The sequence below is a fragment of the Homarus americanus genome, unplaced genomic scaffold (assembly GCF_018991925.1).
Source record: "Homarus americanus isolate GMGI-L3 unplaced genomic scaffold, GMGI_Hamer_2.0 scaffold74, whole genome shotgun sequence".
NCBI classification, from domain to species: domain Eukaryota; kingdom Metazoa; phylum Arthropoda; class Malacostraca; order Decapoda; family Nephropidae; genus Homarus; species Homarus americanus.
The window spans coordinates 2712456-2763688 of record NW_024716951.1 but is presented as its reverse complement, the minus strand read 5'-3'; the positions used below and the strand labels follow the sequence as shown (position 1 = coordinate 2763688).

The 51233-nt window shown below is 46.1% G+C and overlaps 1 protein-coding gene across 1 annotated transcript; it reads right to left on the bottom strand.

Moving 5' to 3' along the window:
• Nucleotides 1-39278: 39278 nt before the first annotated feature.
• On the bottom strand, nucleotides 39279-48849 carry LOC121858745 (homeobox protein Dlx1a-like). Its single transcript, XM_042355380.1, has 3 exons — nucleotides 48703-48849; nucleotides 45342-45426; nucleotides 39279-41548 (listed from the first exon to the last, which is right to left on the bottom strand). The coding sequence occupies exons 1-3, from the start codon at nucleotides 48709-48711 to the stop codon at nucleotides 40650-40652; spliced, it is 993 nt and encodes a 330-aa protein (XP_042211314.1). The 5' UTR covers nucleotides 48712-48849; the 3' UTR covers nucleotides 39279-40649.
• Nucleotides 48850-51233: the final 2384 nt, after the last annotated feature.

Sequence of the window (51233 nt, the reverse complement as noted above, 5' to 3'; positions counted from 1 at the left end):
TGATAGCCTTCGTTCCGGTTACGTATTGCTATTGAGGAGGAAGTGAGGTGAGGGAATGAGTGGGGAGGCAGGTAGGGAGGGTAGGGCAGGGGAGACAAATTTCTCTTTGCTCTTGACCGGCCAGTTTCGTCCATTAGAAGTAAGTCGGATATTCCTGCAACTCGGCTCCAGGGTAACGCGATTAAGAGGGTAAACGTAAAGTCTTCTTCACAGTGTTTGGCGGGGCGGGAGGTGATGGCGCTGTTCCGCCATCAGGCGCTGAGAATGTCACAGACCTAGAAAGGACACATTTATCTCGGCCTCGGACTAAACGCCTCTCCTAAAAAGTCGGGGAAGTCTTTTCATATAAAGATGGGCTCACCAGATTACGCCGAGGAGGGCGGACAGGAGGCTCATGCGCTAGCCGCTAGTCTTTCATTTTTTCCCTGTAATCTTTTCTTCGTAATGGCTCTATTTCTAGGATTACCTTTTCTTAAACATTCACTGCCATGTTATGAATAAAACTTTATATTATGCAGTGGAAGCTATTAAAACATACACATATACATCTAAAACAGGTGAATTATTAATGTGGTGTTTTTTTCCAGTTTGGCTGGCGGAAGCTGGTGGCTATGACGTCAGAGTCACAACAAAGACCTAGCGGTTTGAGTGCGAGCCATAACTCTTACTAATCCCCGGGTTTCTGTTCTTCTCTGCCGTTTCTTCAGCCACTGATGATGAGTGCCATTGTCTCTTTACCTTCACTCACTCCTCCTGCTACGTAAACTATATTATTCCTTTATATTTGATCTGTGGTCAAGTAGTTTGGACTAATATATATATATTTTATAATTTACAATTTATTTATTTGTATATTTATGTTATCAACTTTTACAGATTTATCTTAATTCTTTTTTTTCACATTGTAGTAGTACTAGTAGTAATAGTAGCAGCAGCGGCAGTAGTAGTAGTAGTAGTAGTAGTAGTAGTAGAGGCTCCCAATACCACAATACAGTACCAGATCCCCCCTGAGTACTGCACAGACAAGAAGCTTCATCACCGCCTCCGTTTCTTTAAGTCTTTTCTTTGAGAGTATAATGAACGGAGGACAATATCTAGGACAGACATTGTGGATGCTTCCTACCTGGGTGATGCCTCGACCAGGTCTTGTGTGTGCTGGTGCTGGTCTGTCTTAGATGATGATGATAATAATAATAATAATAAGAAGAATAAGAAGAAGAAGTAGATCTCAAGCACTATCACCCTTATCTATCTTCTCTCCTTCTCTCACACTCCATTCTTTACTCACTTCTCCTCCCTCCCCGGCAGGTGATAATTGATAAATGGTGGGTTAACCAAAACTTGGCTGAGACAAACCAAACACCAGAGATCCTCGCGTCGACAGTCCAAACACCGTGTGTGTGTGATGTGTGTGTGTGTGTGTGTGTGTGTGTGTGTGTGTGTGTGTGTGTGTATGTATGTGGCACGGAAAAACAGCCAAGACAGGTGGTCATCATACTCGACTTACACAGAAGGTCCTAGTTCGGGCCTCAAACATTACCGTGTTTCCCCAGGTACCCGAGGCCCTAACCCACCCCTCCACCCTCCCACACCTACATAAAACACTGCGTATATTGCGTTATTAAGGCGTATGTCTTGATTACGCCAGGTACTGTTGTCATGACTGTTTTCAGCGTAAGTTTAGTAGTAGTAGTAGTAGTAGTAGTAGTAGTAGTAGTGTAAAATATCAAACTTTAAAACCCTAATCTTCAATCTTAAAATAGCTAACTAATCAACTTGTCAAATCCTGGTGTTGGTCTCTGAATTGGTTTGCAGTAGGCTGGGGAGTGTCGGAAGTGTCTGTAAATACGACCAAGTGAGCAAGCAGTGTTGGTGGTGGCGATCTATGGTGGGGATAATGCCGATCTCTCTCTCTCTCCTCTCTCTCTCTCTCTCTCTCTCTCTCTCTCTCTTCTAGCCTCTATCCCATCATCTCTGTTTCCTTTATCTGTTTTCTATTCTGTGGGGCATTGGTTGATAGTAGCGTGTTATGTCGTCTCTTTCAACACAGTTCACTATTTTGATGCGATTTTTGTGAGGTACGTTCTTGTTATTATTAGTATTATTAGTATTAGTAGTAGTTGAGGGCCAGGATGAGGGTGAGGTTAAGGGCCAGGTTGAATGAAAGCTTGAGGTGGGAGCTTGAAGCCTATACTTGGGGGCCAGATCGAGGGTGAGCTTAAAGGCTAGATTGAGGGGGGAGTTTGAAGAGCCGGAGCTTAGGGCCAGGTTGAGGGCCAGGTTGAGGGGGTAGGTTGAGGCAGGTTGAGAGGGGGGTTGAGTGTTGTTTCAGCATGAGGCGGCCCTTGTGTCTCCTCTCTACCTCTCGTCTCGTTGTTCTTGTATATCAATTACCTCTCTCTCTCTCTCTCTCTCTCTCTCTCTCTCTCTCTCTCTCTCTCTTACTAAACCCATCCCTCCCTCCTCCCTCCTCCCTCCCACCCTCCCTCCTTCCCTTAGCCTTGACATTGAAACAGTAGGATTAAGTGTGTCGAGATCTCTTGAGGAAGGTGAGGCTGTGCTAGGGTGACTCTCTCTCTCTCTCTCTCTCTCTCTCTCTCTCTCTCTCTCTCTCTCTCTCTCTCTCTCTCTCTCTCTCTCTCTCTCTCTCTTCTCTGTTTATAAGTTCATCTAGAGGGAGGAGGAGGAGGAGTGAGGAGGGAGGGAGTGTGGGAGGAGGGAGGGAGGAGTGTGGGAAGAAAGAGGGAGGAGGGAGGCGTGTGGGAAAGAGGAGGGAGGAGGAAGGAGAGGCGTGGGACTTCTTACCTATGATGGATCTTTTTATCCTTATTTTTAGGCTTTTTAGGTCTTGTTTGTTTGTTTGTTTGTTTTGTTTATTGTTATTTATTTTCTGTTTGTATTTTTTTGGGCATGCGACAACGCAAACAACAAACAAACAAACAAATAAACTAAACAAACAAACAAACAAAGTGAATCACCTGAGAGTACATGACCACCAGGTAAGTATAGGTAAGTGTTAAGTCATTAAAGCCACAGGTGTATTGGTCAGCTTTCCTCACAGCATTAATTTGAAGCCTACCTCAAGCTGACAGCCCTCCCCTCAAGCTTAAATGATCTGATAAAACCGTCCATCGTTCATCTTAGCTTCTGTCATCTGTCTGTCTGTCTGTCTGTCTGTCTGTGATGGTCGATTTTGTTGACTCACCTGCAGTCCAGTCAGTCAGTTAGTTGGTTAGTTTGTCAGTCAGTCAGTCAGTCAGTCAGTCAGATATAAAAATAGTGACAAAGTAGTGAGAGTATATCTACCTTATTTAACCAATGATAATTAAATAACAACCAAAAATCACCTTAAATAACATGCCAAAACTCTTAATATTTGCAGATCATTCTTGTTAATCCACAGGTCAGAGAAATCACCAGAAATATGATGGATAATATGTTGTAGATTAGTGTTGGATTACCAGGATTTTGCACTTAAGGAAGAATTATGGGTAGTGGGGGTGGGTGTTAGGGTGGGGTTAGGGGGGTGGGGTGGTAGATGGAAGCAGTGCTTGGGAAGGTTGAGGCTGTCAGCTACAAGGCACAACTGTGACTGGCTGGGTGATGGGACGGAGCTAATGTCTGGAAAGATGGGGAATCAGGTTCTCACGCCTGCCCTTACACCCCACACTTATGCCCTTATACCCACCTACTGTTTATCACCTATCCTTACACCCACACTTATATCCACTTATACCCACCTACTGTTTATCCACCTATCCTTACACCCACTTATACCCACTTATACCCACCTACTGTTTATCCACCTATCCTTACACCCACACTTATACCCCTTATACCCAACTACTGTTTTACCTTCCCTACACCGATACCTGTACCTTATACTTACACCTATACACACCTTTACCCACCCTACACCTGCCTATACTCTCACTATCTCTCTCCTCTCTCACTGTCTCTCACTGTCTCTCACTATCTCACTATCTCTCACTGACTCTCACTATCTCTCCACTATCTCTCACTATCTCTCACTGTCTCTCACCTCCAGCATCTCTCACTGTCTCTCACTATCTCTCACTGTCTCTCACTATCCCTCACTATGTCTCACTATCTCTCACTATCTCTCACTGTCTCTCACTATCCCTCACTGTCTCTCACTATCTCTCACTATCTCTCCTGTCTCTCACCTCCTCACTATCTCACCTATCTCTCACCATCTCTACTATCTCTCCACTATCTCTCACTGTCTCTCACTATCTCTCACTATCCCTCACTATCTCCACTATCTCTCCACTATCTCTCACTATCTCTCACTATCTCTCTCACTGTCTCTCACTATCTCAGTATCTCTCACTGTCTCTCACTATCTCTCACTGTCTCTCACTATCCTCACTATGTCTCTCACTATCTCTACTATCTCTCACTGTCTCTCACTATCCCCTCACTGTCTCTCCACTATCTCTCACTATCTCTCACTGTCTCTCACATCCCTCACTATCTCTTCTCTCTCACTATCTCTCACTATCTCTCACTATCTCTCACTGTCTCTCCTATCCTCACTATCTCACTATCTCTCAATATCTCTCACTGTCTCTCACTATCTCTCACTGTCTCTCACTATCTCTCACTATCTCTCACTATCTCACTATCTCTCACTATCTCTCACTATCTCTCACTATCTCTCACTGTCTCTCACTATCTCTCCCTTAACCTACACAAAGACGTAAATATTACTGGATTAAAACAACATGAAGGTCACGCTTAGAGTCGCTTCCACAGACTCGTCCTATATTACCAAAAGACGGAAGGAAGTGCCTGGCGATGTTGACTGCTCGCACTGGCAGTATTTACGGCACGGACTTAAGAGCGAACCAAACCATTAAAAAAAAAAGGTCACCCATTCGCTAATCATCCCCCATCAACCATTATCTCCACCAATCAGGAGGCCGCTAGGGAGGATAAGGAGCAGGAAGTGGAGGATAATGTCAGGGTTACGTATCAGCGGTGGGAAGTTATATCAGGCTTGTGTATCAGTGATGGGAAGTGGGTCTGGTGGGGTTGTTAACACGTTATGATGGATGGTGTGTCATCTATCACCACCCATCGTTTGTGTGGCTGTGTTATTATTGTGTGTGTGTGTGTGTGTGGCTGTGTGTGTGTGTGTGTGTGTGTGTGTGTGGCTGTGGACATCCTATCACCCTTCCTCCTCTTCCTTCACCCCTTCCTCCTCTCTTCATACCTCCTCTTCCCTCCTTCATACTTCCTCCCCTCCTCCCCCCCCTTCCATATTCCCTCCCCCCCTCCACTAAACAACATGTTACCTAAAGCTTCATTTTTCTGGTCCGGGGTTTTCAGCCTCCCCCTCCACCCCCCGGTACCCCACGTGGAGTCTCCCCTAACCACCCCCCCAGTAGGGGTTCAATTTAAGGATTAATGAACACAGTTGTGGCCCAGGGCCCTGTCATTTCCTCTCTCTCTCTCTCTCTCTCTCTCTCTCTCTCTCTCTCCTCTCTCTCTCTCTCACCTCTCTCTCTCCAATCAGTCTATTTCTCCCACAGTTTACTTTTTTCCTGGGTTTTTCATTCAATCACACACACACACACACACACACACACGCGCCGCTAAGTTAGAATCAATACATGATACCATCTTTGCCTTCACCACCCCCCCCCCTGGTCTCTCTCTTTGTAAAATTGGAACGTGATTGTCTTCTTTCCCCTCCCCGTAAATCATGTTCTCCTGAAAACACCAAAATAGAGACCAAATGCGTTTTTTATGGCGTTCTGGGAGTGCGTATTGGCGTCTACACTTGCGTTCTAAAATAATGGGTTTTTGTATGGAGTTTTAACCTAACCTAACTTAACCTAACTTAACCCTGAAATATTTACGCATTTCACGGAATCAAAACACTTACGCATTTGTGAGACCTCAGATTATGACCTACATATGTACAACGTCGACCAGCCGTTTTCATTAGAACTAAAGTCTAATTCACTCGCTCACGTTCAGAGTTTATCGCCTTTCTTCAGTAGCGAGGGAGGGCGTCTAACGGGTGGTTACAGGTCCGCCTCGAGGGTGAACGATACTCACTGAGAATGAATGGCAGAGTGACAGTAACAATTTTACAATTTTAAAGGTCTTTGTGTTGAGGCAATGGAGCTTAACCAAAGAACGGTGGCGGTGGTGTGTGTGTGTGTGTGTGTGTGTGTGTGTGTGTGTGTGTGTGGTGTGTGTGTGTGTGTGTGGTGTGTGTGTGTGTGTGGTGTGTGTGTGTGTGTGTGTGTGTGTGTGTGTGAAAGATGGTAGGTTGGTAGGTAGTGCTGTTAGATCGTGGTGAGTAGTTGTAATAAATGATGTGGTCGTTGTGGTAGATGGTGGTTGGTACTGGCAGATGTGTGGTGGTGGTGGTAGATGATGGTAGGTACGACATGTGGTGGTGGTGGTAGAGGTGGTAGGTACTGACAGGTGTGGTGGTGGGTAGATGGTGATTAGTGATGGTGGTGGTGGTGGTAGGCACGACAGGTGGTGGTGGTAGAGTGTGTACTAGGTGGTGGTGGTAGATGGTAGTTGTGCTGGTAGGTGGTGGTGGTAGGTACGATTCAGGTGGGTGGTGGGTGGTAGATGGGTATTAAGGTACTATTGGTAGGTGGTGGGTAGATGGTATAGGTACTGACAGGTGGTGGTGGTGGTAGATGGTAGGTACGACAGGTGGTGGTGGTGGTAGATGGTATAGGTACTGCAGGTGGTGGTGGTGGTAGATGGTGGTATCGGTGCGGTAGGTGATGGTGGTTGGTGACAGGTGGTGGTGGTAGATGGTGGTAGGTACTGACAGGTGGTGGTGGTGGTAGATGGTGGTAGGTACTGATAGGTGTTGGTGGTAGATGGTGGTAGGTACTGGCAGGTGGTGGGTAGATGGTGGTTGGTGCTGTTAGGTGATGGTGGTTGGTACTGACAGGTGGTGGTGGTAGATGGTGGTAGGTACTGACCACTTCCTTGTCCTGCGTGTGTTGGCTTTTAATTTCCAATCTCTTAGGAGACCCCCAGCAGCTGTAAGAGGGAGGGGAGAGGGTTATAGGGGGCTGTGGGTTAGACTCTCTCTCTTTTTTTTTTCTCTGCTAAGTAAGATAGATTTCTGCCCCCCCACAAGAACAGCTGGGGTGGGCGTGGTATAAAAAGGCGCGGCGGTAGGGGAGGGGGGCGCAGGTATGACTCGTCGCGCCCACCACCTGGTCATGGGCGTGGGCGTGACGTGGTTCCCCCAATCATCCCTAATCTGTCTTACCCAGACAATAATGCCCGCTCATCACACACACACACACACACACACACACACACACACATACACACACCAACACCTGACTATTAAATTAAACTCACGTTAACTTAGCTGCGTGTGGGGTTACAGTGAGAGAGAGAGAGAGAGTGAGACGTCTGCATATAATCACAACACAGGTGATCTTGGCCCAGGTGTGTTGGGCTTTACCTGACGTCACGGTGTTGGGGTAATGAGGCTGCACTGATGACTCCACTCTGACGGGTATAGACCTGAGTGTGTGTGTGTGTGTGTGTGTGTGTGTGTGTGTGTGTGTGTGTGTGTTTCTTCTTGGTTTGACATCCTCAGCAAATTCTCCATCCTATTACCTCACCGTCACTCACTCCTGTCCTCTCACCCTGCCCTCACCCCCCCCTGCCCCACACCTGCCTCACACCTGCCTCACCCCGCCCCTCACCCCCACCCCACCCCTCACCCCCCGCCCTCAACCCCGCCCCTCACCCGCCCCCCAGCCCTCACCCCTGCCCCACTGCCCTCACACGCCTCACCTCCTGCCTCACCCCCTGCCCTCACTTCCCGGCCTCACCTCACACCTGCCTCATTCTGCCTCACTCCTGCCTCACTCCGCCTCACCCTGCCCTCACACCTGCCTCACCACCTGCCTCACCCCGCCTCCCTCACCTCTGCCTACCTCACCCTCTCCCGCCTCCTCACCTCTGCCTCACCGCCATCACCCCTGCCTCACCTCGCCTCACCCGCTCATCCTGCCTCACCTCGCCCTCACCTCACACTCTGGGCCTGCTATGCAAATCACGACCCCGAAACTGTTATTATGTTATCATGATGCTACCCACGATAACTCCCCTCAACACTCTCCTCTCCCCTCACGTCTCCCCCTCCTTCTATCAATGACTCTCCTTCTTCTTTTTTTCCTCTCTCCTCCTCCCTCCCTCCCTTCTCTCCATCATCATAATATTATTAAACATTCATAACAGCGAGGAGTGAATCACACCACCAGAGCCGCCATCCATCACCACCACCACCACCACCACACCACCACCACCACCACCACTCACCACCACCACCACCACCACTGAGCCACCACCCCTCACCACCACCTCCACCACCACCACCACCTCACTTGACTACTCACCACCACCACTCACCACCACACTACCACCACCACTCACCACTACCTCACCACCAACACCACCACTCACACCACCACCTACCACATCACCACCACCACCACCACCACACCACCCCCATAATAGCACTCTACTGTCATCTCTCAATTAGCTCCACGAGATATATGTGATTTACCCCACACGCTCACACGGAGTTCTCAACGCTGATGGAAAGAGAGGGAGGGGAGAGGGGAGAGGTGAGGAGAGGAGAGGAGGAGAGAGAGGTGAGGGGAGAGTGAGAGGGAGGGAGAGGGAGGGAGAGGAGGGAGGGAGAGGTGAGGAGAGGGAGAGAGGAGGGGTGAGGGGAGAGGTGAGGGAGAGGTGGAGGGAGAGGGTGGGGAGGGGAGAGGAGGGAGAGGGAGGGAGAGGGTGAGGGAGAGGTGAGGGAGAGGTGGAGGAGAGTGAGAGGTGAGGAAGGAGAGGAGAGTGAGAGGTGAGGGAAGGCGAGAAGGAGGAGAGAGGGAAGGAGCGAGAGAGAGAGAGAGAGAAGGAGTGAGAGAGAGAGAGAGAGAGAGAGAGAGAGAGAGAGAGAGAGAGGATTGATTGAATTGTGGGACGGTAATTGAAGGATGGAATGGTTAAATTGAGCGAAGGAGGAAGGGTGAAGGAGAGGGAGGGGAGAGGATGGGAGGGGATGAGAGGGGAGGAGAGAGCGGAAGAGCGTGTCAGGCTTATTTTATTACTCAAGGGAAGATAGATAGATAGATAGACAGATAGATAGATCAGATAGATAAGATAGATAGATAGAATCGTGACCTTGGCTGCTAACTATGCCTGTCCTGCCCAGTGTTTGTCTAGTCTCTCTCTCTCTCTCTCTCTCTCAGTAATAACTCGTGTCGGGAGAGACCATATAAGTGCAGACTACCTGCCAATGGTACAGCTCACCTCCATCTGCTTATTGTTCATTGGCTGGGCTACACCTGTCTGTCGTCTGTCTGTCTGTGGCGGGTACACCTGTCTGTCTGTCTGTCTGCTGGGGGTACACCTGTTTGTTCGTCTGTCTGCTGGGGGCACCTGTCTGTCTGTCTGTCTGGTGGCGGCCTGTCTGTCTGTCTGTCTGCTGGGGGTACACCTGTCTGTCTGTCTGTCTGCTGGGGGGTACACCTGTCTGTCTGTCTGTCTGCTGGGGGTACAATCTGTCTTCACCAGCGTTCACTGTGACGTCACTGTTTATTTACAATCCACGGACTCTCCTATGTTGTAAGAAATACCCCGAACAGAAGTATCAAACTAAATTACTTTCCAATAAACGAAAATAATTAAACCTAACCTAACCTAATGTAATAAACCTATAACATTATTAATTATATTTTAGTATTGGTTTAATTACTGGTTTAGGAATATAATAACTTGATAATTTTAGTAATCTTGTTCGTTGTATTTATTTAACATCTGGAAGGTAATTACTGAAGAGTTAAGAGTGACAGACAGACAGACAGAGACAGAACGAGAGCAGACACAGAAAGACAGAAAAATAAAGGCACACTCACAGACACACACACACACACACTTAGGGGACAGACAGACAGACAGACAGACAGACACACACACACACACACACACACACAGAGAGGGACAGACAGACAGACAGACAGACAGACACAGACAGAGCAGACAGTCACAGGCAGACAGAAAGACAGAAAAATAAAGGCACACTCACAGACACACAGACACACACACACACAGGAGGGACAGACAGACACACACACACACACACACAGGAGGACAGACAGACAGACACACACACACACACACACACACACACACACAGGAGGGACAGACAGACAGAGACAGACACACACACACACACACACACACACACACACACACACACAGGAGGACAGACAGACATGGACAGACAGTGGGACAAGCGTGAGGCGGATTTACGAGTGAGGGAAGACTTATTGTAATTGATAACGACGGAGATTGTGTCGTGGATTGTCGCTCTGGCGGACGCGAGGGGACGATCTGAGGGGAGAGGGGGGAGAGGGGAGAGAGGGGGAGAGAGGGAGGTGAGAGAGGAGGGGAGAGGAGGGTGAGAGAGGAGAGAGAGGGGGAGGGTGAGAGGGAGAGGAGGAGAGAGGAGAGGGAGAGGGGAGAGGAGAGGGGAGAGGGGAGAGAGGAGGGAGGGCGAGAGAGGAGAGAGGGGAGGGTGAGAGAGGGAGGGTGAGAGGGAGGAGACAGGGAGGGGAGGAGAGAGGAGAGAGGGATAGGAGGAAGGAGAGAAAGAGAAGAGACGATCTGAGGGGAGAAGGAGAGAGTGAGGGGGATAGGGGAGAGTGAAGGGGAGAGGAGAGTGGAAGGGAGTGGAGAGGGGTGGAGGGAGGAAAGGCCTGGCAAACACATTGAGTCTGTAGTCGCCGCTTACGTGAGGGGAGTAATGAGTCTGTGACATGAGGGGAGAGAAGAGGGGAGAGGAAGGGAGGGGAGGGAAGGGTAGGGGAGGGTAGGAAGTAAGGAGGGGTGAAGGTAGGGGGTGAGGGGGGGGGAAGTAAGGAGGGGTGAAGGTAGGGAGTGAGGGGAAAGTAGGAGTGAGGGGGTAAGGGTAAGGACTGAGGGGAAGGAAGGGGAGAAGAGGGAATGAGGGGTGGTGGAGTGAGGGTCGCAGTGAAGAGAAATATTTCCCTCTTTACCATAAACTAATTTCCTATATAATAATAATAATAATAATAATAATAATAATAATAATAATAATAATAATAATAATAATAATAATAACACAACTGAACCTTACAAACAAACACCATAACAATAGTAATAACAATAAACAAACCTACTGTAATTTACCCCAATTTAAGGCTTAGCGAATTCCAAACTGTTCTTTTATTGTCTGCTAATGAGGGTAATTAACTCGCTAATCACCTCAATAAAACATTTGATTCCATAAGTGATTTTGGTGGATAATCGTGATTACTTCAGCTGTGTGGGAAGATAAATTGCGTGATTGTCATTTTGGGTCGCGTGATTTGCTATAGTTCATAAAACCTGGTGATTTATCTAATGCTATCTTGTGATTAGTGTGTGAGGGTGTGTTAGGGTGTGTGAGGGTGTGTGGGTGCGTGTGAGGGTGTGTTGAAGGTGTGTTGGGGGTGTTAGAGTATGTTTGGGTGTGTTAGGGTATGTTGTGGGTATGTGGGTGTGTGTTAGGGTGTGTTGGAGGTGGGGTTGGGGTGGAGAGTGTTAAAAAGCTAGGGGTGTACAAGGTGGGGTACGTGAGGGTGTGTTGGAGGTGTGTTGGGGGTGTGAGAGTATGTTTGGGTGTGTTAGGGTGTGTTGTGGGTATGTGGGTGTGTGTTAGGGTGTGTTAGGGTGTGTTAGGGTGTGTGTTTGGGTGTGTGAGGTGAGATGGTATGTGTGTGTGTGTGTGTGTTAGTTGCAGTCATGTACGTATTTAATGGGGTGAGTTTGTGTGCGTGAATGGATAAGTTTGTGTACGTAATTGGGTGACTATGTACGTGGTTGGGTCCCTGTGTATGTAATTAATTGTGGTGTGTACGTAATTGGGTATCCTTGTGTATGTAATTGGGTTACTGTGTGTATATAATTGGGCGCCTGTGTGTACGTAATTGAGTGTCTGTGTGTACGTAATGGGGTGAGTTATGACTGTGTTTAAGGAGCCATAACTTGTAATTGTTTGTGTCGACAGCGGGAGTTATTATGGTGTGTGTGTGTGTGTGTGTGTGTGTGTGTGTGTGTGTGTGTGTGTCTTTATTTTAAGTTTAAGACATAGGGACAATACTAATGCATATCCAAATTACACACACACATACACACACACACACACACACACACACAACTCTCTCTCAACATGACCACCTAGACATACACACATACACACAGTACAACAGACATACTCGCATGTCTCAGCTGGCCATTCCTACCTTGAACCATCGCCACAGCTGGTTACGGGTAGTTAAGGTATGTACATAAGATAATAGTCTGGTCAACTGACATAACAACAACAAGAAACAGGTGAGGTCTCTTTCTCTCCCTTTTTTTCATCCTTTACCCTTTTTCCCTTTTCCTTTCCTCACCTTCTTCCCCTTACCCCTTCCTCTCTCTGTCTTTCCTCACCCCTTACTTACCCTTTACTCCCCCTTCGTGACGTCACAGCCTCCATTACGTAAATAGATCTTCCCTCCACTATAGTGTAAACAAACATGGCCGCCACCCAGAAGGTCTCTATTATATCCAGGTTACAATTATAACTCCATGTCGTAATTGGTTAAGTAAATACAAAGCTGCAGGTAATTAATTCCAGTTCATCTAATGTTAGTTCGTTAATTGGAAGGTAAATAGTACAGGTAGCAGGTATGATGAGTGAGTACAGGTGTATATGTTATGTGATGTCGACAGTGTGTAAACCGTATATATATATAGTGTCTAGTTATGTTATTATGGCATTGTTATTAATTATTTCTGGTACAGGTCACAGGTCACAGGTCACAGGTCACAGGTCACAGGTCACAGGTCACAGGTCACGTGGTGTCCTCCTCACTGTTGCCAACATTAACGACACATTATATAATTAACCAGTTTACGAGACCATTTTTTTTTGGTTGTGGTAGCAGTGAGGGGAGAGACTTATGGGTTCATCTGACAACTGTGATGATAGGGAGGGAAGGGGGAAGAGCCTATAATCTTCTATCATCCTGTATAATCGTCTATAATCCTGCATGATAGCCTATAATCGCGTATAATCGAGTAATGATCGCGTATAATGGGGGTATGATCGCAGCACGGGGTATGATCGCCCATAATGGGGCATGATGACCGCTGTCTAAGGCCTGTCTATATCATCTCATCATAAGGTTGTCCTCTCCTACACCATCCCACACCAACCGGAACCCCTCCCCACACCCCTCCCCCCCACCTGACACACACTGGCTGTTCCTTAGCCCTCACAGACCAATCATCGACCAGAGTACGTGGTAGTTACTGGTCATAACGAGGTAATTGGCCAATAGGGAACCTGAGGCTTGTTAGGGTGACATGGGTAGCATTTGGACATGGGTGAGAGTGACTTGCAGCTTCTTATCTATCTATCTATCTATCTATCTATCTATCACACAGGTAAAAATATCACAAGAGAGCCCCACTGCAGATAGAATTTTCGCCAGGCAGACGTTAGCCCGCCATCTGCCAGCACAGGCGTAAGAGTAAAGGGAAAGGAAGGAGGGAGGGAAGGAGGGAGGGAGGGAAGGAGAGAGGGAGGGTTAATGAGAGAGATTGATAATAAAATAAGAAACAATTATGAAGGCAACTCCAAAAACGTTAAGTCTAGCTGGCGAACGTTTGCCAATACGGGCGTAAGAGTGGTGCCCGGGGTCAGGGAGGGGAGTTATAATGTGTTTGCTTTGATTCAACCATTACGAGCCGGTAGCGTGACCCGGGTTTACTTGTCGATAACTCCGGGTGGTGGTGTGGCGACTCCAGCACACGACAACCCCCCCCCCACACATACCTCACCTCCCCCAATATCACACTTTACCCCTCATTATCACTCTAACCCCCTATCCTTGGCTGAGTGTTGGAGGAGGGTGAGGAGGAGGTAAGGAGGGAGAGAAGAGAGAGAGAGAGAGAAGTGAGGGAGAGAAGTGAGGGAGTATAATAATAACAACAATACAAATAATAATAATAATAATAATAATAATAATAATAATAATAATAATAATAATAATAGAATCACCTGAAGATTAACCCCTCCAGTTTATTTTACCTGATGATTAAACACCTTAACACTACCTGGGAAGGGATTAGATTAGATTAGGTTAGGTTAGGTTAGGTTAGGTTAGGTTAGGTTAGGTTAGGTTAGTCTGGTGGCAGCAGCAGCAGAGGGGCGTCACTGTTAGAGATCAACCATGGAATTTGTCCACAGCAAACAAAGGTGTGTGTTGGAGAGGGGGGGTGAAGTGGACAGACAGACACACACTCATCACGAACACCCTCTGGCTACATACTGTAAGTCTCTGGAAAATCCACATGTATCCACGAACGCTTAGACTGTGTAAGGATTCATAAGTATATTATCCACGAACGCAATATTGTGTTTACATATCCACTGGTGTTGTCTCCCTGTACAGTAAGTGGTGGTAGTGGTGGTAGTGGTGGTAGTAAGAGCACTGATGATGTGGTGGTGGTAGTGTGGTAGGGTGGTAGTAAGAGCAGTGATGATGTGGTGGTGGTGGTGGGTGGTGGTGGTGGGTAGTAAGAGTGATGTGGTGGTAGTGGTGGTAGTGGTGGTAGTGAGCAGTGATGATGTGGTGGTAGTGAGCAGTGATGATGGTATGTGGTGGTGGTGGTGGTGGTGGTGGTAGTGGTGGTAGTAAGAGCAGTGATGATGTGGTGGTGATAGTGGTGGTAGTGAGTGGTGGTGGTGAGAGTAACCAGTGTTGTCACAGGTGAGGGGAGAGTGAGAGGTGAGGAGGGAGAAAGAAAGAGGGAAAAAGGGAGTAAGAGGTAGATAGAAGGACGGAGGGATGAGAATGACAGAGAAGGAAATGAGGGAAAGAGGAAGAGGGAGAGAAGAAGGGGAAGAGAAAGTGAAGGAGAAGTGAGTGTTGGAATGAGTGAGTATTAATAGAAATAGTCTCTCTCTCTCTCTCTCTCTCTCTCTCTCTCTCTCTCTCTCTCTCTCTCTCTCTCTCGTTTATTTACTTACCCTGTGCTCTAGAATAGTTTCACGTTCAACGTATATATGCCTCGTGTGTTTCCGCATATATGCAAATTTTCCCTCACATATAAACGTCAACAGCCAATTAGTTATCCATTAATTACAATACACCATTTTTACTACCTGCCGCCATACATCCAAGCTACTCTTCCTAAATTACCACGCCTACTTAACCCTTATAACGAGGATATATTTCTTTATTTATTAGTCTTTTAACTAACTTTTATCCCTAGTTTTATTTATTTTTCGATTTTTATTGCTTTTACGTAAACTGTATTTACCGGGTAGTAGGGCTATGACGTCATGGTATGTATCTTCGACCTGATGTTGACGTAATGGGGGGGGGGGATATTCTACAGGTTTATTTATTTTTTCATGATAACTTTACGCTGATTAATATATAAATAAAGATGTAGGGTTTATTTAGAAGGTAATAACGTGGCTGGGATGCGTCCGTGTCAGGTTAATTGATTCCGATATTGAGAGACATAACGGCTCATCCAGGTCGACTTTTTGTAAGCTACTAATTGTATGAGTTATGGCGCTCGGCTGTTGATGCCACATTTAACAGCCGGTAGTTATCATCCCCAGACCCATAATTATTCTGCTCATCCTCCCCTGTGATCAATCTACATCGTATGTTTTAATAACAGGATAGATACGGATCTAATAAGTGCTTATTTTCTCATTAAATGGGCCATTCTGGTGCTCATGTTTACATTACGGTTCCCGCCATAAATTACTGGCGCGCGGGGATGGTGCCTGGGCGTTCACTTTCCCACACTAGTGAACGTGACTCTTTAAAAAAACATTATTTAACCTTTATATTACTGCTATTGTCTTTTACCATACCCTTTAATTAGCTTTTTTATCTCGTAAATGTTTACTTAGAGCAAATATCCAACATAAGATGATTTGGCATTTGTGGAGAGAACTTGCTCGTAGGCTGGACGTAAAAGACAGATATTAATTTTCTTTTTTTTTTGGGGGGGGGGGAAGGGCATTTAACTCTGCCCTTTACATAATGAATATATAATCTAATAATATAGGTCTAATTACATGTTTGATATAATTTCAAAACTCCCTAACAATATATGGTAAAGATTTTAGGAAAGTCTTCAGTGAGGCCTTATAAATATATTGCAACTTGTACTAAAACCAATAATACTAATATGGTCCTCAACAAATTCAATAATAATTATAATAATGATGATAATAATAATAATAACTCTAGTCTATAATTACATTCACAGATAATTAAACCAATCAACTAATTATATCTTAAAGAAGTGATAGATTAATTGATCTTATAAACAGATACAAAATATTACCGTAATTAAGTTATTGTTTGTCGCTAATTATTTTTAAACGAGTTAAGAGTCGGCGAGGGAAGACAGGTGACTATTATACCTGGGACGTGATGTCAATAATGCAGGTGTGTGAGAGAGAGAGAGGTGGGGAGGGGCAGAGAGATATGGGGAGGAGCGAAGAGGTCCGGGGAGGGGCAGGGCCTAAGAGAGGTGGCAATAAATGTAGGGAGTCGTGAGGAGGTACCAATAAGTGGGGGAGGGACAGAGAGAAACGGGGAGGACGGGAGGGCAGAGAGAGACGGGGAGGGCGGGGAGGGCAGAGAGACGGGAGGGCGGGGAGGGGCGGGGGGGGAGAGAGACGAGGGGAGGAGGCACCATATTTACAGTGTATGGCAGTAATCAATGGTGACTCACATCCATCACGCTGGTCAAGTCACCGTGATGGAGTGTTGGAGTCATGGTGATCAATGGGAGGGAGGGAGGGAGGGAAGGAGGGAAGGATGGAAGAAGGAAAGATGGAGGGAAGGAGAGAAGGAGGGTTGGAAGGAAGGAAAAGTAAGAGTTGGAACGAGGAAGGGGAGGAAGAGTGAGGAACGAGCGAGAGGGATATTGGAGGGACGATTGAGAGGGAGAGAAGGAAGGACAAGTGAGGGTGAGAGGGAGGGGGGAGGGGGAGTGGTAGATTGAATAAAGGTTGGATAGGAGAGAAAAAGAGAGGGAAAAAGTGAGAGGGAAGAAGAGGGATACATAGGAGGAGAAGACACAAATGAATGCGAGGGATGAGTGGGGATGGAGTGGTGTTAATTTGTCATAACTCTTAATCAAAGAGAGGGATTATCTTAACCCTTACTGAGAATAAAAAATCAGATCCTTTATAGATAGAATTGAATCCCCTTTTTACCAACTAAACATAGGATCTGACCCTATCTTAACCGAGTAGGTAGGTAGGGTAGGAACGTAGGTATCGGTAGGTAAGTATAGGGTCAGGTAGGTAGGTAGGTGAGTAGGTAGATAGGTAAACAGTAGACATAGGTAAGTCGAGAGGAGATAGAGAGGAGGAAGACGCTATAGGAAGAGGAGGGGGAAGAGGAGGAGGAGGAGGAAGAGGAGGAGGAGGAGTAGGAGGAGGAGGAGGAGGAAGAGGCTGCCACGGTAATGTATGCCAGGTCACGTATCTCTGTCTTGTCTTCAACAGCTTCTTCTCTCCCTGGCAACACAAAAGCCTTACTATCACATTACTGCCTAGTCATTCCTTAACGATTGGCTGAGACGACTTGACAAGGTGATTAGACTCGAGATGCTGAAGAGTTTGGTGGGTGTGGTTTTTGGGTTTGAGGTAGGTAGGGGGGGGTGTGGGAGGAGGGTGATTGGAAAGAGGGAGAAGTGGGGGGTGGGGTGGATGGGGGTCGGTAGTTGGTTGAGGTGAGGAAGTGATTCGATATGGTGATTAGATAAGGGAGGAATTATTAAGGTGATTGGTTCTGTTTGGGTTCGGGGGTGATTCGACACGGTGATTGAATTTGAGATGAATAATTTAAGGTGATTAGAGGTGTCTGCAATGATTAGAGGATTGGTATGATTAAGGAAACGATATGACATGATGATTGGATTGGCTTAACGAGGGACGGGTGGGTTTAATTAGGAGGGAGAGTGAATAGTTAATGAGGTGATTAGACCTCCTCAGAAGAGATGAAAGATTGTTAATTAAGGAAACGATTTAACAAGGTGATTCGAATCATTTATAAGAGACATATAATTATGATTAGTAGTCACTTAACAAGACAATCGGATCTACTTAAAGAGCTCAGGGTAGTTGTCGATTAGGCGGGTAATTTGTCATGGTGATTAGACCAATCCACTGGGTAATGATTTGGATGTCGTACTAGATTAGATTAGGATAAGCGATTTGGTTAGGTTAGGTTAGATTAGGTTAGATTAGGTTAGGTTAGGTTAGGTTAGGCCTCTTGCTCTGGCCTGGGGTTTATCAAGTCCCACACAAACACTCATCAAATGTTTGTCAGAGTGAGAGCCGGACCAGTGAACCCTCCCACTCTCTCCCTCTCTCTCTCCCACTCTCTCCCTCTCTCTCCCTCTCTCTCCCTCTCTCCCGCCATCCTACAAGACACCATTATCATCCCCCTGACCCTCTGCTTGTCTAACGCCACCCATTAAGACCAAAAGTCCCTTATTAATTACTACTAAAATGCCCCTTAACACTGTGAATGATTGACGGACACGACTCCAGTAGTATTAAAATCACAACCGTTCTGCATACATTGCTGGAATTATGGTCCTCAGTACATAAACGGCACCCTTAACACCCTCACCATAGAATCTACCTTCTCGTATTTGTATACCAGGATTATCGACCTTCCGGAATGGTCTGTGGTATTGTGGTATGGCCCTGTCTTGGCCCCCCAGGGAGTTGGTTGGGGGGGGTGTTCGCGTGACGCCGGGTAATGTTGGCGCCATTTCAGAGTCGAGCTGGAAAAGGTTCTGAAATCAATGTGTTGTGTTGTGTAATGGTTTAGTAACGAGGGTATAGGAGTGAAGCTCTCCACCCACACTCCCCACCCCCGCCCACACCCACTCCACCCCTTTACCGCCCTACCCCACCCCTTTACCACCCTCCTCCGTCCTTCTCCCCCTTCACGCAATCCCTCACTTCCTCCTTCTCCTCCTAGTGCTCTTGCCGTTACCTCAAGTAGTGGGGAAGGAGGAGGAGAGGAGAGGAAGAGTAAAGAAGGAATAGGAGGAGGAGGAGGGGTGAGGTAGAAGGAGGAATGAAGGAGGAAAAGTAACAGTAGTGGTAGGAGTTCCTTTTTTCCTCCCCACCCACCCACTCACCCGCCCACCCACCCACCCACTCACCCGCCCACCCACCCACCCACCCACATCAACTATATACAATTACGATCATAAAATTAATAGAGGTTTATTACAACACAATATACAGAGGTTTAAACGAGGTCATATCCTGTTGTTTGTCGCTCATTACCTCTCTTGATTACTGAACCATGGTAGTTATACTCGTAACAAGCTGGTGCTGGCTGTTTACGGGGCTGCTGATAGTGTGTGCGTATGTGTGTGTATGTGTGTGTACGATTAACGGTGATATTGTATAAACGTGCTTGTGAGTATGTAGGTGTATGTGCGTATTGATGTGAGTTGAAATTATATATCTTTGTGTACGTGTATGATAATAATTATGAGGTAGGAATTTGTTAATATCAATATGCAAATACACACACACCCACACACACACACACACACCATCCATCACTCTATGGCAGCGACCAATGCTCTACATCAAAGGGGTCGCTTCATTAATCCAATCAAGAGACGATTACTTGCCGCCGCCACTATTGACATCTGGTGGTCGTAATCCTAACTAATGCCTCCCTCACGGTGTTACTAATTCATCAGTGTTAGTTTCGTGTATTGTCTTTATCGTGCTAACCTTGGTGTGACCCTGGAGTTTGGGCACTATGTCAGAGGGGGACCTTTCAGGGGTTTAGTTGGCATTGTACACTGTCTTTTTGATGTGTGTGTGTGTGTGTGTGTTCGTTTCCATCACTTGTTTCTCCTGTAGAGACCACGTGCAGGAGGTCCTTACTGAGGGAGGGTCGTGGTGTAGGAAGTCTTGCCTCCTGGGGGGTCGTGGGTGAGTCTTGCCTTAATAAGCTCCTAAAAGCGACGTGTCCTCCCCCTCGCCAGGTGGCCGCCGCCCCGGAGTAAATCCTGTCTGGCTACATCTGTGTTGGGGACCAACTTAGCGCGCTGGAACAATACGGGACAAACACTGGCCACGTGGACCACACTGGACCACACGCCCGCGCCTCTTCATTATGTTGCTCTCCTCCCTCCCCCTTCCTCTCTCCCTGGGGGGTCGTTAGGACGTTCAAAATAGGATTCCTGAGTTTAGGAATCTTTCCTGTCCGTAGGATGTTTTAATCATAGCCAAGGAGACCTCAGGGCGTTCACATTAGGATCTCTGCTTTAAAAAAAACTGTAGTTTTAGGAATCATTGCTGCGTATAAACCCCCAGATCCATTTATGTCAGGGCCTTTAGGACGTCTTACTTAGGATACCTCAAGTATAGTAGGACTTCTCGAAAAACTTTTCCCTACACCCAAGGAGTCATTAGGATCCTGTGTGCTGTACCCAGGAGCAGCTCAAGGATGTCTTCCCTGGCCACCGAGATCAAGTCCTCCGACTAAAACTTGAGGAGGACCTTGTGTCTGTTACTTAAGAGTTCTACAAGACCTAAATCCTTCTTCTTCTTCCTCGTCTTCCTCTTCTTCAGGTCAGCCCTACACGCATCAGGTACGTCACCTCTTACCTATACTCACAACATTCTTCCAGCGTCCATACTCCCTTCTAACCCCCTCTTCCGTTCCTCCTCATTTCCCTTCCGTCCTTCTCTCACCCCCTTCCATCCCTGCTCCTCCCCAATTGTTGTAGAAGTGTGGTAGGTGGGGAGGTGTAGGGGTGTGGGGAAGGAGGGCAGGCACGTGTGTCTCTCTTGTCTTTAGGACAGACGCCGCGACCACGATTGTTGGTTCGACAGCCAGCCTCCTGTGTTATTAAACTAGTTAAGTTACCTCTCTCTGAGGGGGTTGAGGGGAAGAGGGGAGGGAAGAGGTGAGAGGTGAGGAGTGAGGGGTACGAGGTGAGGGGTGAGAGGTGAGGGGTGAGGAGTGAGGGGTGAGAGGTGAGAGGTGAGGGGTGAGGAGTGAGGGGTGAGAGTTGTGGAGTGAGGGGCGAGGGGTGAGTGGACAACTCCTGGTCGATAGCAGAAGTAAAGTCATTTATTTCCAGGTCATGTTGACGATCACCTGAGAGTTATTGTCTTTATTTATATTATTCCTCCCCTCCTTCTCCCCTCACTTTCCTCACTCTTCTCCCCTCACTTCCTTTCCCTCACCTCTTCCTCCTCTCCTTTTCATCTCCCCCCTCCCCTACTCGACACATGACCATAGGAAGGACACCAATTTCGCAATGGTCGAACACTCTTCCTCTCTCTCCCCTCACTTCCCCAACATCCGGCGTGCGTGAGGTGGGTAGGGGAGGGAGGGGTTTGAGAGGGGAGTAAAAGAGGAGGAGGACGAGGATAAGGAAGGGAGGAGGAGGAGGACGAGGAGGAGGAGGAAGAGGAGGAGGAGAGGACGAGGAGGGAAGTGGAGGAGGAGGACGAGGAGGAGGAGAGGAGGAGGAGGAGGACGAGGATAAGAAGTGGAGGAGGAGGAGGACGAGGAGGAGGAGGAGAGGAAGAGGTGGGGGGTTATATTTTTTTGGGGGGGTGAGTGAGGGTGGAGGTCTTCATTGCCCCCCTGCCCCCCCCCCCTCCCCCCCCCACGACCCAACACCCAGAAACAATAGCCACACCCCAGAGACCACCCATAACACACCCACTGACCCACCACACCCACCCACCCACCCTACCACACCCACCCACCCTACCACCCACTTACACTATTAGATAAACAGACATTGACAATTGAGAACAAGATTTTAAGGGCGTGAGCTTAATGGGTGGGCGTGTGAGGTGGTGGCCCTCCCACACCCACTCTAACCTATCTCTCGTACCCATACCTATCCACATTCATCCATTCCCATTACACCCACACACACACACACACCAAACCCGCACACACACACACGCATCCATCTATACCCACCCATTTCCACTCTCTCTTTACTCTTTCCCTACTTCACCACCCCACCGCCCTTCCCCCCCCAACACCCCACTGGGCAGACACAACCCACCCCCAATTTATTAACAACCACTGTGTGTCGTCCCCCTATAACACACACACACATATTTTCCCCCTCCATATAACCCTGATCAGCCTTCATGCCACATTTAACCACCCTATTTTACCGCCTATTTTGTACCTCTATTTAAACCCAAGGCCGGAAAATCCCTATTTTTCTCCCACCACGACCACAGTATTCACCTACTTTATTCATTAGGGATTAGGGATTACTCGTTGAAGGTTAATGAGGCGAGGACTAACAGTGGGTGTAAGGGCGGCCTCAGGATTAGCTGAACTTGGTGTTGTGTTTTTTGTTACTCCCGCTGTGATTGGTTGAGGATTGGTGGTTGGGTTTTTGTTACTCCCGCTGTGATTGGTTGAGGATTGGTGGTTGGGTTTGTTACTCCTGCTGTGATTGGTTGAGGATTGGTGGTTTGGGTGTTTGTTACTCCTGCTGTGATTGGTGGAATAGGTTTACTTACTCTGCTGTGATTGGGGGATTAGTTTAACTCACTCTGTTGCGACTGTGGGATTAGGTTAGAGACTCCTTCTATAAAACAACTGGTTATGTGGAATCAGAACTCAACCAACACACTTCCTTTGGTTCGGGGGCAATAAACCTCCTTCTCCCCATCAATCCCCACCAACCACCCCCGACCAACCACTCCATCATCCACCCCATCCTCCTCACCAACCACCCATCAACCACCCCATCCTCCTCACCAACCACCCCATCCACCCCCATCAACCACCCCATCAACCACCCCCATCAACCACCCATCAATCACCCCATCAACCACCCCATCAACACCCCATCCTCCTCACCAACCACCCCATCAACCACCTCATCAACCACCCCATCAACCACCATCAACTACCACCACCAATAACACAAACTGGCTCTATATGGAATCTAAACTCACATTACAATACACATCCGTTGGTTCGAATCCCACTCAGCCATCTTGTTCTTTTGTTTTGCATCAGGAACAAGGTTAAAATTTTGAAAATACCCTCCTCTTCTATCCCCCATCCCTCTCCCCCCTCCCCATCTCCCCCCCCTCACCAATATGTATGAGAGACCACAAGGTAAACATACACACTATATGAGGTTAGGAATTAAGGCCAAAAGAACAATATACTTCCGGGTTGTGATGTGTCGACTTTGAGTGTTCATGACCAAAGGAGTGTACATCCTTCTTCCCTCCTTCCTCCTTCTCTCCTCTCCTTTCTCTGGCCACCACCATTCTGAATCATTCGTCTGTGTCTCCTTTATCACCCTTTCCTCTCTCTCTCTCTTCTCTCTCTTCTCTTCTCTCTCTCCTCCTCACCACCGGAACAACGAACCCTTTCTTTTCTCCTTTCTATTCTGTCTTTCATTCTCTTTCTCTCTTTTTATGCCTTTCATCTACAGAGGGAGGAAGAGGAAGGGAGGAGGAAGAGAGGGGGAAGGGAGAAGTGAAGAGAAGGAGAGAGGGGTGTAGGGGAGATGAGAAGGAGAAGGGGGAACTAGAGAGGGGGAGGGAAGGGGAGAGGAGGAGAGAGGGTGTGGGGGGAAGGGGGGGGAAGGGGGGAAGGGGAGAAAGGAAGGGAGGGAGGGGGATAACCACAGCCTCACGACCATTTGTGTTGAAGGTGTTAATTACCACCACACCACAATGGGAGGGTGGGAGGTGGTAGTGGTGATACGTGTGTGTGTGTTTTATATCCAGGTTTGGGGCAGAAAATTCAGGTGTGTACCATAACAACTGTAGGTGGTGCAGGTGTGTGGCGCAAGTAACACTGATTATTATGGTGAACGTTGGTTATATTGGCGCTGATTAGGGCCATAAAACAATGTTACTACACACACACACACACACACACACACACACACACACACACATACACATACCTCAGAAGTAAATCATATGCTGTAAAGATGAAATTTTGATCTATTATGAATTAAAAACAGCCGACAAATCACCATTATTGTTTACAGATGACGATAAAGTAAGCTCATCCGACCAATCACACTACACCATGAGATGTTTATTAAATATGAGTCAAAAACAATCTGACCAATCACTGAAGTATTTACATATGACGTCAGAGTAGCGTGAGTTGTTTTTTTCACGTGTCAGAAGTTTGTAAACAATGAGTCATATTTTATGTTACTTATATGTAAATGAGGGATACTTATGACGTGTAGTAGTGCATATAAGTATACCGGGTGTAGTGTGTTGAGTTTAATGATGGTGGTGAGGAGAAGGAGGAGAAGAAGAAAAAAAGAAGAAGAAGAAGAAAGAAGAAGAAGAAGAAAGGGTGTCTATATTGTGTGTGTGTGTGTATATGTGTGCTCATGTGTGTATATGTGTGCTCATGTGTATATGTGTGAGCGTATATGTGTGTTCATGTGTCAGTGTTTGTGTGGGACAGTTCCCAGCCTGGAGTAGAAAGGTGCGACTGCCGCCATTGTCACCTCTCTAAGCCCCAATTTTCCGCCTGATCGCTTCTGGGCGGACTTGGCTTTGTGGCTTTTGACGGACAGACGGACGGATGGACGGGCGGACGGGCGGACGGGCGGACGGGCGGACGGGAGGACGGGCGGACGGGCGGACTGGCGGACGTACATCTCTACAAAGGGTCTTACACCTACTTTAAATTTCCGACGAATTGTAATGCTGTTCTATCTATCTATCTATCTATCTATCTATCTATCTGCAATACTTTAGCCATTGATCGCAGACACACGACATACATACACACATACATACATACATACATACATACATACATACATACATACATACATAGGGATTGGGTGGGGTACGTTGAGGTTACAGTAGTCAACATCCATTACATCATCACTACAGGTAGATACTCACTTGTTGACTGAACTACAAGTGACAAGTATCCCAACACCCTCCTCTCTCTCCTTCCTCTTATCTTACCTTCCCACCCACTCTTCCCTTACGCCTCCCCCACCCTCCCTCAACAACAACTACCTCATTACCGGAGAAACACAAGCCAGAACTATACCTAATCACCTTAACTCTACCTTTAACACCCCCAACCTCTTAATTACACTGATTTTATGTTCTATTTAACGATATATAACAATTCTATTATTTGACCCTAACGAGAAAACCGATTTTTTTTATGTCATATTAATAGAGATTTTAATACGTGTTTTATATCTGTTTTATGTGTTTTAAGGACCAATTATGTAAGTTTTTCACCTGTGGGTCTGGATTAACCTGTAGGCTAATTAGGGGGGACGGAGACAGGTGAGACAAAGGCTGATGATTGTGTTTCTATATGTTGGTGATGATGATCCAGGTGTCATGACGTATATTGTGGGTAAGACGGGGGTGTGTGAGGGGTGATGGAGGTGTGAGGGGTGGAGGTGTGAGGGTGATGGAGGTGTGAGGGTGATGGAGGTGTGAGGGGTGATGGAGGTGTGTGAGGTGATGGAGGGTGTGAGGGTGATGGAGGGTGTGTGAGGGTGATGGAGGTGTGAGGGGTGATGGAGGGGTGTGAGGGTGATGGGGGGTGTGAGGGGTGATGGAGGGTGTGTGGGTGATGGAGAGGTGTGAGGGTGATGGAGGGGTGTGTTGGGGGTGATGGAGGGTGTGAGGGGGTGATGGAGGGGTGATGGAGGGTGTGGGGGGTGATGGAGGGGGTGTGGGGGTGATGGGAGGTGTGAGGGTTGTGGAGGGGGTGTGGGGTGATGGAGGTGTGGGGGGTGATGGAGGGGTATGAGGGGTGTGGGGGGGTGATGGAGGGGTGTGTTGGGGGTGATGGAGGGGTGTGGGGGTGTGAGGGGTGATGGAGGGTGTGGGGGTGATGGAGGGGGTGTGTGGGGTGATGGAGGTGTGAGGGTGATGGAGGGTGTGTGGGGTGATGGAGGTGGGGGTGATGGAGGGGGGTGTGTGATGGAGTGGAGGTGTGAGGGGTGATGGAGGGTGATGGAGGGGTGTGGGGGGGTGATGGAGGGGTGTGTGAGGGGGTGATGGAGGTGTGAGGGTGATGGAGGTGTGAGGGTGATGGAGGGGTGTGAGGGTGATGGAGGTGTGTTGGGGGTGATGGAGGGTGTGAGGTGATGGAGGGTGTGTTGGGGGTGATGGAGGGTGTGAGGGTGATGGAGGGTGTGAGGGGGTGATGGAGGTGATGGAGGTGTGGGGGGGGGGTGATGGAGGAGGGGGTGATGGAGGGTGTGGGGGGGGGTGATGGAGGGGGTGTGGGGGTGGAGGGGTGTGGGGTGATGGAGGGGGTGGGGTGATGGAGGGGGGTGTGGGGGTGATGGAGGGTGTGAGGAGTGGAGGTGTGGGGGGGTGATGGAGGGTGTGAGGGGGTGATGGAGGTGTGAGGGTGATGGAGGGGGTGTGAGGAAAAGGGAGAGGTTAGTTATTATATCAACAACAACGGTAAATAATAACAATAACAAAAATAACAATCATCATCATCATCATCATCATCATCATCATCATCATCATCATCATCATCATCATCATCATCATCATCATCATCATCATCATCACTGTACACAATAAGTCACCATATACAGTCCAAACCGTAACACACTCGTAAGAACTTTGACTAGTTAGCGTGTAAATCTGTGTTGGGTTGCGTGTGAGTTGCGTGTGGAGTGTGTTGCGGTTGCGTTGGGTAGGGAGCGGTGCATGGGTCAGAGAGAACTTGCGTGAGTGCGGTTAGAAATGGATTAGTCAAATGGGCTTTTAAGTGCGTGTTGCCCGATGACTATACGCCTTCTGGAAGTGTGTTGGTGAATGTGTTAGAGTGCGTTGGTGAGTGTATTAGAGTGCGTTAGTAAGCGTGTTAGAGTGTGTTGGTGTGGTGTTAGAGTGCGTTGGTGAGTGTGTTAGAGTGCGTTGGTGAGTGTGTTGGAGTGCGTTGGTGAGTGTGTTAGAGTGCGTTGGTGAGTGTGTTAGAGTGCGTTGGTGAGTGTGTTAGAGTGTGAGAATCTTACTTTGAATATTAGCTTGAACAGATATTTAGATCCTCTTATCAGTTACGTCAAAAGCTATGATAATCCTTGCTGCAGGAGCCACCACACAGCACCACACAGCACTTCACAGCATCACACAGCACTACACAGCACCACACAGCACCACACAGCATCACACAGCACTACACAGCACCACCATTATCTCCGTCACAACAGCCACCTACAGGCAGGTCTTGTCAAGTCTCCATTACCAAGTCGCCACGCGTCGTCAGGAGGGTGTTCCTCGCCCACTCCACCGCCCCTGGAGATCTCGGGCCACACACACACCACACCTAGAGCGTCTTTGTGTGTCCAACAAGACGGAGATAAAGAGGAGACGCCAAGAGGGAGCCGAGTAAAGAAAGGGGAACATTGTTGTGAAGGACATACACAGGGTAGTGTGTTTGGAGGTGTTTGGTGCAGCAGTGTGGAGTGTTGTTGTTCGTGGTGGTCTTGCTCGGCCGGGTGTGAAGCTTCCACCATCACCACCAGCCACGCCCCCCTTCTCTCTCTCTCTCTCTCTCTCTCTCTCTCTCTTCTCTCTCTCTCTCCTTCTGTCTGTCTGTCTGCTCTGGTCTGTCTGTCTGTCTGTCTGTTTGTCTACTCTGGTATGTCTGTTTATTTGCTCTGTCTGTCTGTCTGTTCTGGTATCTTTGGTTATACTAGTTAAGCCACGTTTGATATACTGGTATAAGCCATGTTCGATATACTGGGGGTATGTTTTGCTTATATTTGCTAAGCCACTCTCGATATTCCTGGGTATATTGATTATATTAATACGTTCAATATACCCAGAGATATACTGGTTATATTTGGTTATATAGCCTGTTGGGTATATATTATATTAGTATACAGGATGTAACCTCCACATTTTCCACTTCTAGATATACCAAATATATCTGACTGGGTATAACGACCAGCCTCCACCCTATTATATGATGAGAACTGTATATGCTAAGTATATCGTATAAGTTTAATCTAGTGTAAAGCCTTTCCCTACCCCACAGAAGCCCAGATATGCTCCACCATACTGAATATACTATGCACCTACACCTGATATACTGAGGTATGCTGAGTTATACTACAGGTAACTCAAAAATTCTACCTTCTGATATATTCTCAGGTAGACAAATCATATACAGTATATTATATATATTTATCTAATATATTATGGGTTTATATTAATTAAAATTACGAAATATTATTATTATTATTATTATTATTATTATTATTATTATTATTATTATTGATCTCACTCACTCTTCCCCACCTCTTTCCCCCTCCGACCGCCCTCTCCCCCCTTCCTCCCTTCCCTCCCTTCCCAAGCAAGAGGTGTAGGTAGAGAGATCATTAAGGTAAGTACACATGAGGTGTAGGTGTAGTGGAGGTGTTGTGGGCTGTTGCATCTATATATAGTGAGGGAAGGTGTGAGGAGAGGGAGAGAGAGAGAGAGAGAGAGAGAGAGAGAGAGAGAGAGAGAGAGAGAGAGAGAGAGAGAGGAGGAGAGAGAGAGAGAGAGGAGAGAGAGAGAGAGAGAGAGAGAGAGAGAGAGAGAGAGGGCTGAGTGTCTGAGTGGCTGAATAACTGGATGAGTAAGTGACTGAGTGACTGGATGGCTGAGTGACTGAGTAACTGTATGACTGTGTGAATGGTTGTCTGAATGACTGGATGACTGAGTGACTGGACGATTGAGTGACTGGGCGACGAGTGACTGGACGACTGAGTGACTGGACGACTGGTGACTGGACGATTGATTGACTGGACGATTGGTGACTGGACGATTGAGTGACTGGACGATTGATTGACTGGACGACTGAGTGATGGACAATTGAGTGATTGGACGATTGAGTGACTGAGACTGACGATTGATTGACTGGACGATTGGTGGACTGGACGATTGAGTGACTGGACGATTGAGGACTGGACGACTGAGTGACTGGATTGATTGACTGGACGATTGAGTGACTGGACGATTGATTGACTGGACGATTGAGTGATGTTAACCGAGTGATTGGACGATTGAGGACTGGAGACTGGACGATTGATTGACTGGACGATTGAGTGACTGGACGATTGAGTGACTGGACGATTGAGGACTGGACGACTGAGTGACTGGATTGAATGACTGGACGACTGGTGACTGGACGATTGAGTGACTGGACGATTAAGAGACTGGACGATTGAGTGACTGGACGTATTGGTGACTGGAGTGACTGGACGATTGAGTGACTGGACGACTGAGTGACTGGATTGAATGACTGGACGACTGAGTGACTGGACGATTGAGTGACTGGACCATTAAGAGACTGGACGATTGAGAGACTGGACGATTGAGTGACTGGACGATTGAGTGACTGGACGACTGAGTGACTGGACGATTGAGTGACTGGACCATTAAGAGACTGGACGATTGAGGACTGGACGATTGAGTGACTGGACGACTGGAGTGACTGGATTGAATGACTGGACGATTGAGTGACTGGACGATTGATTGACTGGACGATTGAGTGACTGGACGATTGAGTGACTGGACGATTGAGTGACTGGACGATTGAGTGACTGGACGATTGGGTGACTGGACGATTGGAGTGACTGGACGATTGGAGTGACTGGACGATTGAGTGACTGGACGATTGAGTGACTGGACGATTGAGGACTGGATTGAATGACTGGACGATTGAGTGACTGGACGATTGATTGACTGGACGATTGAGTGATAACAATTGAGTGATTGGACGATTGAGGACTGGAGACTGGACGATTGATTGACTGGACGATTGAGTGACTGGACGATTGAGTGACTGACGATTGAGGACTGGATTGAATGACTGGACGACTGAGTGACTGGACGATTGAGTGACTGACATTGAGTGACTGGACGATTGAGTGACTGGACGATTGAGTGACTGGACGACTGGAGTGACTGACGATTGAGTGACTGGACGATTGAGTGACTGATTGAATGACTGACGATTGAGTGATCGGACGATTGAGTGACTGACATTAGACTGGACGATTGAGACTGGACGATTGGACGATTGAGTGACTGGACGATTGAGTGACTGGACGATAGTGACTGGACGATTGAGTGACTGGACGATTGAGTGACTGGATGGGTGGGTAGAGTGGCTGAGTCATGCGCCCTCATCAGCGTGTAGATCTGAGCACGACGTGAAGCTTGACCAGGTGTGTTTGTGCACACACACACACTCACACACACACACACACACACACACACACACACACACACACACACACACACACACACACACACACACACACACACACACACACACAAATAATCGTGGAGGAAGACGGCCTCCTGGAACACCGGCAATGGAGGAGGAGGAGGAGGAGGAGGTCGTGTCCACGCATATGTTACCAGCACTTATCTAAACAAATGAGGTTACTTAGTCCCTTGGGGCACTCCTCCTTCCCTCCCTCATTCTCTCTTTCCCTCCACCCTCCCTCCTTCACTCTTTCCCTCCACCCTCCCTCCTTCACTCTTTCACTCCATCCCTCCCTCCCTCCTTCCCTCCCTTCTTCCTTCACTCTTTGGCTTCATGCTTTGGTTTTGAGACATCCGGGGTGTGTGTGTGTGTGTTGTGTGTGTGTGTGTGTGTGTGTCATATGGGATTTTAGAGGGTTAGATAAAGAGCTAGACGGAGAAGAAGAAAGGGAGGCAGTTAGGGAGGAAGAGAGTAAAGATGTGGGATGGAGAAAGAGAGAGAGGGAAGCAGGGAGAAAGGGAGGGAGGGAGGGGGAGAAGCAGGGAGGGAGGGAGAGAGGAAGGGAAGGAAGCAGTGAGGGGAGTAAGGGAGGGAGGGAGGAGAAAGCAGGGAGGGAAGCAGAGAGGGAAGGAAGGAAGCAGAGAGGGAAGCAGGGAGGGAGAGAAGGAGGGAGGGAGAGAGGGAGGGCCACACAGGTAATGTCAACACGGGAGGGGTGATCAGTTACCTCTTCTGTACACACTAATTTGTCCTTCTCTGATGTGACCATTTCAAACGACGCCGGCGGCCTGATGTTATTCCTGTAACCTACTGTAGTCTGCTGTAACCTACTGTAGTCTGCTGTAACCTACTGTAGTCTGCTGTAACCTACTGTAGTCTGCTAAACCTACTGTAGTCTGCTGTAACCTATTGTAGTCTGCTGTAACCTACTGTAGTCTGCTGTAACCTACTGTAGTCTGCTGTAACCTACTGTAGTCTGCTGTAACCTACTGTAGTCTGCTGTAACCTATTGTAGTCTGCTGTAACCTATTGTAGTCTGCTGTAACCTACTGTAGTCTGCTGTAACCTCACTGTAGTCTGCTGTAACCTATTGTAGTCTGCTGTAACCTACTGTAGTCTGCTGTAACCCATTGTAGCTGCTGTAACCTACTGTAGTCTGCTGTAACCTACTGTAGTCTGCTGTAACCTATTGTAGTCTGCTGTAAACTACTGTAGTCTGCTTAAACCTATTGTAGTCTGCTGTAACCTACTGTAGTCTGCTGTAAACTACTGTAGTCTATTGTTACCTACTGTAGTCTGCTGTAACCTACTATAGTCTGCTGTAATGTGCTGTAACCTACTATAGTCTGCTGTAATGTGCTGTAACCTACTATAGTCTGCTGTAACGTGCTGTAACCTACTATAGTCTGCTGTAACGTGCCGTAACCTACTATAGTCTGCTGTAATGTGCTGTAACCTACTATAGTCTGCTGTAATGTGCTGTAACCTACTATCTGCTGTAATGTGCTGTTACCTACTATAGTCTGCTGTAACGTGCTGTAACCTACTATCTGCTGTAATGTGCTGTAACCTACTATAGTCTGCTGTAATGTGCTGTAACCTACTATCTGCTGTAATGTGCTGTAACCTACTATAGTCTGCTGTACATATCCTCTCTCTCTCTCTCTCTCTCAGTGGAGGACACAGGGGTAGACACATATTATTATCATATCTCTCTCTCTCAAGAGGTAAATGTGCACCATCCACTCTGCAACAGATTAATGCAAGACATCCCAAGTGCATGATCAGTTTATTGGAATGACAGCTTATTCCAATGACACTTTTCTGGACGATCATTTTATTACAAGGCTAACCTATTGCAAGGCTAACTTAATATGAAACCAACTAATTGCAAGGTTGCATGATTGCACGGTTAGTACATTACAAGATCATATCATTGCAATAAATTCACTTTAATGCCAACCATCACTATTGCACATTGCATATTAAGCAGTAGAGGGAAGGAGAGGGTGGGATGGGGTGGGGTGGGGTTGGGTGGGATGGGGGTGGGTGGGGTGGGGTGGGGTGGGGTGGGGTGGGGTGGGGTGGGTTGGGGTGGGTTGGGGTGGGTGAGGAAATTGATAAGTAATTAGCATTAGCTTATAAGAACATAAGAACATAAGAATGGAGGAAACTGCAGCGGGCCTATTGACCCATACTGGGCAGTCCCGTTTACACCCAACCCCTATTGCTCATATAAGCATCCAACCTATGTTTGAAGCAGTTCAGCGTATTCGAGTTAATGATGATATTTGGTAACTTGTTCCATTCATCCACTACTCTGTTTCCAAACCAGTGTTTACCTATTTCACGCCTAAATCTAAATTTGTCTAATTTAAAACCATTGTTACGAGTTCGCTCCTGGTTGGATAGTTTGAGTACCTTAGTAATGTCCCCTTTGCTTAGCCCTGACTTCCATTTATACAACTCTGTCAGGTCGCCCTCGCCTCTACGTCTCTCAAGGGAGTGCAAATTAAGATGCTTTAACCTGTCTCTATACTCAAGGTTCCTAATGCCCTGGATTAGTCTTGTCATTCTCCTCTGAATTCTTTCCAAGGATTCTATATCCATTCTGTAATACGGTGACCAGAACTGAACTGCGTAATCCAGGTGTGGGTCTCTCTCTCTACACCATTCATCTCATCATCTTCATCTTCAGTATCTTTAAGAGTTCCTTTACATCAGCTTAAGATAAGGGCAACACAGTAAATGGAGTGTAGACCCTTCTCTCCCGTATGCAAATGAGCCGAGTGCAGTAAGGATGGAGGTGAGGTTATACTTTAGCGGCTACTGAGCTCTGGCGGGTCGGTTATGTCACGAGTAAGGACTGGCGCTCAAGACACGGACACTCACGGACAGGGTGATTAAGATTTAAGTACAGTTACGGATGTGTGGGAAGATTAGTGACCCACGGACGAGGTGATGGTGGTGGTGATGGTGACACGTACACTAACCCACGGACGAGGTGATGGTGGTGGTGATGGTGACACGTACACTGACCCACGGACGAGGTGATGGTGGTGGTGATGGTGACACGTACACTGACCCACGGACGAGGTGATGGTGGTGGTGATGGTGACACGTACACTGACCCACGGACTAGGTGATGGTGGTGATGATGGTGACACAGACGCTGAATCACGGACAAGGAAAGTAAAACAAATACACTGAATTAAAAAAAAAAGTGATTTGCTACACCATATCAATTCACTTCCTCTCAGTTCACTCCAGTCAACTTAGGTCAGGTCAGGTCACCCTATTTCATCCTTAGTCACACAATTAACTATCATAATGACCTCTGACCCACGGAAACGACCTCAGTTGACCTAATAGGCAGATTATTGGCCTAAATCCACCTCGTAGGGTCATTAGCGTGATGGGTCATTAAGTATTGAAGGCGATAAATAGTTACTAATTATTTTATTTACTTTGTTTGTTTGTTTATTGTTATTGTTGTTATTTGTTTTGAAAATAGAAAACTGGAGGAGAGAGAGAGAGAGAGAGAGAGAGAGAGAGAGAGAGAGAGAGAGAGAGAGAGAGAGAGAGAGAGAGAGAGAGAGAGAGACTGGACTGCACTATACGGGGTCACATAATCAATATTGTGTATGGAACCTTTTAGTGCACTTCCTCACCATACCTTTACCCTTTCACCAGGTCACGTGACGCATGGTGATGGTGAGGATGGTCGTAATGATGGTGAGAAGGAGGAGGAGGAGGAGCATGAGGAAGAGGAGGGGAGGAGGAGGAGGAGGAGGAGGATAAGGTGGAGGGACGTTGATGGTGTGAGGATTATGGTGACTGATGGTGAATAGTAGTTGTTGTTGTTGTCGTTGTTGTTCTTGCAAAGGTAAACCACAACTCCACAAAATCATAACATATACTCTTATAACACAACAACAACAACAACAACAACAAACCATCAATTCCGTTCTTGGGATCATGTAACAACTTAACTATCATCGTTACCTCATTTGACCCCTAATTTACTATTCATAACGATGGTTGAATAGATAAGTTTGGGTACGCTGGGCAGAGAAGGTCAGTGCCCGGCTTAGTGAGTGAGTGTGTGTGTCGGCCTGTGTACCTGACTGGGCCAATGGAGCTCCGTATATTAACAGGTAAATCATAGCGTTCGTCATCTGAATCCGTTTAGTGATCCAGAACCCGGATTCATTAAGGGGTTTTTGAAAGAATTATCCTCGTAATGTGTTAAGAATATATACCACACACACACACTACTGTGAGTTTGTTTAGCTCACTGACAAACTGAACCACTGATGAATCTGCTGCTTCAAACAATAGTCGTATAGGGGTGGTAGTGTGGTGGTGGTGATGGTGGTAGAGTAACAGTGTTGGTGGTGGTGGTGATGGTGGTAGAGTAACAGTGTTGGTGGTGGTGGTGATGGTGGAGTAACAGTGTTGGTGGTGGTGGTAGAGTAACAGTGTTGGTGGTGGTGGTTATGGTAACAGAGTAACAGTGTGGTGGTGGTGATGGTGGTAGAGTAACAGTGTTGGTGGTGGTGGGTGGTGGTAGAGTAACAGTGTTGGTGGTGGTGGTGATGGTGGTAAGAGTAACAGTGTTAGTGTGGTGGTGGTGGTAGAGTAAACAGCAGGTTGGTGGTGGTGGTGGTAGAGTAACAGGCAGTGGTGGTGGTAGAGTAACAGTGCTGGTGGTGGTGGTAGAGTAACAGGTGGTGGTAGTAACAGTGTTGTGGTGGTAGATTAACAGTGCTGGTGGTGGTAGAGTGGTGGTGGTAGTGTGGTGGTGGTGGTAGAGTAACAGTGTTGGTGGTGATGGTGGTAGAGCAGTGTGTGGTGTGGTAGAGTAACAGTGTTGGTGGTGGTGGTGGTGGTGGTGGGTAGATTAACAGTGTTGGTGGTGGTGGTGGTAGAGTAACAGTGTTGTGGTGGTGGTAGATTAACAGTGGTTAGTGGTGGTGGTAGAGTAACAGTGTTGGTGGTGGTGGTAGAGTAACAGTGTTGTGGTGGTAGGAGTGGTGGTGGTGGTAGAGTAACAGTGCAGGTGGTGGTGGTGGTGGTAGATTAACAGTGTTGGTGGTGGTGGAATAACAGTGTTGGTGGTGGTGGTGATGGTGGTAGAGTAACAGTGTTGGTGGTGGTGGTGGTGGTGGTGGTAGAGTAACAGTGTTGGTGGTGGTGTAGAGTGTGTGGTGGTGGTAGAGCAACAGTGTGGTGGTGGTGGTAGAGTAACAGTGTTGGTGGTGGTGTAGTGGTGGTGGTGGTGGTAGATAACAGTGTTGGTGTTGGTGTGTGGTGGTGGTGGTAGAGTAACAGTGTGGGGTGGTGGTAGAGTAACAGTGTTGGTGGTGGTGGTAGAGTAACATTGTTGTGGTGGTGAGTAACAGTGTTGGTGGTGGTGGTAGAGTAACAGTGTTGGTGGTGGTGGTAGAGTAACAGTGTTGGTGGTGGTGGTGATGGTGGTAGAGAACTATTGGTAGTAGTGGTGATGATGGCAGAGAAATAGTGAAGGTAGTAGTGGTGGCAGAGGAACATTTGGTGGCAGTGTTGGCACAGCCAGCAACACGAGAACACACTTATCTGGCCCAGTAAATTTGGGAACGTTTTTGATGTGTTGGTAAGGCGAAGAGCAGAAATGGCAGGCGATGGCATAGATGGCAGGTGATGGCAGGAGGCAGATGATGGTAAGAGGCGGGTGGTGGCGGGTGGTGGCGGATGGCGAGTGGCGGTGGCGGCGGGTGGCGGTGGGAACATCATAAAGACCAGGCCGCCAAGACACGCACTATCAGGCGTCACTAAATTACTGGAGGAGGTGGGGTGACCCTCCCTCCCTCCCTCCCTCCTGCTCTCCCTGTCTCCCTCCCTCTTACTCTTCCATCCTCCCTCCCTACCCCCCCCCTCTCTCTCTCTCCTTCTCCCCTTCTTTCCCTCCACTCCATCTCTCCCTTCTTAATTCCCTCTAACCCCCCCTCTTACTCCTCCATTCTCCCTCCCTCTTTCTCTTCCTCCTTCCCTCCCGCCCTCCCTCCCTTCCATTCAACCACCCTCCTTCCTTCCTCTGTCTCTCCCTTCACTAGATTACTTACTTACCTCCTACTCTCCCTCCCTATTTCTTCCTTCCTTCCTTCCTTTCCCTCTCACCCTCCCTCCCTTCTTCCCCATCTCTCTCTCACCCTCCCTCAGTTGATAGTGTTCCTCTATTTTTTATCTCCTCTCCCTCTCCTCTCCCTCTCTCTTCCTCTTCCCCCATCCTCTCCATCTCCTCCTCCTCCTCTTACCACCACAGTACTTCCACGTATCAATATTTATCTCTATAATTTCCTTAATAAACATTGCCCTTTGAATATCGCCAACCCCTTAAGTATCGCCAGTCAAGGAATAAGACACTACCCCATAGATATCGCCAGGTACAACGTAGGAGACTGTACTATGAATTTCACCAAGACACTACCCCATAGATATCGCCAGGTACAACGTAGGAGACTGTACTATGAATTTCACCAAGACACTACCCCATAGATATCGCCAGGTACAACGTAGGAGACTGTACTATGAATTTCACCAAGACACTATCCCATAGATATCGCCAGGTACAACGTAGGAGACTGTACTATGAATTTCACCAAGACACTACCCCATAGATATCGCCAGGTACAACGTAGGAGACTGTACTATGAATTTCACCAAGACACTACCCCATAGATATCGCCAGGTACAACGTAGGAGACTGTACTATGAATTTCACCAAGACACTACCCCAAAGATATCGCCAGGTACAACGTAGAGACTGTACTATGAATTTCACCAAGACACTACCCCCATAGATATCGCCAGGTACAACGTAGGAGACTGTACTATGAATTTCACCAAGACACTACCCCATAGATATCGCCAGGTACAACGTAGGAGACTGTACTATGAATTTCACCAAGACACTACCCCATAGATATCGCCAGGTACAACGTAGGAGACTTTACTATGAATTTCACCAAGACACTACCCCATAGATATCGCCAGGCACAACGTAGGAGACTGTACTATGAATTTCACCAAGACACTACCCCAGAGATATCGCCAGGTACAACGTAGGAGACTGTACTATGAATTTCACCAAGACACTACCCCATAGATATCGCCAGGTACAACGTAGGAGACTGTACTATGAATTTCACCAAGACACTACCCCATAGATATCGCCAGGTACAACGTAGGATACTGTACTATGAATTTCACCCATAGATATCTCCAGTTGATATATGACACTGCCCCTTAATTATCGCCAATTACGGTATAAGACTATAATAGATATTGCCAAATATTATAAATAAGAAACATTAACCCATAAATATCGCCAAATACGACCTAGTAAGAGACACTACCCCTTAAACATCGCCAGTATAGAGACGTTCCTCTTAGGGCTAACCAATAATTATAGTCTAACTTAAATGGGACCAAACTGTTTCAACACTTTGGTCCTCCATCTCTGGCGATAAATAGAGGGTAGACCATTAACGTCAAGGGCTAGCGATATATATTGGGCAGTGTGTTAAGCCTTAACGAGACTCGGGTACACGGAAGTGGGTCAGCAACGGTGAAATTAATCCTTTTAAAATAAATAACAATTAAACTAGTATTGTCTTAGCGTAGTTTAACCGCCATATTGGGTGTTGACTTTGAGGTGAGGTAATTTTTTTTTGTGTGTTAATTCAGAAAAAATTTGAGTGTTTTTGTGAGATGAATGTGATGATTATTTTTGCTTATCTATAGTTTTTGTTGTTTATCTTAATTGTTATTGTTTATTTTTATTGTTGTTTATTTTCGTTGTTGTTTTTCGTTATTTTTTACTCGTGTGTTTATCATTATTTATCATTATTTTTCCGTCTCTCAACATACAGTGGATCCTCTATTTAACGGACCAAATGGAGAGAAAATTCCGTTATATGAAAAGAGAAGAGAAGAGAGAAAGAGAGAGAGAGAGAGAGAGAGAGAGAGAGAGAGAGAGAGAGAGAGAGAGAGAGAGAGAGTAGTTTGGGAATTTTTTGATCCCTCACACTTATTGTTTTGTTATATTTGTTATCCGGATTCATAAGTAGCTTTAAGTATAAATGTTACTTAGATCTCTCCACTTAAAATAGTAAAAATAAGACACTTATAATTCTTCAGTAATGTTAAATAAAAATTCATCGATATCACTTCAATTCTTTAGTTAAATTCCTTCAGTGATTATCAGTTAAATTCTCAGTTAAATTTATTCAGTAATTTGTAAAAAAAAAAAATCACTAATTTCACAAGTAAGGAATAACCATTATATTTTTTTAATACTTCAATAATTAATAACAAATAAAATTCCTTCAATTATTTTTTAGTAATGAGAAACAAATAAAAAACTATTTTTTTTTCAATAAGATATATAATAAAAACTTAAATAAACTTAAAAAAAAATAATTATTCGAAGTCAATAAAAACCAAAAATTGTCTCGGATATATAATAAAATTTCCATCAGTTTTTTTAAGTAATTCATCAGGAAAACAAATAAAAACTTTAATTATTTTCAGTAAGATTTATAATAAAAACTTCTTTGTGGTTTTAAGTCAATAAAGTCAATAAAAGTCAATAAAGTCATTAAAAGTCAATAAAGTCAATAAAGTCAATAAAGTCATTAAAAGTCAATAAAGTCAATAAAGTCATTAAAAGTCAATAAAGTCAATAAAGTCAATAAAGTCATTAAAAGTCAATAAAGTCAATAAAGTCATTAAAAGTCAATAAAGTCATTAAAGTCAATAAAGTCAATAAACTGTATAATATTTTCTCAGTCAGGAATAAATAACAATACAAGATAAAATGGATGAGTTTGTTTGTATTAGCCTATGAGCCTTACAGTCTGCTATACATATACTACAGTAGAGCGATGTGCCTCCCTCACTACTGTAGGTCTGTCCTGTAGTGATGTAGTGGTGCCCCCTTCACTACTGTACTGTAGGTCCGTCCTGTAGTGATGAGCCTGTAGTGGTGCCCCCTTCACTACTGTACTGTAGGTTCCGTCCTGTAGTGGTGCCCCCCTCACTACTGTACTGTAGGTCCGTCCTGTAGTGGTGCCCCCCTCACTACTGTACTGTAGGTTCCGTCCTGTGGTGGTGAGCCTGTAGTGGTGATGTCTTCCTCATTACTGTAGGTCCCTCTTGTAGTGGTGTAGTAGTGGTGATGTAGTGGTGCTTCCTCCCTCACTAGATGATCATCCTATCCAGATACAGAATGACTGAAGCATTCTGAGTGGAAGAGTGATGTAGAGACTGGTGAGGTGGCTGTAGAGACTGGTGAGGTGGCTGTAGTGACTGGTGAGGTGGCTGTAGAGACTGGTGAGGTGGCTGTAGAGACTGGTGAGGTGGCTGTAGTGACTGGTGAGGTGGCTGTAGAAGTCCCCGCAGATGGTGGAGAGGTGATGGATGGCTCTGACAGGTGGTGGAGGTTCTTACAGATGGTAAAAGTTCTGACAGCTGGTAGATATAGGTCAGGTGGTGAGGCCAGGTGGTCAGGTCAGGTGGTACACTCCAATGACTGGCGATGCTGTTGACGGCTTGTGAAGGTTTTGTCTTCACAGTGTGGGTGTGATGTGTGACCTGTGGTGACCTCTTAGCGTGATCTGCAGGTCATGGAGGTCACCTAACACCCCTGTGATCTAACCATGAACGCCACTGCAGGCAGAAGGCTGGCGAACGTTAATTTGTCGTTTCAGCGTTGTGTCAGGAGTTTTATGTCACTTGCTGGTGAGGTTTGTCTTTGCTTCAAACTTCGACCAGTCTCTTCCCAGCTCACGTACCTCACACACACACACACACACACACACACACACATATCACCTGGAAACTCTCAGCTCACGAGGAACATTGACATTGACCAGGTGTTTGTTGACACTGACCAGGTGATGCAAGTATTGGCTCGCGGCCTTGTTACTCAGACAGCTCACCTGTCACCAGTCACCAGGAGGACCACGTGATCAGTATTTACCTTGATCAACAGTCACATCTGATCACCAGTTTTCTCCATAATTATGTTAATTGTGAGGGTCACATTTCATCATTTTCCTCCTGTCCGTCACCATTGGGGTGGAGAGTCACCAGTGGTATAGTCACCAGTGGTGTAGAGTCACCAGTGGTGTAGAGTCACCAGGTGTGTAGTGAATCAGCGAATCACTCCTCCAGGGTCGTGGTTCACCAGCAGACGCCCTCAGCCCTGAGGGAGCCGGGGCGTGACATCGACAACACTCTGGTCAGGTCCTGGTTGGCCTCCCCGGCGCTTCTTGTCGTGGTACACAGTGTGGCCGCTTCTACAGCAGACGTCGACGTCGGGGACACGAAGGGCGAGGTGGAGGAAGAGAGGGAAGAGGTGGCCGAAGTGATGGAGGAGGTGAGGGAGGTGCGGAGGGGGTTGCTGGCCTGGGCGAGGAGGGAGGAGGTGGATAAGGACGGAGGAGGGAAGGGACACACCGGCAGGAAGGGCAACAGTCCTGGGAACTGAGCGTGATGCAGCCCCAGGGGCAGAAGTGGTGGGGCGTGACACTCCAGACCCGGCAGCCTATCCCCCGGCAGGAGGTAGTCAGGTAGTCTGTGGGCGGGGGAGGTGATGGTGGTGTCTGTGCGGGTGAGGGCGGCCATGGGCGCCAGGCACCTCAGGGACTGTGAGAACGACCCTAAACTGGAGCCCAGGGGCGGCAGGGGACCGTCAAGACCCCGCTCCCGGATCATCTTCTTGGTCTTGTAGCGATGATTCTGGAACCATATCTTGATCTGCGTGGGCGTGAGGTCCAGCAGCGAGGCCAGGTGTTCCCTCTCAGGTGCCGACAGGTAACGCTGCTGGCGGAAACGTCGCTCAAGTTCATACGTCTGAGCTTTACTGAAGAGGATCCGTCGCTTCCTCTTACGCCCCGTGGCCTCCATGTCCTCCTCGGTACAGTCGTCCACCTCCAGAGCCTCCATGTCCTCGTCAGGAGGCGTGAGGGCCGCGGCCGCCTGTTCCGTGGAGTCCGCGGCGGCCTGGACGGTGCTCTGGGGGTCGTGGCCTCCAGGGGGGCTGCCAGGGCCCTCTGGCGGTGGGTCGTCCTCCACCACATCTGTCACGGGAAGAAGGAGGAGGTGTTAGTTCTCACCATCACCCGTCACCAACATCCATCATGCACCACACCATCACCCGTCACCAACATCCATCACCTATCACCCACAACACCCAACACCCGCCCCTCATCACTTATTACCCTACAGTAACTGCTAAATCATCCTATTTAATAGTTGGATGATCTGCATAATCGTTCTCACACTGACTCACAAATGTTTCCCAATACCATCGAGCGGCTGCCTCTGTTCTCTCCTCCTCCTCATCATCATCATCACGTACAGTACTCACATTTAGTTACATTAATAGCGGGATTACCTTAAGAGTTAACCCCCCCCCTCCCCCCACTGCTTATTTCACATGATAATCACTATAATTTCGGATAACTTTCCTTACAGACGCCGCTGAGGCCGCTAACACTACGAGCATATTATGATAAATTAGCCTCTCATCGCTACTCTTCGTGTACCAACACATAATTATGATAAGTAAATTCAAATACTTTTTTCTGCCGTTTCACACTTGTGTCATCAATATTAATTAAACTCTATTTTTTATTGGAGAAACATGTAGAATGATATACAAATATATAAGAGCTTATTTAATAGTCTTACGTGCTGGTATGCTAAGAGTAGCGGTGAGCAGCTAATTAATCATCATTTGCAAGTAGTGTTAGCGACCACAGCGTAAATGTAAACAAAGCAACACCAACCCACAGTACATCTTGTGACAATCAATTTTAGGCCGGGATAATGATGTTCAGAGGTCCGCCGTTCCTGCTAGACTCACGCATATATCAATGATGATTGGTTATAAATCAACAGATGAGGTTATAATAGCGGCTACCTCAACACAACACAGCTGGTGTAGACTCGTGGTGTAGCCAAGTTAACACCCAACCCTCTCGCCTACTGCTCACAAGAACACACAATTTATTCCTCTACTATACTCTACTAACACTTTACTCATTTATTTAGTAAATAAAAATAATATTTTCAATTCCTATATTAAGAAAATTACCGAAAATATCTATAATAACTTTGTGAAATATATACAGAAGCGGTAGAAGATTAATTAAAAATTATATTTCTTTTTTTGTGGGGGGGGGAGGAGGGGTTAATAACTCAATCTCTCAACTTTTCCCTTAACTAAATCATTCTAGAATTATTAGTAATATTATTCTACATTATTTTATATTTATTTTTTATGTATAAATGTATTATTTTTGTTATATCAACAACTGTGATATATAATGAAAGAAATTTTAATACTTTATAAATAAAACGTAGCTTGATATTAACAAGCATTATAACTATTACTATTGATTCTAACTATTACCGCTACTACCACCATTACCACGAACTACCACCATCACCACCAACAACAACAGCCACCACTACCACCACAACTATCCTCTCGTCTCCCTGAACACAGACGAGAGCAGCCATGAAGTCTCGTATGCAAATTAGGTGTTGATGGTGAGGCAAACAGATGCTATAACTAATCCGTTGCAATGGTGAGGCAGCTGCTGGGCACGTGGGGGGAGGGGGGTAGGGGTGGAAGGGGTGGTAGGGGGTTATGGAAGGGGTGGTAGGGAGGTGGTATAGGGGTTGGTGTGGTAGGGAGGTGGTATAGGGTTGGTGAAGGGTGGTAGGGGGGTAGGGGGTTATGGAAGGGGTGGTAGGGAGGTGGTAGAGAGTTAAAATACTAATAAAAACAAATATTTAAATAATTGTTTCAGAATTAACCAGAAATAACAACAATAACAACAACAACAATAACATTATCCAATATTCACAACCACAACATCAATAACCGGCATTAACCACAACTACAGCAAAATTAACCACTATTAACCACAACAACAATAACCTAATCTAACCACAGCAACAACATCAATAACCTAACCCAACCACAATAACCAACATTAACCACAACAACCACATCATTAACCACAACAACCACATCATTAACCACAACAACCAACATTATCCCACTGATGAATAACCAATATAATGGGTGTATCTGTACCTCATTGACCACGTTCAGTAGACAACCCACATTACCGCCCCCCACTGGCTAGCTGGAGAACATTATCAATTTAAATGACAAGGTTCAATCACCAACTCTTTACCCTAACTTTATTTCTTTATTTTCTTTCATTATTTTTGTTTTATTTTTGTCGCCAGGTTAATGAGTTTTACTAAAAAGGTTAATTTTATTTGGGTGTTTATTTATTTATTTATTTGTTTGTTTGTTTTCTCATTAAACGGGATTTTTATTTGTTTTCTCTAATTTTATTCTCAGGTCGTGGAACAATTTTCTTTTTTTTTTAATTTGTCTAAAATCTTTTGTTTTTGTTTCAATTACCGAAAGTTTTATTAAATTTTGTAAATAAAAAAAATACATAATTGTTTCTCAAGTTTCAACGTCTTCAATTATTTTTTCTTCAAAGTTCAACAAATTAAGAGGAAGGAAGAGTAAAGGGAGAGACAAAGTGAGGGTGAGGGAGAATGGTGAGAGAAGGAGGGTGAGGGGAGGGTGAGGGAGAATGGCGAGAGTAGGAGGGTGAGGGAGGGTGAGGGAAGGAGGGTGAGGGAGGGTGAGGAGAATGGCGAGAGAGGGTGAGGGAGAATGGTGAGGGAGAATGGTGACAGAAGGAGGGTGAGGGAGAATGGTGACAGGAGGGTGAGAGATGGGTGAGGGAAGGAGGGTGAGGGAATGGTGAGGAGAATGGTGACAGAAGGAGGGTGAGGGAGAATGGTGACAGGAGGGTGAGAGAGGGGTGAGGGGAAGGAGGGTGAGGGGAGGGTGAGGGAAGGAGGGTGAGGGGAGGGTGAGGGAAGGAGGGTGAGGAGAATGGTGAGAGAAAGGAGGGTGAGGGAGAATGGTGACAGAAGGAGGGGAGGGGAGGGTGAGGGAAGGAGGGTGAGGGGAGGTGAGGGAGAATGGTGAGAGAAGGAGGGTGAGGGAGAATGGTGACAGAAGGAGGGTGAGGGAGGGTGGGGAGGAGGGTGAGGGGGAGGGAGAATGGTGAGAGAAGGAGGGTGAGGGAGAATGGTGACAGGAGGGTGAGAGAAGGGTGAGGGAAGGAGGGTGGGGAGGGTGGGGAGGAGGGTGAGGGAGGGTGAGGGAAGGAGGGGTGAGGGAGAATGGTGAGAGAGAAGGAGGGTGAGGGAGAATGGTGACAGGAGGAGGGTGAGGGGGGGGTGAGGTGAAGGTAGGGGTGGGGAGGGGAGGAGGGAGGGAGAACGTGTATCGCTGTGTTTAACATTTATTGGTCGGGTTTAACAGAGCTCACTGATTGGTTTATATCAGTGGGGGGGAGGGGGTCGTTTATATAGAGGCTGTCGGGTTGTTTGACCCCCTGGGGAGTAGGTAAAGAGGGAGGGGTAGAGGTGGGTGTGAGGGGGAGGAGAAGTGTGGGAGGGTAGAGGAGGGTGGGAGAAAGAAGATGGGGAGGAGATAAGATGGAGGAAGAGAGAGAGAGAGACACTAACAAAAATAGTGGTAAAAAAGACCGCGAATTTATATTTGGCAAAAACAAGGACGAAACCTACAGTTGACATCCACCTACAGGTACAGAATCCCCCCACAGGCACAGAACCCCCACAGGTACAGAACACCCCCTCCTACAGGCACAGAACCCCCCTACAGGTACAGAACACCCCCTCCTACAGGCACAGAACCCCCCCTACAGGTACAGAGGCACAGAACACCCCCTCCTACAGGTACAGAACCCCCTCCTACAGGCACAGAACACCCCCCTCCTACAGGTACAGGTGTGGGTTTACCTGGGCAAGGTGTGGGGGCGTCGTGAAGCTGTAGAAGGTCTCTGACGGTGAAACCCCTGGTCGGTGCTGCCCGCTTCTCTTGCCCCTGTGGGAGACAAAATAGTGCTATACTGAGCGATGTTTATATACTATAGTGTTATAATTAAAGTAATTCTATATGTAACAGTATAATGAGATGTAATAATGATGATGATGATGATGATGATGATGATGATGATGATGATGATGATGATGATGATGATGATGATGATGATAATAATAATGATAATAATAATAATAATGATAATAATAATAATAATAATAATAATAATAATAATGATAATAATAATAATAATGATAATAATAATAATAATAATAATAATAATAATAATAATAATAATAATAATAATAATAATGATAATAATAATAATAATAATAATAATAATAATAATAATAATAAAGACTAACAGTCATACAGAGAACATTAATGTAAAGTTACGTAAGTGAAAGGAGTTATTATTATTATCAGTAGTAGTAGTAATAGGAGACGCCCTTCTGTTGTTAATTCATTATTATTTTATTTATAATCTTTTCTAATTAATTTAGTACCGGTATATTTAATTCTTATATCAATTTATTTAATTTACTTTGCTGTCTGTAGTTAATTATTTCCTTTATTGGTTTAATGTTTTATATAATTAATTTGAGTGTTGATGTAATGTGTTCTGGGGCATTATTATATTACTTTATTTTATGGGTATATTTAATTTATATTTAACTTTATAATAATTCGCGCTATATGGTATTGTTGATATATGTGATTCATATATTTTATTTATTTTAATTATATCGGTCTCATAGTTAATCGTAATTTCTGTTTATTATTGTATTAAATTTTTCTTTTTATTCTTTATTTTTGTTTTAATTTCAAGAATAATTTTATCATTTATTTTACAGAATTTAATTGATTATTTACCGCGATAAAAAAAATATCTCCAAATTTTAGTATTTTTGGCTGTTCCTAATTATTTTGACAATAATTAAACGCGAAATTATAGAGGTAATTATCGCTAACTTCCCAACGAGTTATAGAGAACATCTGGTCAATAATTCCCCTATAATGTGACCCGTTTAAGCGATAACTTACAAATAGACGCAACCGATAGTTGTAATAGCCTTTATAAATGGATCTAACTCTTATTATTTCCGTAACTTATGTAACTTAATAATAATAATAACAACAACACTACAACACTCAATCACAACACACAACACCATACACCTGAGGAGGGTGGCGGTGGAGTACCTGGCGTCACACACCTGAGGAAGGCGGCGCAGGTGGAGCTACTCCCCGCCGCCGCCGCCAGTGTTACCTGATACGTGATCCAGCCGTCGGGTGACTTGATACAGTGAAGCTTCTATTTAACGGACGACATAGAGATGAAAGTTCGTTATATCTAAGGTCCGTTAGATGTCACCCCATTTAACGGATTATATATACAGAGAGACGTCCGTTATGTAGAAGTTTCACTGTAGCTAAGTTCGTAAGTCTTAGTGATTCATAGTGAGGATTCGGTCGATTTAATGCTGATGTGAGATGTGAGAAGGTAACTGACTGATTCACTCAAGTTACGACACAAAGATTCAGTCGTCATTTTGTGCTCCTATAATACTATTGTTAAAATGTATGTAATTGACACACACACACACAGAGTAGATTTCACTTATGTTCATCTCCAAGTAAAGTTGGCTGTACCTGACTGTATGTTCCTGTAACCACACGTATGGGAATTACTGTACCTGCTGTAGCTCATACCTGTACGTGACCTACCGGTAATATTTCTCAGTAAAATCTCCCGGTTTAGACAGATGCTACAAAACTACAGATCTTTACGCACTACAGCCGTACAGTAACAATACAATGGTACGTATCACTAAAAGTTACAGAAAAGCGATACATGAGGCGGTACAGTCACTACAGTGGTACAGAAACGAAGGAATTTATGGTACAATTCATACGCACTACACAGCGGTACAGTTCAATACAAAGGTACACACGAATTAGTTGTGAATCAGATATGTACACCTATTACGAAGGTACACACACACACACACACACACACACACACGCGCGCGCATACATTACACCTTTATGAATGGGCAATCAAGCTTCTTATATGGTAATGGGATTAGATCTTATCCAATCACATTCTTTATAGGATTATTGGATTAGATAACTGACCAATCATGTTTTCTTATGTTACTGTCGATTAGATAATTAGCCAGTCAGGTCTATTATACGATTATTGGCTTCAAATGATTAGCTAATCCTCTTTTTTGCATAATGTTATTCGGATTGTGTCATTGGCTAATCAAGCGTTTTATATCCCAGGATTAGACGAGTGACACTGGCGTTTTTATACGATTATTGGATTAGAATATTGGCCAATCATACATAGATTACACTACACACACAATCATTTATTCCCCGCAGTTTTTGTTATGCGATCACTGGATTAGATCATTGGCCAATCAAATGTCTTCGTGCGTAAGTTACCACCCTATATACAAGATCAATGGATTAGAGTAATTGGCCAATCATACGCAAATTATTTACCTTTCAGTGTAGGTAAGGTCAGGTCAGGTCAGGTCAGGTTAGGTTTGGTTATATTTTGTCCGATATAGAATTAACTTTTGGTTTTGTCTGATTGACTTCTGTCCGAGTTAGAATTAACTGCGTGTATTATGTCCAATGGGGGGAAACGAATTGTCCAATGACGTCATTCACTACTGTAACGCAACACTAAATTATTAACTATCTGTACAATCATTAGGCACTTAACTACTGTATATTGTATGTAGTTTAGATCTTGGCATCTTAACGAGAGAGAGAGAGAGAGAGAGAGAGAGAGAGAGAGAGAGAACGCCACATCGTCTCTAAAATGTCTCCCTTGTAAGTGAGGGACCCGTAACCCATGTTCCTCCGCCCGCCATCTTCTCTCACCACTACACAAGCTTTTCACCTAAGTCAACAATATACAGTATTGTTAAACGAAACTTTTACTTGTACTAAACGACAGAAAGTTGTCTAATATTAACGTTTAAATGTAGACAAACACTGGGTCTTTATTCCTATTGTTTCTTCAGTAACTTTATAGTCACTAGGAGGCTATTAGTTATTAAGTCTAAATAATTAATTAATCGTCTGTGTGTTAACTACTATTTGGGAGTCATTATGAAGGATCACTATGTAATGCCGGGTATTAATTAACGAGAAATGGGTCTTGGTTATGTGGTGGTGTGTTGAGGCAGCGGCGGCCGGCGACTCTGAAGGAGTAATGAGGAGTCTACCGTAGATGAGGCAGAGTCAGGCGGTACTCACTGTTATCATGGTGGATGGATGACCGCTGGGTAAACCGTGGGGCGTCGTAGCACAAGTAGTCCCGGGGGAAATTATAGTATCCTAAGATCCGTGGAGACGAACAAGTAGCGGTGGTGCTGTGTTGCCTCCTAGCTGTCTGAACACACTCTCCCCCCTCGCCTCGCGCTATCGGCTTTAGGCGGCCCCGCCCCATTGGTTCTGAGCTAGTGGGAGGAGTCTTTCTAGTAGGCGGAGCAATAGGAAATCCCAGTATCTGATTGGCTGTTACAATCCCTTCGTGTCATTTATCCCAAGAGGGGAAGAGGAGTCGATGGGGATAAGTGGGTGCGCGAAGTACGGCTCCCCGGACCCTCACTCACCACCCCCATGGAAAACCAAAATGTTTTCCGCTAAATACACTTTACATCGATCCCTTTGGGGGCTCATTAAGAGGGCGTAAATCCTTTATAAATAGCGCACCTCAAATCCCCCCTCTCTCCCTTTACCTCCTACCCCTCCTCCCTCTCTTCCTTCTCCTTCTTCCCCAACTTATCTCTCACTTGTCCCTTCCTCCCTCCCCTTCCCCCCCACGACAGCTGTAGAGAGAAGGACTACGGGTATAAGAGGAGAATACCACCCCATCCCTCCACTTTCCCCTCTCTACCTCCACTTCACCACCTCCCCACCTCCACTTCACCACCTCCCCCCCTCCACTTCCCACCTCCACACCTCCACACCACCTGTGTATCATTAACCCCCGTGATCAAAATATATCACCTTCTACACTTACCTCTGAAGCGCCACACATCAATAAGCTTTTAAGAGTGACTGTGGGGGCCGCCTTCAGCCACTCCTGCAGCCACGTCAAAGGCTGTTACCTCTCTCTCAAACTATGAAGTTGTATAAAGTTATATAAAATTATTACATATTTTCGTTACTTTCACTCTTACAAAAAATACCACATATTTCACTATTTTCTAACAAACCCTTGTGTGTGTGTGTGTGTGTGTGTGTGTGTGTCTTACCAGTACAGTCCATATAGAACGCGGATATACAAACAATACCTCACTCGTTGGGAATCGGATCCTGGACCTCTGCGTGTGAACAGGGATCGCTACCACCTCCCCACAAGAGCAACACGTCCGTATGGTTCGATGGTAGTTATCCCTTTTCACACACAGAGTTCCAGGGCTCGATTCTTGACTAGTGAGGTACTGTTTTTATGTGTGTGTGTGTGTGTGTGTGTGTGTATAGTCCCTGACGGGGCGGGGTGGGTCCACCTGGCGCATCACTGGAGCTTACAGATAAACTCAATGACGATGATGATGATGATGATGGTGATGATGATGATGGTGATGATGGTGATGATGGTGATGATGGTGATGGAGAGAAGAGAACCGTTTACTCTGAAGATAAAAGACGGTGTAGGAGGAAGGTAAAGTTAGCGAGTGGGAGATAAGGTGAGAGACATGATAGCAGGTGAACTAAAACTACGATAATTATAACTAGTTCACTTAAGTAGCTGCCCACCAGTTGTTAAGTGGTATTAAAGTAATCTCTATATGGATTTAAGTAATGTTATGGGGATGACATTTAAGTAGGTTTTAAGTACAGTGTGAGGGGTGAGGTTTGGGAGGTAGAGAGAGAGAGGTCGCTGACATGGATTTTAAGGAGAGAGAGGTTGCTCCATCTAGGAATTAATTGGATTCGTTCCTGAAATCCATATGCGATAGATAGAGTGTCTGTTTGTCTATCTATCTATCTATCGGCGGTCAAGACGTCTAGTTGGCCCAGGTGTCAACAGATGGCACCACTCCCTTAGCCTCCCTCACCCGCGTAATCGACTCGTTACTATAATCCAAACGATCCCCCCAAACACGCCCGCGTCTCCATTGTAAACACGACCTCGTAATAGGCTAATGGGGACGCTAGTGATACGAGCAGAACAATGATGAGGAGGGGAGAGAGAGAGTGAGTGAGTGAGTGAGAGAAAGAGAGAGAGGGTGAGAGAGCGCTGGTGTTGGTCCAAGTGGTCACAAAATGGCTAACTCTCGCTGGCTTCCGCTCTGGACTGGACTGCGACCCTCCACCTCACCTCCGGATATCCTCATTGGCTCCTTTATCACTCTCTAACTCTACTTTATTTTTAATTTATGGAGTGTGCGGCACTTTACACGTCTGGAGAGGGAGACTTAGTTTGATATAAGAGTACGGTTATAGGAGACTCTCGTATATGGCTGACCTAGAAGTGAATCTAATACGTTATTCATTTGTTTTTTTTGTTTACATTCAGGCGTCTATAGTCTCCCTAACTTGGCCAAGTTAAACCTCTGGATGTTAGTAATCTTTATTTTCTAACACACACATACACACCACAAAGCACATGTTGGTGGTGATTGTGGTAGTAATTGAGGGAAGTGGTGGCTCATGCATAGTGGTTGTGGTAGCAGTGGTGGTAGTGGTGGATTGTGGTGGATAATGCTGGGAGTAGGAGTGGAAATGATGGTGGTAGACTGGTGGTAGTAGTGGTGTTAATAGTAATGGTAGATAGT

Bases quoted from the DNA above. Each gene is read 5' to 3' on its own strand.
- LOC121858745 (XM_042355380.1), bottom strand. The intron at 41,549-45,341 runs GTAAACCCACAC...TTCCCGTGACAG, and splicing joins CGCCCCCACACCTTGCCCAG to ATGTGGTGGAGGACGACCCA.